The 72,089-nt window shown below is 40.7% G+C and overlaps 2 long non-coding RNA genes across 2 annotated transcripts; both read left to right on the plus strand.

Annotated features, from left to right (window-relative positions):
- Positions 1 to 16,678: 16,678 nt before the first annotated feature.
- LOC138368772 (uncharacterized) lies at positions 16,679 to 18,675 on the plus strand. The gene is made up of 3 exons (XR_011229676.1): positions 16,679 to 16,764; positions 17,550 to 17,627; positions 18,349 to 18,675. It is a non-coding gene; the product is annotated as an uncharacterized lncRNA (long non-coding RNA).
- Positions 18,676 to 28,591: 9,916 nt separating this feature from the next.
- LOC138368773 (uncharacterized) lies at positions 28,592 to 34,088 on the plus strand. The gene is made up of 2 exons (XR_011229677.1): positions 28,592 to 28,762; positions 33,892 to 34,088. It is a non-coding gene; the product is annotated as an uncharacterized lncRNA (long non-coding RNA).
- Positions 34,089 to 72,089: the final 38,001 nt, after the last annotated feature.

A 72,089-nucleotide genomic window follows, 5' to 3' on the forward strand; every position in this document is an offset into this window, starting at 1 on the left:
GTTAAGGATTGGCACCCAGTAAATTCTCCCCCGGCCAGGATACGAACCAAGGTTCCGAACGGCGCTTCTGATATGCCAAGCAAGTGTGTTACCACTTCCCCATGGGGACTGCGAATCTCCACGGATCTGTTTACTCACCAATCTGGCTGGCTTTAACCACCGTCTTTCGCCTGGGCAGTCGGTTATCTAGGATATGGTTCTTAACCCACCTTGTAATTGATCAGTTACAAAATATCAAAACTATCAAATATCGTTATTAGTTAAAGCTACTAACTAAATCTCCCATTTAAGGTTACGAAACAACTCAACTGAGGTTACTAACTAGTGATATTGAAACTACATGTATATTTTAGTGCTACTACTTGAATATTGCTTTCTTGGCTGCAATTCTGCTAAAAATGAGATTCATGAGGTGATGGGACGAGTTGAATGGGGTTGTTGAGGGAGGGAGTAAATGTTCTCGATGAGGGGTAGTAGGAGGGATGGGATGTGATTGTACATGGAAGGGAGAGAGAGAGAGAGGGGGGGGCAAAAGGGAGAAAAAGTATGAATGGGAAGGAGGAGGGTGGGGGGGGGGGAATGAGGGTCAGCGGCAACTTGAACAATAGTTTTTTTTTTTCCTCACAATGAAAACTATTTTAATTTAAAAAAAACGTTTTCTGTAATTGTCGTCATGTTGCAGCATAGAGGCAAATGTGTTTTATTTTTGTCTTAAAATATATGAATATATTTCCTTTGTTTTGTGTTATAGCTCGATAGTGTTTTTTTTGTACATAAAAAAAAAAACTTAGTGGGTATGCCCTATATCGATAGAAATGGACGGGAGATTTAGACAATAATTACATTCGAATTAACAACATGAAGCCAACCAAATACCAATTTCATGGTTATTTCGTTTGCATTGTGCGGGGATTATTTACTGCATATAAAGTGAAGCCAGACGATATAGTAGCTACAAGTTCTTTGCTACAGGTCCAAGAGATACATGCAATGTATACTACAGCTGTCGGCACACATTAACACCTTCCTGGTACAGGCGTCCACCGCCTATGGCGTAGGCACATCGGGGAGGAGACACACTCCTAGCCCGCCTCGATCGCTTTGAGACAGGCTGCCGGTCGTCTGAGCTATCACTCCCACCAACATTTCCATCTTCCTGCTCCACAACAGAACCCTATGGAGGGCACGCTTTACCCCTGAGAACCGCAGCTTCCACAACCGGGGGCCACACACGGCACGAGACAGCTCCTCGTGGACAGCCAGAGCGACAGGAGACACCGTATTCAGAGAAGTAGCAGGCAGGGGTGGCTGAGACGGGAAAGCCGACGGCGTGGGCTGAGCTGCACCAACCCCCACACCACCACCCAGGCGAGCTGCAGGATCCGACACTGGGGCAACAGACGGCAGGGAATAAACACACATGCCAGCACCAGGAAACGGGTCCGGGGCCGAAAACGCCGACAACAGGGTTGACCCGGCGTGCCTCACACCGCGTAGCCCCGGGAGGCTGCACCTGAAACATGTCCGGGGCTGGCCCGCATGAAACACACGTACAGGGAAACCCAACAGGATGGTATATGATCCCTGAGGCGCATGGCGAGAGTGCGGGTCCCACACAGGACCCCCTTCTACCTCCTGGTGGGGGTTAAAAGTCTTTGTGGGCGTTCATCCGCACACAAAGAACCCGCCCAAAACGGGCAAAGTACCGACGGGATTTTAGGCAACGAGAGAAGCATCACAGCAGCCATCACAGGCCGACGAAAAGTTAAGGAAAAAGATATGTGTTTAGTCAACAGGCCGGATTTATGTGTTGGGAAGACTTCATATTTTTGTATTTTGATGAACAAATCATATTTTGTTTTGTATTTTAATGTTCAGTAACCGCACAAAACTACATATTGTATCACATAACTATCAGAATTAAGATGAGGGAAGGGGGGTAGGGGCAATTCATATATTTGTCTGATCTCATGCTTCTTCATAAAAAGTTTTGCTGTTTATAATTTATGCGCATTATTAACTGACTGTTGTTTTTAGTTCGACAGTAATAGTTCAAGTATCCTTGTCCAGGTAGGGAATCCAAGGCAGAATTCTTGCAGGGGAATCCAAATCAGAGCCCTGATAGGTAATCCAAGGCAGAGTCCAGGTGGTGGGGGGTGGGGCATAGTGCCTGGAGTTCTTGACTAAAGATCAAAATTATTTCATTTCTTTTAAAAACAAAAGAAATCCATACCTACATTTAAGGATGTAATCATCATCATATGAACTTCCATGATCAGAGAAATTATACTTATATCATCCCTAAACTTTGAAATTAATCATTCTTTGAAAAAAGGAGTCCAATATGATTACTTCTACTTTATAGTATTTTAGTTGGGTTCATTATTGACTCATAATCAGGAATCCTCGTGTCGAGGGACAAGTTCTGATGGCCGTCCAAACCGCCACGTTCTCTTGGCCAGCCAAACCGTCAAGTTCTCATGGCCGGCCAAACCGTCAAGTTCTCTTGGCCAGCCAAACCGTCAAGTTCTCTTGGCCGGCCAAACCGTCAAGTTCTCTTGGGCGTCCAACCCAATATGGCCCCGCACGCACGCTGCCGTTCATGTGAGAACTAATCGTTATAAAATTGGGAGTTGGGCTGTTTTATTCGAATCAGAACTGAATATATTGATTTGTTTAATATATGATGTGTTAGATTTTATCTCACTTACAAGGCCAAAGAAAATTGTTGTTACTCAATCCTCGCGGTGACCTCACAGATATGGCAGCAATATTAAACTTATAATTCATATTTTAAGAATAAGTCTCAAAATACCTACATTTAAGTATTAATTTTTAGTTAGATTTAAAAGCTAAAAATCCTCCTCGCGGTACATAATTAGAAGTGAGTTTTAAGTAGTTAAGTTATGTTATAATTGGGAAATATTTCCCATCATAAGTGTAAAAGGTTCCAGTTATATATGAATATGTATTATAAAGGGAAGAGTCACTCTTACTATCTTGGTTATTTTATTGTGTAAAAATTATTGCATCCAATTGGAAAATAATATTTCTGGTATATATACAATAAAATTTATTAATGTTATTTATATTCAAATAAAGATACAATTTATATTGTATCTTATATCACTAATAATACGTGATTTTATAAATCATGTTAAATCATATATTATATGTAAATCATAAATCATATATTATATTTAAATCATAAATCATATATTATATTTAAATCATAAATCATATTATTATATCATGTTTATAAAAATCCTGAATGAAGACAAGTTCAGTTCTCGTTATGTTAAAAACAAATAAATATTATTTATAATTTACATATTATTTGTAATTATGAGAAGCTCTGGCGTTGTCTTAGCTGTCCTCCTTGGCTGTTTGTTTCAGTTGTTTCAGTCGTCGTCTGAGAAATCAACAAACTTTGTCGTCGTCATAAACTTTTTCTTTCTCGTCTAAATGGTGTTTGTGTGTTTGTTTCAGGTTCATTCATCTGAGCCGCAATATACGAATAAACGGAAGTAGTATTTTCCAAGGGTGGCTGGGAATTAGCCAAGTGCCCACTTGACATGGGCATATTTGTAGATTGGTAAGCATACTTCAGGGTATACTCCTCGAACCCCCACCCTCGGAATGGGGATTTTCGTTCGGCAGGGAATATTTGCAGATTTGATCAGATCTCTTATGATTTCTCGATGTTGGGTTTGAACGGTGGGTCTCCTGTAATAAGCAAGTTCATTCTCATTCACCCACCGTCGCTTGAATAATGTGACGTGGGGTTCAAAACTGTAATTCTGTAGGCGTAGACCTTGCTTCTCCAGTTTGGCAATAATCTCCCGCCGCAGATCGAAAGGATTGTGTGACTCGTGAATCTTTATGAAGATGACACTTGTGTCAAAATTCCCTAAGCTATCTAAGACGACGCTCAGCTTCCGTTCTTTTTTCTGAGGAAAAAGAGAGCACGTTGTTAATATTGGCGAATAGTAAGTAAATATATAAGAACTATTATTTAAAGCTTAAAAACTTAAATTACATTCTCTAGAAAGGCAAAGAATGAATTAATATGAACAAACCCACATGGGCCGTGAATAACCTACGTCCGAGATGGCCCCAGACGCGCCATATTCGACTGCGCCACGACATGGTAAAAGAAAATGGGCACTTTGAGTGTAACTGCCCTCACAAGGCTCCCACAGCATCTACACAGGGAGAAAGCGCGTCTGGGATTATCCCGGACGTAGGTTCGAGCCCTCATGTATTTGTTCATCTGATGCATCACGCTATTGTGATTTCTGTGTGTAATGAGATAATATTCGTTCGGTAATATGGTTGAAATTGTGCAGAACTAATTACCGCATACCATAATGCAAGTGGGGGAATCTTGATTTTGTCAAGCGTAGGTTTGACACATGAATGAGATTGGGTGGATATAAACAAGAGCTGTCTCGTATGGACCAATAGGCCCATACTTTCTGTAATTACTCTCATTCTTATATTCTTAACGTTTTTAATGGGGGTGCAATGAAGCAAAATTTTGACCGATTTTGGGAGACATTAAGTGCTACGAAATGGACGAGGATTAATCGAACCGTATCCTCAATTCGAGGATTAATCGAACTGTATCCTCAACTCGAGGATTAATCGAACATCTTTCCTCAATTATGGCGGTTTAGTTTGCATTTACTGATCAATTTAACAAGTACGAGGTTGTTGTTCTAACCATAAATTTCTGAATCAGTTGACTAATAATGTACGAAACATCCTGGTCAAGCTTATGTACCTTCCTCCATTTATCTGAAACTACAAAATAAGAAAGTTATAATTTAATATTTAACCTGCTATGTATATACGCAAATTCAGAAAAAAAATATTTAATTTTAAAAACAAATGAACATAGTTTTACCAATACATGTATATTGTCGCTAATGTTGGTACCTTCCAAACTACAAGTAACTATTCAAGGGATATTTCATTAGTCATGGTTTAACTGGTAGTACGTGTCTAGGGACACGCACGCAGATAAATCACACTCTTGTGAATTCATAATATACAATATATAAAAATTCAAGAACCTAACGTACCTTCTTTCACCACAAGCAGCTTAGTTTGGATAACATAATCTGTTGATCTGTGAATGACTTTGTAAACTCCCACTGACCAATTCTGCAAACCCTGATCTACACTACTTATGAAAGTAATCATGAAAGTTAATGAATCTGTCGAACAAATTGTTCGAGAGATTCATTATTGTTCTGTTACATTAGTTAAGAACATAAGAATGAAGGTAAATGTTGAAGGCCTATTGGCCCATACAACCCAGATCATTTTTATAACAAACCATATGGTCAGCAGGAGGAAGAAGCTAAGGGGAGAACTTACCGTTAAATAATTCTTCCATGTATTCTGACCCGTTTCTCGTTAACTCCTGCTCCACCCGTTTCTTGAGGTTCTTCAACATAAATTATCGATGCAAGGACGTATTTTTGCGCCTGAGTTTGGAAATTTTGGCGGTGGGGAGCTTCAGAATTGTATTTTGCTCTCTCATCTGAATCTTGCGGGGAGAAAAGTAACTCTTTTCAAATGGATTAGTCTTTGCCATGGTTACAACAACGGACGAGCGTAAACAAACAGCACGACCAGGAAAGAACTGGGGAAGCAAGTGAGGGTCTGAGTTGGTTCGGCGCCTTATGAGCTAAATCATATCAGTTGAAGTCTGGTGACATGGAGTTTTTGCATAGTATCTGAAATAAATGGATATATCACAGAGCCACTACAGCACGCAATAGCCCGTACTATGATAAATTTTGTTATAGTAGTCGATTGTGAGACATCAACATGGTATTGATGGAAAATCTCTCAACACAAACAACCACTCACATCTTCACAAATGTATCAGTAGAACAAGAATGAGATTCTGTTGGTGCAACAGTTAAGAACATAAGAAGGTGACTGCAGAAGGCATATTGGCCCATACAAGGCAACTGCTATTTATATCCACCCAATCCCACTCATATGCATGTCCATCCCACTATTGAAACAATTGAAGGAGCCCACTTCCACCACAGTAGGCGGTAATTGGTTCTACAAATCAACAACTCTGTTACCGAACAAGTATTTACCCATGTCTATTATAAATCTAATATTATCCAATTTATACTCATTGTTTCGTGTTATATCTTTTGTTGATACTTTTAATACTCCCATTAAAATCCCCTATGTTTTGTGGTAATAGGGTCCACATATCGAGAGTCCTGTTACCGAATCTGTATTTACCAAGAACATTCCAGTATCTTTATTTATCCAGTTTATATTGATTGTTTTGAGTTTTATTATCTGTTGATACTTTTAATACCTTTCTAATATCCCTCTTTGTTCATATGAACATTCCTATGATCATATGAATGTCCATTCATATGAACATAGGAATGAAGGTAAAAGCAAATGGCATCGCCGTCGAAGAAGTTATATCCACCCAACCCTATTCACATATATATAAAAACCTACGGTTGAAACAATCAAAAGATCCTTCAACGGTTATGCTATGCGTAATTTGTTCTACGAATTGTGTATACTGTTACCGAAACAACATTTACCCAGGGCATTTCTAAATTTAAACTTTTTAAAAATATACCCATATGTTCATGTTTAGCCTTGTGTTGATCGAATTGTGACTGGCCCAGGACGGACCGGAACTTCGTCGTCCCATCACTTTCTAGTGTGACGTTCAGTCAACATATTTCAAACAAGTTTTTGTGACTCTTCGTCTGCGTGTGTTGATGCTTTTAATACCCTATTAATATCCCCTTTGCTATGTCCTTTAGCCCACTTGTACATCCCTATCATGTCAACCCTAATTCTTCGCCTTTCCATATAATGTAATTTAAGCTTCGTCAATCTTTTTTTACTATGGCAGATTTCTAATTTGCGAGATTAACTTCGTCATCCTACGCTGGACACGTTCTAGTAAATTAATATCCATTCCATAGTATGTTGATAAGATCTGAACTGCATAATCTACAGGGGGCCTAACAGTAGTAATATATAGCTGATGAACAACACCAGGTTTCTAATTACTAACGCTACGATTAATTAATCCTAGTGTCCTATTTGACTTTTTATTAATATTTTTGTAATGATTTATTGGTTTTAAATTCTTGCTAATTATATCTCTTATATCCCCTCTGATCCCTTTCGCAACCTGCCTGCGCAATCGCAACGAATACCCAAAAATTTATTAATTGTATACAATTGGGACAAAAACAGGACAGGATAATGTAAATGGAGCATTGTATGACTGCAAAAAATAGCACTAGGTAATTTATTATTGACTGTTCGAGAAACAAATCCCATCAGGCGCAGAAATACGTCCTTGCATCGATATGTTATGTTGGAGAACCTCAAGAAACTGGTGGAGCAGGAGTTAACGAGAAACAGGTTAAAATATATGGAAGAATTATTTAACGGTAAGTTCTCCCCTTAGCTTCTTCCTCCTGCTGACCATATGGTTTGTTATAAAAAGGATCTGGGTTGTATGGGCCAATAGGCTTTCAACATTTACCTTCATTCTTATGTTCTTAACTAATGTAATAGCGGAGCCTTTGTTCGACAGATTCATTAACTTTCATGACTACTTTCATAAGTAGTGTAGATCAGGGTTAGCAGAATTGGTCAGTGGGAGTTTATAAAGTCATTCACAGATCAACAGATTATGTTATCCAAACTAAGCTGCTTGTGGTGAAAGAAGGTACGTTAGGTTCTTGAATTTTTATATATTGCATCTTATGAACTCACATGAGTGTGATTTATCTGCGTACGTGTCCCTAGACACGTACTACCAGTTGAACCATGACTAATGAAATATTTCTTGTATAGTTACTTGAAGTTTGAAAGGTACCAACATTAGCGACAATATACATGTATTGGTAAAACTATGTTCATTTTGTTTTTAAAATTAAATATTTTTTTTCTGAATTTGCGTATATACATAGCAGGTTAAATATTAAATTATAACATTCTTATTTTGTAGTTTCAGATAAATGGAGGAAGGTACATAAGCTTGACCAGGATGTTTCGTACATTATTAGTCAACTGATTCAGAAATTTATGGTAAATACAACAACCTCGTACTTGTTAAATTGATCAGTAAATGCAAACTAAACCGCCATAATTGAGGAAAGATGTTCGATTAATCCTCGAGTTGAGGATACGGTTCGATTAATCCTCAAATTGAGGATACGGTTCGATTAATCCTCGTCCATTTCGTAGCACTTAATGTCTCCCAAAATCGGTCAAAATTTTGCTTCATTGCACCCCCATTAAAAACGTTAGGATTATATGAATGAGAGTAATTACAGAAAGTATGGGCCTATTGGTTCATACGAGACAGCTCTTGTTTTTATCCACCCAATCTCATTCATGTGTCAAACCTACGCTTGACACAATCAAGATACCCCACTTGCATTATGGTATGCGGTAATTAGTTCTGCACAATTTCAACCATATTACCGAACGAATATTATCTCATTACACACAGAAATCACAATAGCGTGATGCATCAGATGAACAAATCCATGAGGGTTCGAACCTACGTCTGGGATAATCCCAGACGCGCTTTCTCCCTGTTTAGATGCTGTGGGAGCCTTGTGAGGGGCAGTTACACTCAAAGTGCCCATTTTCTTTTACCATGTCGTGGCGCAGTCGAATAAGGCGCGTCTGGGGCCGTCTCAGACGTAGGTTATTCACGGCCCTTGTGGATTTGTTCATATTAATTCATTCTTCGCCTCTCTAGAGAATGTTATTTAAGTTTTTAAGCTTTAAATAATAGTTCTTATATATTTACTTACTATTCGCCAATATTAACAACGTGCTCTCTTTTTCCTCAGAAAAAAGAACGGAAGCTGAGCGTCGTCTTAGATGGCTTAGGATATTTTGACACAAGTCTCATCTTCGTAAAGATTCACGAGTCACACAATCCTTTTGATCTGCGGCGGGAGATTTTTGCCCTACTGGACAAGCAAGGTCTACGCCTATAGAATTACAGTTTTGAACCCCACGTCACATTATTCAAGCGACGGTGGGTGAATGAGAATGAACTTGCTTATTACAGGAGACCCACCGTTCAAACCCAACATCGAGAAATCATAAGAGATCTGATCAAATCTGCAAATATTCCCCGCCGAACGAAAATCCCCATTCCAAGGGTGGGGTTCAAGGAGTATACCCTGAAGTATGCTTCCCAATTTACAAATATGCCCATGTCAAGTGGGCACTTGGCTAATTCCCAGCCACCCTTGGAAAATATTACTACCGTTTATTCGTATATTGCGGGTCAGATGAATGAACGTGAAACAAACACACAAACACCATTTAGACGAGAAAGAAAAAGTTTAAGACGACGACAAAGTTTGTTAATTTCTCAGACGACGACTGAAACAACTGAAACAGCCAAGGAGGACAGCTAAGACGACGCCAGAGCTTCTCATAATTACAAATAATATGCAAATTATAAATAATATTTATTTGTTTTTAACGTAACGAGAACTGAATTTGTCTTCATTCAGGATTTATATAAACATGATATAATAATATGATTTATGATTTAAATATAATATATGATTTATGAATTAATATAATATATGATTTATGATTTACATATAATATATGATTTAACGTGATTTATAAAATCATGTATTATTAGTGATATAAGATACAATATAAATTGTATCTTTATTTGAATATAAATAACATTAATAAATTTTATTGTATATATACCAGAAATATTATTTTCCAATTGGATGCAATAATTTTTACACAATAAAATCACCAAGATAGTAAGAGTGACTCTTCCCTTTATAATACATATTCATATATAACTGGAACCTTTTACACTTATAATGGGAAATATTTCCCAATTATAACATAAATTAACTACTTAAAACTGACTTCTAATTATGTACCACGAGGAGGATTATTAGCTTTTAAATCTAACTAAAAATTAATACTTAAATGTAGGTATTTTGAGACTTATTCTTAAAATACGAATTATAAGTTTAATATTGCTGCCATATCTGTGAGGTCACCGCGAGGATTGAGTAACAACTATTTTCTTTGGCCTTGTAAGTGAGATAAAATCTAACACATCATATATTAAACAAATCAATATATTCAGTTCTGATTCGAATAAAACAGCCCAACTCCCAATTTTATAACGATTAGTTCTCACATGAACGGCAGCGTGCGTGCGGGGCCATATTGGATTGGACGGCCAAGAGAACTTGACGGTTTGGCCGGCCAAGAGAACTTGACGGTTTGGCTGGCCAAGAGAACTTGACGGTTTGGCCGGCCATGAGAACTTGACGGTTTGGCCGGCCATGAGAACTTGACGGTTTGGCTGGCCAAGAGAACGTGGCGGTTTGGACGGCCATCAGAACTTGTCCCTCGACACGAGGATTCCTGATTATGAGTCAATAATGAACCCAACTAAAATACTATAAAGTAGAAGTAATTATATTGGCCTCATTTTTTTCAAAGAAAGATTAATTTCAAAGTTTAGGGATGATATAAGTACAATTTCTCTGATCATGGAAGTTCATATGATGATGATTACATCCTTAAATGTAGGTATGGATTTCTTTTGTTTTTAAAAGAAATGAAATAATTTTGATCTTTAGTCAAGAATGCCCCACTATGCCCCACCCCCCACCACCTGGACTCTGCCTTGGATTACCTATCAGGGCTCTGATTTGGATTCCCCTGCATGAATTCTGCCTTGGATTCCCTACCTGGACAAGGATACTTGAACTATTACTGTCGAACTAAAAACAACAGTCAGTTAATAATGCGCATAAATTTTAAACAGCAAAACTTTTTATGAAGAAGCATGAGATCAGACAAATATATGAATTGCCCCTACCCCCCATCCCTCATCTTAATTCTGATAGTTATGTGATACAATATGTAGTTTTGTGCGGTTACTGAACATTAAAATACAAAACAAAATACGATTTGTTCATCAAAATACAAAAATATGAAGTCTTCCCAACACATAAATCCGGCCTGTTGACTAAACACATATCTTTTTCCTTAACTTTTCGTCGGCCTGTGATGGCTGCTGTGATGCTTTTCTCGTTGCCTAAAATCCCGTCGGTACTTTGCCCGTTTTGGGCGAGTTCTTTGTGTGCGGATGAACGCCCACAAAGACTTTTAACCCCACCAGGAGGTAGAAGGGGGTCCTGTGTGGGACCCGCACTCTCGCCATACGCCTCAGGGATCATATACCATCTTGTTGGGTTTCCCTGTACGTGTGTTTCATGCGGGCCAGCCCCGGACGTGTTTCAGGTGGAGCCTCCCGGGGCTGCGGGGTGTGAGGCACGCCGGGTCAACCCTGTTGTCGGCGTTTTCGGCCCTGGACCCGTTTCCTGGTGCTGGAATGTGTGTTGATTCCCTGCCGTCTGTTGCCCCAGTGTCGGATCCTGCAGCTCGCCTGGATGGTGGTGTGGGGGTTGGTGCAGCCCAGCCCACGCCGTCGGCTTTCCCGACTCAGCCGCCCCTGGAAATGTTGATTGGAGTGATAGCTCAGACGACCGGCAGCCTGTCTCAAAGCGATCGAGGCGGGCTAGGAGTGTGTCTCCTCCCCGATGTGCCTACGCCATAGGCGGTGGACGCCTGTACCAGGAAGGTGTTAATGTGTGCCTACAGCTGTAGTATACAGAGCATGTATCTCTTGGACCTGTAGCAAAGAACTTGTAGCTACTATATCGTCTAGCTTCACTTTATATGCAGTAAATAATCCCCGCTCAATGCACACGAAATAACCATGAAATTGGTATTTGGTTGGCTTCATGTTGTTAATTCGATTGTAATTATTGTCTAAATCTCCCGTCCATTTCTATCGATATAGGGCATACCCACTAAGTTTTTTTTTTTTATGTACAAAAAAAAACACTATCGAGCTATTACACAAAACAAAGGAAATATATTCATATATTTTAAGACAAAAATAAAACACATTTGCCTCTATGCTGCAACATGACGACAATTACAGAAAACGTTTTTTTTAAATTAAAATAGTTTTCATTGTGAGGAAAAAAAAAAACTATTGTTCAAGTTGCCGCTGACCCTCATTTCCCCCCCCCCCCCCACACCCTCCTCCTTCCCATTCATACTTTCCCTCCCTTTTGCCGCCCCCCCCCTCTCTCTCTCTCTCCCTTCCTTGTACAATCACATCCCATCCCTCCTACTACCCCTCATCGAGAACATTTACTCCCTCCCTCAACAACCCCATTCAACTCGTCCCATCACCTCATGAATCTCATTTTTAGCAGAATTGCAGCCAAGAAAGCAATATTCAAGCAGTAGCACTAAAATATACATGTAGTTTCAATATCACTAGTTAGTACCCTCAGTTGAGTTGTTTCGTAACCTTAATTGGGAGATTTAGTTAGTAGCTTTAACTAATAACGATATTTGATAGCTTTGATATTTTGTAACTGATCAATTACAAGGTGGGTTAAGAACCATATCCAAGATAACCGGCTGCCCAGGCGAAAGACGGTGGTTTAAAGCCAGCCAGATTGGTGAGTAAACAGATCCGTGGAGATTCGCAGTCCCCATGGGGAAGTGGTAACACACATGCTTGGCATATCGGAAGCGCTTTGACCTTGGTTCGTATCCTGGCCGGGGGAGAATTTACTGGGTGCCAATCCTTAACTGTAGCCTTTGTTCATCCAGTAGTGTATAGGTACCTACAGTCCGAGTGAGAATGGTCCAGAACGGACAGAAACGTTGTCGTCCCTTCACTTTCTAGTGTGTGGCTTGGTCAACATATTTCATCCACGTTATTGTGACTCCTCGTCTCCATATGGGTAGTAGTTGGCATCCATCAGTCTCAAGAGACTATGGAGTTGCGCTCTGGTTGTCGGTCTGGAGTGGCCTCACCAGAGCTCAAAGACAGGGTAGGTTGATTCGGGGGAGAAGCTGTTACCCAGGCAGCAGGTCTCCCCTCTCCACGGCGCTGAAAGTACCTAGTTGTTAAACTATATTACGGGTCGTTTTCCGGGGAAAATTAAGATTAAGGACTTGCCCGAAACGCTACACGTGCTAGTGGCTGTAAAAGAATGTAACAACTCTTGTATATATATAAAAGATAAAAGGGTGAAAGAGACAGAGACAGCCAGAACAAGCAGTGAAGGAGTATCTAAAATCAATGCTTGCACCTGGTCTCCTCCCACTTGAGTGAATGGGTCTTCGGCGGCTCCAGAAATCACTCGTCAGGACATTCTCCTTTTAGATAAAATACAGAGAAACACATCACTAAACATATTTACCTTTTTGTTGCTTAACCAAAACACAAAAATTGCGCTGTGCACAAAAGCACAGATAAGAACACAGGCACGCCCACTCGGACGAAAAGTGTGCAAAGAAAGCACTTATAACATTCAACGATCGCTCGTGACAAGTGATGTGTTGCATGAAATGCAAGATGAGTGCTGGGTCATGAGGCCGGATATAAGGTAATGAAAATAGGTGCTGGGTCATGAGGCCGGATATAAGGTAATGAAAATGGGTGCTGGAGCAGGAGACCGGATACAAAGTAATAAAAATGGCGGAAAAGAAAGTGTCCGGATATAAGGACACTGGATATAAGGGTATATCTGTAAGAGAAGACGAATTCAACAGTCAAACTCAGTGGGAGGTTTCTGTCAACAGCGCCCAAACATATCCCACACGCCACACATATACCGAGTTCAATCAGCGGAATATGAAAGGTTAGACAATATAAGCAGGCTATACTGCCTTCAGGATTCTGAACTGTAATCGAACGCAATCCTTATCTAATGAAGCAGAGAAGTATACCACATGGTATAACCCAAAAAAAGAGTCCACCAACCAAAAAAGTAAACCACATAAAATAACCAAAAAAGAGTACACTACATTGTATTATACAAATAAATAGTAAACCACAAGGTATACTACAATGGGAGATATAAGCATCGCTCAGTATACATGCCAACTGATAACGGTACTCCGCACTACCCAGACTGTCACAATATTACCTTCACAAACAGACGTTAACAAAGAGATTTATTCATCAAATGTCGTCACTCTTTGTAGGGGGAAGAAAAGCTATTTGAATTATCAAGGTTTCTCAAGGCCTTGACATTTTCCAGAATACAACCCACAACAGTCGCCTGACTCCCGTGTATTCACTACAAGGGGGGGGGGGGGGGGACAGAAGCATTGGTTTAAGGAAACGTGCCCAAACGATTTTGTTTTCCATAAAACCTCACCAATATACAGAACAACGACAGATCGTCGTATCCACAGGAACCAAAGTATTTGTGATTCAACCGTTCACATTTTAGTTTCACCAAACATGGAAAATCTTCTAGGGTCTATGGCCTGAAGAGCCTATAGGGACCCCATCCTTCCGCTATTTCCCGGTATCGGGCAGCCGGGGCGCATCCGATCCCCTGGAGCACCTATATGGACGCATAGAGAGAATCTCTACGGATCAAACGAGGGATAGCTCCCATAACAGCAGAACTTGTTGGAACCACCGCCAGACTGTCAATCGAAGACCGCATACAGAGATCGCTTCAGAACAACCTTCAATATAGAACAAGTACATGGATGGATAATCTGGTCAAGATTCTAGAGAAAGTGGACTTGAAATGGACCATTAAAAACAATGGGGAAGATAGACTATATGAACACTTTTGGCAGCCTCCTCCATGGAAAAGAGTCGAGTCTAAAGATAATCATTGAATGATTACCAGTTAAAAAATCAGCATGTGAGTCGCAGAGGCTCAAATTAGTCATAGAGCAACAAATGGAAACCATCTCAAGACCAACAACGACTCACATCTTCACAGACGGATCAGTTGATCAAGAAATAGGTTCTGCTGAGGCAGCAGTTTACACTACCATCCATAAAGCTTACTGGAGCATTTATAGTGAGTGCTCAACATTATAAACAGAATTATATGCCCTGAAGGAGGCCGACAATTGAGAATAATTTACATGATGTCATCATTCATACCGACTCTAAATCTTCGCTCAAGGCATTGTTATCCAGTCAGCACAGAGATAATTTTCGATTCACAGAAATCCAACATATAGGAAAAGAGACCCATAATCTAGGGCTGTCAATCACCCTAAATTGGATACGAAGTCACATTGGCATAGATGGTAATGAAAAGGCAGACTCACTAGCAAAAACTGCCACTGCTCTACCTGTTGTACAGGTTCAAATACCTCCAAGTTTTTCACAGATTAAAGAGCAAATAAAGAAGAAAATACTCTCAACTATCAAAAGTCGCCACAGAGCCATAGTAGTGGAAGGAAGATCCACTGCGATATGGTACGAACAAGCCACTAGTTACTCCTCTTTCAAGCCTGGCAAAAAGATATCCAGAGACATTAGCCATACACAGACTCAGACTTGGTTACCAATGCTGCTGAGAGGTAATGAACACAATAGTTAAAAGGTGTCATATCTGTGGAACAGAAGCAGAGGCGCCACTATTGCACTACTTATTGGAATGTGAAGCTACTGAACCCCTGCGCATCAAACTCAACATTAATCCAACGACGCCAGCTACATTAGATGCACATTCCACCGCGACTACAATGATTAGAAAAGCCATTGAGGAATGGGACTCACTAGTGAGCATTTTGCATCTACATCCGCCACCAAGATTAAATTGTTTATTATTAAAACAAGACTAAAACCAGTGCACTAAAACAGAAGCGAAAAATAAACTGGAAAAACGGAGGAATCCCCACCTCTATTTGAAACTTTGACCCAAATATCACAGTAACAAGGTTATCGCGAATAACCGAACTCAATTACGGGCTCACCATAGCCCGTGCTACATGAACACTTCGTTCTGAGTAGCTAAATTTAAAACAACAACAACGTGTAAGTTTCATTGCAGATGGCATCCGAAATGACTACCAGAACGGAACCTACCCACATCGCCAACTTGGACCTGTCAGGTAACGTGAAACACGACATGAAGGAACTGCAAGATTCTATTAGGAGCGAAGGCAAGAAGCTCGACCAGACCCACACACAGCCTCGCTCCTGTGCCAGGTAAGTTCAGTACGGGCTCACCATAGCCCGTGCTACTTGGAACTTGTTCCGAGTAGCTGAATCTATAACAATAACAACAACAACAAGCTCGACCATGTTGCAGCCGACCCAGACTGATGAGAGAGTGTTAGGAGAATTGGTCAGTGGGAGTTTGCAAAGTCATTAAAAGTTCAACAGATTATGTTATCCAAACTTAGCTGCTTGTTTATTAGCTTGTGAAAGAAACTATGTTAGGTTCTTGGATTTTAATATATTTGTTACGAACCCAACGACACTGTTGACGTATGGAGGAGCGACTTCAGCGCCATCTGTGAGTCTGCTCTCAAACCCCCATGGAATGGGACTCTACCTGGACAACGCCATCTATTGGAGGTGGCGTAGTAGGTGTAATTGGCTCAAGATTCCTGCCTTGAGAAACCAGTGAGGTGGTAGTAAGTGACCTCTGGTGATAAGGCAATTCAAGACCAGCGCCATCTGTAGTTACTACGAGCATAAATGTCAATGTCCAAAAGAGTAAGTGTTGCTTCCTAATGTCTCCCGTACCTTAGAACTGATGACGTGTCTGTATCCACAGAGGTGCCGTGGGGCAGCAGTGGTACTGTGGATGAAAGTCTACCTTGAGCAGCCTGAACTCGCCCAACTTAGTCCCGACTGACAATTAAGTGAGCCGCCGCCGATCAGAAGTGTTGTTAATACTAGTGGAGTAGTGGTGGAAGAGTTCGTCATATCCCGGGACTGGCGAAGGGGAGAGACGACAGAGAGTAAAGTGCCTGTTGAGGAGCGTTGCTATCCCGTTGCTATTCTGTTGCTAGACCGTTGCTAGACGCTTCTGCCAGGGGTGCGACACCTCTGTAGTTGTCCGTGAAGTGGGGCCCTAATCAGCGCGTGGCTGAGATTCTCTGCTGCAGAGTGGTTGTTGGGTAGAGAGGCACTTGGTGATAATGTTGGTAGGCTCGCGGGTATTTCCTGGTACTGTGGCTAGTAAGGTCGGAAGCGGAGCCCGAACATTAACGAAGGCTACATTATATTCGCGTCAAGAGTGCTAGGTCTCCTATATGAGAGCGGCACCTATATAAATTTCCAAATAGAGTAATAATTCAGTTTGTTTATTTATGGTGATGGGAATATATTGTGTGTTTAGCTCTGCTTCAATGGCCCCCCCCCCCATCCACCTTTTTAGGTTTATTACACTATCTATAGTGATTTATCTGCGATAAACTATGGAGGGACTACAATGGGATTTAACTCTCGTCCCTCAACACGTACTACCAGTTGAACTAAGAGGAAATAAATATATCTTGATAGTTACTTGAAGTTTGGAAGGTACCAACATTAGCGACAGTATACATGTATCGGGAAAACTTTTAAAAGATAAAAAAAAAATCCTAAATTTGCATATACATAGGTTAAATAATAAATTTAAAATTTTTTATTTGCAATTTCACAGATGGTGCGAGGTAGATAAGCTTCTTGACAGACGAGGCTGTTGCGTTCATAATTCGTCAATTGATTGAAACAGTTCATGGTAAGTACAACCTCCTCTTACCTCTTAAATTGATCAATAAATGCAAACTAATCCTCCATAAATGAAGATTTAAAATTTTCAAAAATATTCGATTAATCCTCGTCCCTTTCGTATCACTTAATGTCTACCACAATCGGTCAAAAATTTAACTTCATTGCATCTATTAACCTTATCAGAAACGTTAAGAACATAAGAATAAAAGTAATTGCAGAAAGCCTATTGGCCCATACGAGACGGCTCTTGTTCACACACACACCTAATCTCATTCATAAATGTTTAACCTATGCTTCAAACAATAAAGGTACTCCTTGTATTGTAATGCAGTAATTAGCTCTGCACAATTTCAACAATGTTACCGAACTACTATTCTCTCTACACTATAACAATAACGTGATGCATCAAATGAACAAATCCATAAGATCCGTTATGAGGGTTCGAACCTACGTTTGGGATCCCAGACGCACCTTCTCCCTGTAGAAACTGTGGGAGGCTTGTAAGGGCAGTTGCACCCAAAGTTGCAATATTTTTAGTGTTGTCACATAAGGCGCGTCTGGGATCATCCTGGAGGTAAGTTCGAACCCTATTCACTTTTTTTTTTTTTTTTTTTTTTTGTATTCCTTCGCCTTTCTAGATTGTAATTCGGGCTGTCATTCTTCAAATGATTCTTAGATGTTATTATTCGTGCACTGTATCCATATTAACGTGTTCCTTCTCTCCTCAGGAAAGTACAGAACCTGTAAGTAGTGTTAGATGGCCTGAGAAATTTCTACGAAAGTGTCTTCTATGTGAACGTTCTAAAGTCACCGAAGTTGTTTGACCTTAGGGGGGAGCTAGTTGACCTCCTGGACAATAGCTAAGATTGCAGAACTACAGTTTCAACTCCCGACGTCACCTTATTTAAGCGTAGATGAACTACCCAGAATGAACTACCTGATGAACTCTTAAAAGAGACTGTTCTCTCGCAACAGAAAGAAATTGTAAAAGATCTGATAAACTTTGCAAGAGATACACCGACGAAAAAAGTCAGTATCCCAAGGGTGGGTTTAAAGGTGTATACTCCGAAGCTGTCGCATCTACGAACGTAAATGTCAAACAAACTCTTGGATAATACCCAGCATCCCTTGGATAAAACTATTACCCTGTTCCTATATTGAGGCTCGGATGACTGAAACTAAAACACAATCTAGACAAAGACGCAATCTAAGACTAAAAAGCTTGTTGATTCCTCCCAGGAGAATGAAATAATTGAAACAAAGATGACCAAGATGACGACAAAGCTTCTAATTATAAATTATATGTAAATTATAATTAATTTGTTTTTAAAGTAACGCATTGTTAGTTCGATGACAAGTACTAAGACTGAATTTGTCTCTAAAGTATTTTTATAAACATGTTACAAAAATTTTATCTTCATGTTATACAAATTGTATTTTATCATTAACTTTATTGTATATAAACCAGAAATCTTTTTTTTCGAATTGTGCTATCATGTTTATACAATAAAATCGGGTAGTAAGTGATGAAGACATTCATTTATAACTATCATTTTGCTTGCAATGGGGAAATATTTCCAAATAATAACTTGATTAACTACTGAACTTGTTGGATCCTGCAGTCGGACACAAACCAGGGTTTTACACAACTCCCCTATGCACTCGAGCTATATCAAGAGGCCGAGCTATAGCCTATGCCATCTAGCTATGTCAAGTGTCTGTCATCCTAATATATAACTCCTATTATATGATTATTTGCTTTAAAATTTTTTTCCAAATAGTTTGTGTAGCTCGGGTTTGATTCCCTCCGAGACTACATTTCAAATTGTCCCCAACATAAATGGGTACTCCACCCCTTTTCGTCTACGTGAAATGGTTTAAACACATTTTTTTGATATTCGGCTAATGGTTCTCTATTTTTTCTACATTCATCAACGTTTCGGTAAATTAAATATATTTTTCTATACAGACAAGAGCACTAGATTCTTTTTGTTTCTTAGACTTCTATTGTTAGTGTAATATTCCCAAAGTTCGTTTATTTATATACGTTATATTGGGTGTTAACAGAATAAGAAAATAAGTTGAATTAACGTTCTAGTAAAGCCACTGGCACGCATAGTTTCGGGCAAGTCCTTTAATAGAAAAAAATTGATAAATTAACAGTAAAATTGATGATAAAATGTTAGCAGGTCTTCAGGTAACTGCAGCGCAGTTACCTTTATTCTTACGTTATGTTTTTATAATGTTTCGCGGTAATTGGTTCCCCATATCAACAACCCTGTTACTGAACCAATGTTTACTTGGGCCATGCCTATTAACATTACGAACACTCTAAGACTTCGGTACTCTAACTATTTTTTTACATAACATAAGAACAAATGCAAATAGGCGGCAGGCCTATTGGCCCATACGAGGCGGCTCCTATTTATAACCACCCAATCAATCATGTCCAACCCACGCTTGACACAATCGAGGGACACCACCTCCTCCACGTTACGCGGCAATTGGTTCCACAAATCAACAACTGTTACTGAACCAGTATTTACCCAAGTCTTTCCTAAATCTAAACTTAACGAATTTATACCCATTGTTTCGTGTTCTGTCTTGTGTTGAAACTTTTAATACCCCTATTAATATTTCTTTTATGTCCATTCATCCACTTGTAAACCTCTAGGTTCCACCTGAGCAGCCGTAGGGTGAAGACGTGTCGTCTGACCACTCCGGCAGTTTGGGGAGGTTGAAGTTTTCACCAGCAGGGGGTGTGGGGGTCTCTTACCCTCCCTGACCAGTGTTGTTGCCTGCCTGGCTGCGTGCTGACGTGGCCGTTTTGACATGGGGGGCCTGGCAATTTCTCCTGTTTTGCGGGTAAATTCCGTGGGCCTGGAATTCTCGTGTAAGGCTGGCTATCCAGCCACTGAGTTAGTTATGTGCGACATGCTTCGTGTCCCGGTGGAAGCTGTGTATGGAGTCGAGCTTGTTACGGCCCACCGGGGGATTGTCAAGTTCGTGGGGGAGGAGTATCGGGACTTCCTCCAGCAGAACGAAGGGCGTTCGTTGCGGTTGCCGGATGGCGCATGCTCCGTTACGATCTCGGACCGAAATGGTGCCTTGACATATGTCAGTGTGCACGGTACGCCCCTGTAGTTCCCTGAAGACCTCCAGCGTTTCTTCGGGAGGTATGGTGCTGTCATCAGTGTGCGGGAGAACAAGCTTTCCTCGGGGAAGTATGCTGGGAAGCAGACGAACGTCCGTACCTTAGGTATGCGCCTGCGGTCGGATATCCCATCTTCTGTCCGGCAGCTGGGTTACAACGTTCGGGTGTACTATGCCCGGCAGCTCCGTACTTGCTTCTGGTGTGGCCAGTTAGGGCATCAGGCTGCCGGGTGCTCTGAGGCCCCTGCTTCACCCGTTAACTTATTCCGGGAAGAGGATTTCCCGCCGCTCCCTCAGGGCGTGGATTCCGGGGATGAGGAGGGGCAGGTCCCAGTCGCTGCTGCTGCGGCCCCCCATGCGTCACCCGACATGCCCCCGGTGCTTGTCCCTCAGCCGAGTGCGTCTGCGTCTTCCTCGACTCCTGCTGCTGCGCTTGGTCCGGCACCCTCGCCAGGTGTTGCGGCTGTGTTGGGTGTTGGGAGGGCTGCGGAGCGTCCTGTTGTGTGCGGCCCGGTTCCCCATGTGGTTGAGGCTGCTGCGGTGCTGCAACGGGCGTTGGTTCCTCCGGTTCGTGAGGCCCGTGGTTCTGGGTGGTTCTGGGTCCACCTCCGGCTGTGAGGATGTGCGGCCAGTGCCCAAGCGTTCTAGGCGCTCTTCTACTGCTTGGGCTGATGTGGAGGACTACGACGCGGGTGGAGCTTCGGGGGATGGTGTGGCGATTCTGGGTGCTTCGTGCTCTACGACGCTGGTGGTGGCTGATGTCCATGTGTCTGCTGTTGACGATGGTTGTGCGTCTGATTTACATCCTGTTCTTTTATCCTGCAGAAGGTTCTATGCAGTGGAAGGTGGTTGCTCCTACAGACGTGGATGGTGTGGGTCCTGGTGCGAGCCGAGGCATCAAGCTGGTGCTGAAGAAGGATGCCAAGTGTGGGGGGTCCCAGCAGGTACAACGTTCGGTGGTTGACGAGGGGACCTGTGAAGCAGCCGAGGAGGCTCCCAGTGCGCTGCCCATTGCCCGGTCTCATGGGAAGGAGCCTCTCCCTCTCATCTTGGCCTCCGGAGTGGCAAATGATGCTGACCATCCGTTGCGTTTTGACATTGATGACCGTGTGCGTCCTGTTCCGTGGTGCCCTTCTACCATCTAGATTCCTCGGGCTCGGTTAATGCCTGATCCTCGTACGCTCCAAAATGACCCTGCTTCGGAGGACCTTATGTTACTTTGGGAGGCGTATTGCATTCGATTCCCGGCAGAAGAGTGGCCGGACAAGCATGAGATCTTTTCGTAGTCTGTTTGCTTGCTGTGTGTTTGGTGTGTGCTTGGACCTGTGGTTTGTTTGAACTGTGTTGTACCTATTGTGCGCCCTTCAGGCTGGTCTTATGTTTGTTCTCTTGATCGTTGTTTTGTTGTATTTTTCATTTGTTTTTGTTGTCGGCCCTTCAGGCCGGTGTTTAGCGTCTTTGTATGGATGTAAGAACATAAGAACATAAGAACAAAGGTAACTGCAGAAGGCCTATTGGCCCATACGAGGCAGCTCCTATTCTATAACCACCCAATCCCACTCATATACTTGTCCAACCCGTGCTTGAAACAATCGAGGGACCCCACCTCCACAATGTTACGCGGCAATTGGTTCCACAAATCAACAACCCTGTTACTGAACCAGTATTTACCCAAGTCTTTCCTAAATCTAAACTTATCCAATTTATATCCATTGTTTCGTGTTCTGTCCTGTGTTGATACTTTTAATACCCTATTAATATCCCCCCGGTTATGTCCATTCATCCACTTGTAAACCTCTATCATGTCACCCCTAACTCTTCGCCTTTCCAGTGAATGCAACTTAAGCTTTGTTAATCTTTCTTCATATGAAAGATTTCTAATTTGGGGAATTAACTTAGTCATCCTACGCTGGACACGTTCAAGTGAATTTATATCCATTCTATAATATGGCGACCAAAACTGAACTGCATAATCTAAATGGGGCCTAACTAGAGCAAGATATAGCTTGAGAACCACACCAGGTGTCTTGTTACTAACGCTGCGATTAATAAATCCAAGTGTCCGATTTGCCTTATTACGAACATTTATGCATTGATCCTTTTGTTTTAAATTCTTACTAATCATAACTCCCAGATCCCTTTCGCAATCCGACTTCGCAATCACAACACCATCTAGCTCGTATCTTGTAACTCTATCATCATTACCTAACCTCAGAACTTTACATTTATCAGCATTAAACTGCGTCTGCCAATCCTTTGACCATTTCAAAACCCTATCTAGATCAACTTGAAGTGATAGTGAGTCCTCCTCCGAATTAATTTCCCTACCGATTTTCGTATCATCGGCAAATTTGCAAATGTTGCTACTCAAACCTGAATCTAAATCATTTATATATATTATAAACAACAGAGGTCCCAGGACAGAGCCTTGAGGCACTCCACTTACAACATTTTCCCACTCTGACTTGATTCCATTTATACTAACTCTCTGTTTCCTTTGGTATAGCCATGCCCTAATCCAGCTTAATATAGCACCCCCAATACCATGAGACTCTATTTTTTTAATCAGTCTTTCATGTGGCACTGTATCAAAAGCTTTGCTAAAGTCAAGGTATACAACATCGCAATCCTTACCACTATCAACTGCCTCAACAATGCTAGAATAAAAAGATAACAAATTTGTTAAACATGAACGGCCATGTATAAAACCATGTTGCGACTCAATTATTAATTTATGTTTTTCAAGATGAAGACGAATTTTATTTGCTATTATAGATTCGAGTAACTTTCCCACAATAGACGTTAGGCTAATTGGTCGATAGTTGGACGCAAGTGATCTATCTCCTTTCTTAAAAACTGGTATCACATTAGCAACTTTCCAAAACTCTGGCACTCTGCCTGACTCTATTGATTTATTAAATATGGTTGACAGTGGGTCACAAAGCTCCTCTTTGCATTCTTTAAGCACCCTAGCAAACACTTCATCCGGCCCTGGGGATTTGTTTGGTTTGAGTTTTACTATTTGTTTAAGAACATCCTCCCTGGTAACTGCTAAACTCGTCAACCTGTCCTCGTCCCCACCCACATAGACTTGTTCGGCTGAAGGCATATTGTTAAGTTCCTCTTTAGTAAATACAGATACAAAATATTTATTAAAAATACTACTCATCTCTTCATCACTATCTGTTATTTGACCTGTCTCAGTTTTTAATGGACCTATCCTTTCCCTAGTCTTAGTACGATATAACTGAAAAAACCCTTTAGGATTTGTCTTTGCTTGCCCTGCTATGCGAACTTCATAGTTTCTTTTTGCTTTCCTTATCTCTTTTTTAACATTTCTAACCAGTTGTACGAATTCCTGTTCTAAAGTGACCTCCCCATTTTTAATCCTTTTGTACCAAGCTCTCTTTTTACCTATAAGGTTCTTCAAATTCTTTGTTATCCACTTTGGGTCATTAGTATACGATCTATTCAATTTGTATGGTATACTACGTTCCTGTGCTTTGTTTAGAATATTCTTAAATAAGTTATATATTGAATCCACATCGAAATCCCCATTTAAGTCACCTATCGCTGGGTTCATGTCTCGCTCCAAGACCGGCCCACACCCCATACCCAAGCCTTTCCAATCAATTTGACCCAAAAAATTTCTTAGGCTATTAAAATCAGCTTTTCGAAAATCTGGCACTTTAACAGAATTTTCTCCTACTGGTCTATTCCATTCTATGCTAAATCTGATTTCTTTGTGATCACTGCTCCCTAGCTCACTCCCTATTTCGATGTCATTAATTTGCGTTTCCCTGTTAGTTAACACTAAATCTAAAATATTATTTTCCCGTGTTGGTTCCTTAATGTGTTGCGTAAGAAAGCAATCGTCAATTAATTCTAGAAAATCTTCTGCTTCACTATTCCCTGTTTTGTTCAACCAGTTTATTCCGCTAAAATTAAAGTCACCCATGACATAAATACTGTTAGATCTAGATGCTCTAGATATTTCATCCCATAGATGCTTTGCTTCCATTCTGTCTAAATTTGGTGGCCTATATATTACTCCTATTATAATATTATTAGCTTTTTCGTTTAATTCAATCCAAATAGTTTCTGTGTGTGGCTCTGTTTTGATTCCCTCTTTGAGACTACATTTCAAATTGTCCCTAACATATATGGCTACTCCACCTCCTCGTCTAATATATCTATCTGTGTGAAATAGTTTAAATCCATATATTTGATATTCAGCTAATAGTTCTCTATTTTCTACATTCATCCACGTTTCGGTAAGTGCAATAATATCTATTTTTTCTGTGCAGACAAGAGCATTTAATTCGTTAATTTTATTTCTTAGACTTCTACTGTTAGTGTAATATACCCTAAGTGAATTGTTATTTTGCGGACCTTCTCTTTCCCTGATCGTTTTGCCAATTCCTTTCTCCCACAAACACATACTTTTATTACCTCCTTCCTCCAAATCAATTCCCATACCTCTATCTACTAACAGTTTAAACCCAAACAAACACCTCTAACCACTTCTTCTAGCGAGTTCGCAACAGCAACAACCCCAGCTCTCGATAGATGCACCCCATCACGAGCATACATTTCATTTCTTCCATAGAAGTGTTCCCAGTTGTCTATGAAAGATATTGCATTTGATTTGCAATATCTTTCCAGCCGGCAATTGACACCAAGTGCCCTCGATATCCATTCATTTCCCACTCCCTTTGTTGGAAGAATGCCACATATGATCGGGATTCCTCCCTTGCTCCTAACTAACTCTATGGCTGTTTTATACCTCTGAATCAGTTCCTCACTCCTGACTCGACCAACATCATTTCCTCCCACGCTAATGCAAATAATGGGATTGTTCCCATTACCAGCCATAATATCATTCATGTTGTTTATAATATCACCAATGCCAGCTCCGGGATAGCAAACCCTTAACCTGTTCCCCCTATCTCTAGCACTATGTTCCCCCTATCTCTTCCCCCTATGTTTTGTTTGGACAGTATTGTGTTTGTCCTGTTATGTTTCATGCTCTGCCTCTTGATGTATGTTTTGTTTTTCTGGAGGTGTTGTTTTGTGTTGTTACTGTAATTGCTAGTTTGCTATTGTATTCTGTTTTGTGCTTTGATGTAAGCTGTATTTTTCATGTTTTTCTTGTGTATGTGTTTTGTTGTGCTCGGCTGTCGGCCCTTCTGGCCGGTGGTCTATTGTTTTCCTTTCGGTTTTCTGTATTTTTATTGTATTTAAATTGCATGCTTTGCATGTAAAAAAAAAAAAAAAAAAAAAAAAAAAACTTGTAAACCTCTATCATGTCACCCCTAACTCTAATTTGGGGAATTAACTTAGTCATTCTACGCTGGACAAGTTCAAGTGATTTTTTATCTGTTCTATAGTACGGCGACCAAAACTGAACTGCATAATCTAAATGGGGCCTAACCAGAGCAAGATATAGCTGAAGAACAACACCAGGTGTCTTGTTACTAACGCTGTGATTAATAAATCAGTGTCCGATTTGCCTTATTACGAACATTAATGCATTGATCCTTTGTTTTAAATTCATATTAATCATAACTCCCAGACCCCTTTCGCAATCTCAACACCATCTAGCTCATATCTTGTAACTCTATCATCATTACCTAGCCTCAGAACTTGACATTTATCAGCATTAAACTGCATTTGCCAATCCTTTGACCATTTCAAAACCCTATCTAGATGAACTTGAAGTGATAGTGAGTCCCCCTCCGAATTAATATCCCTACCGATTTTCGTATCAACGGCAAATTTGCAAATGTTGCTACTGAAACCTGAATCTAAATCATTTATATATATTATAAACAAAAGAAGTCCCAGCACAGAGCCTTGAGGCACTCCACTTACAACATTTTCCCACGCTGACTTGACTCCATTTATACTAACTGTTTCCTTTGGTATAGCCATGCCCTAATCCAACTTATTATAGCACCCCCAATACCATGAGCCTCTATCTTTTTAATCAGTCTTTCATGTGGCACTAAGTCAAGGTACACAACATCACGATCCTTACCACTATCAACTGCCTCAACTATGCTAGAATAAAAAGATAACAAATTTGTTAAACATGAACGGCCATTTATAAAACCATGTTGCGACTTAATTATTTATTTATGTTTTCAAGATGAACACTAATTTTATTTGCAATTATAGATTCGAGTAACTTTCCCACAATAGACGTTAGGCAAATTGGTCGATAGTTAGTCGCAAGTGATCTATCTGCTTTCTTAAAAACTGGTATCACATTAGCAACTTTCCATAACTCTGGCACTCTGCCTGACTCTATTGAATTATTAAATATGGTAGACAGTGGGTCGCAAAGCTCCTCTTTGCATTCTTTAAGCACCCTGGCAAACACTTCATCCGGCCCTGGGGATTTGTTTGGTTGGAGTTTTACTATTTGTTTAAGAACATCCTCCCTGGTAACTGCTAAACTCGTCAACTTGTCCTCGTCCCCACCCACATAGACTTGTTCGGCTGAAGGCATATTGTTAGGTTCCTCTTTAGTAAATACAGATACAAAATATTTATTAAAAAACCACTCATCTCTTCATCACTATATGTTATTTGACCTGTCTCAGTTTTTAATGGACCTATTCTTTCCTTAATCTTTGTTCGGTAAAATTGGAAAAACCCTTTAGGATTTGATTTTGCTTGCTCTGCTATGCGAACTTCATAGTTTCTTTTTGCTTTCTTTGTCTCTCTTTTATTATTTCTGTACGAATTCCTGGTCTAAACAGATTTCCCCATTCTTAATCCTTTTGCAACATGCTCTCTTTTTACCTAAAAGGTTCTTCAGATCCTTTGTTATCCACTTTGGATCATTAGTATTCGATCTATTCATTTTATATGGTATACTACATTCCTGGGCTTCGCTTAGAATATTTTTAAATAGGTTATATTTTGAATCCACATGGAAAACCCCTTTTACGTCACCTATCTCTGGGCTAACGTTCCAATACCGGCCCACACCCCATACCCAAGCCTTTCCAATATATTTGTCCCCAAAAAATTCTTAGGCTATTGAAATCAGCTTTTCGAAAATCAGGCTCTTTAACAGAATTTTCTCTTACAGGTCTATTCCATTGAATGCTAAATCTGATTTCTTTATGATCACTGTTCCCTAGCTCACTCCCTATTTCGATGTCCTTAATTTGTGTTTCCCTGTTAGTTAACACTATAGATACTGGATTAACACTATTGAAACTTAACACTATTTCCTGAATTGAAACGGGAATTTCCTCAAGTACTTTCGTATATTAATACATCTTCAGAAGGAAATTATAATGTATGTCTAATGAGACGTGTCATTACTAGAACGAGTTGAATCATTGTATGATGGACGTAAAATGAATAGTACTACATTCGTCGAAGAAAGTTTGTTTGGATGCTCCGAGACAACACTTATTTAAGGGGGGAGGAGTGCAGGCGTTGAGTCACAATAACGTGGCTAAAGTATGTTGACCAAACCATACACTAAACGGTGAAGGGACGACGACGTTTCGGTCTGTCGTCCGAAACGTCGTCGTCCCTTCACCTTCTAGGGGGGGGGGGGAGGAGTGTTACGTAAAGTTCCGTATTGCGTTGCATCGGAATAGAATTGGTGGTATTAAGAGTAATATTTTTCTTGCTCAATGGTGCAGGGAGAACGACGTTAACAACCATGCAGGGTTGTTAACGACCAGCGATCGTTAACGATCGTCCGGTGGCGGGAATTCTGATGGTCAATCAGAATCACCGGGCGAGGCAATGAGTACCTGCCGGAATGTGGGCAGAAGCCAGTACTCTACTCACACCCACCATTCGATACGTCGTAGGTGTGTGTGTGGCCAACCTTCTGTAAAAATTACGACGAGGTGATCTCAATCTTTCGAAATACCAGTGGAATATGGTTTGGTTAACGCCGTAGAGAATTTCAGAAATCGGCATCAGGATAGTAATGAAATTGAACCACCCAAGAAGGTAGAAAAAGTTCTACAGACGTTTGGGGTTCCAGTAGAAGGTACTGGATATATATATATATATATAAAATATATATATATATATTCCGTCTTAGACGGAATATATAGGTGTAGTTGGCTGAGGGAGCCTCAAAAACTACTTTACTGTTTCATAATAGATAGGTTTAATGTTTCGTAGTCTAGAGAAGTAAATGGGTCGGAAGAGAAAAATTGGAGGAGTAGCGCGACTGTCATTGTTAATCTTAAAGTATATGTAACTGTACATCTAACGAAGTGGCAATAATTAGATAATATATATATCTACACATAAGATACCCACGTATTTGGGTAATATGGATAAAAGTATCCATGACAGTTGGATCCCAACAATATTCGTAATAAGGCAAATAAGACGCTGGTATTTATTAATCAAAGTGTTAGTCGCAAGACGCCTGGTGCCCTTAAGCTGTATCTTTCTCTGGTTAGGCCCCATTTATATTGTTCACTTCAGTTTTAGTCCCCGTACTATAGAATGGATATAAACTCTCTCCTACGTGTCCCGTGTAGGATGGCAAAGTTATTTCCCCAAATTGGAGATCTTTCAGATTAAAATAATTTAATATAAAGGTTAAATTGCAGCCTCTGGAAAGTTGAAGTTAGGGGATGGGGGGGTTGACATGAGAGGTTTAAGTGGAAAAATGGTCCATAAAGGGGATATATTAAGAGTATAAAACAGACAGAACACGAAACAATGGGTATAAATTGGATAATTTTTAAGATTTAGGAAAAACACGGGTAAATACTAATTGGGTAACAGGGTTGATTTATGGAACAAATTACCACGTAACATGGAAGTTGTGGCTCCCTTCTTTGTGTCCAACATGGTTTGGACATGAATTGAAATCTTGCGAATAAGATGCTTCGTACGGGCCAATTGGCCTTCTGCCATTGTCTTTTATTCTTACGTTCTTAAGAAATGTCCTCCCATGTCCTCTTCATCGCTCTAGGATTCAAGGCTCGATTCTGATATTTTCTTTATAATCATTCTCTGGCCTTGTTTACCCTTCACATTTTTATCTACTTTGCTTATTATCAAGCTAAAAGATATCTTTTTCATCCTGCTACCAACATTAGTTGCACTGGGCTTTGCCTTTCCTTCATATCTGGACTTAAACTGTTACCAATACCTTTCGTCCTCCTGACATAAAGTTCGCTTAACACTTTTCGTAGCGATCTAGTTCAGTCTGCTGATGAAATGAGACTTGAACAAGTGTCGTCTGCAGACGCAAACAATGCTCTCTTCTGAATCGCCTTAAGTCCTGGCTTTGTTGCTGTTGACTTTTCCCTGTAACAATATATACTAAAATGTTCTAAATTTTCTAACATGATTTAACATAAGCCTACCCTTTTTATCTAGTTTTCTCTAACTTTCTTATTCCTATAATTTCCCCCTTTATTACACCTTGCCTTCCGTACCTGTTGCCTTGCTTTTTCTTCCAAGATTTCCTTCGCTGCTTGCCTATAAATTGAAGATGGTTATTTTTCAATTTGGATCGCATCCAAAATGTCTAACTGGAAAGCTAGTGAAGATGAGTTATCGACATGAGACTGGTCCAGGACGACAATAGACTTGAGAATAAGAACAAAGGTAACTGCAGAAGGCCTAGTGGCCCATACGCGGCAGCTCCTATCTATAACCACCCAATCCCACTTGTATAAATGTCCAACCCGCGCTTCAAACAATCAAGGGACCCCACCACGTTATGCAGTAATTGGTTCCACATATCAAGAACCCTGTTACCGAACCAGTATTTACCAAAGTCTTTCCTAAATCTAAACTTGTCCAATTTATACCCATTGTTTCGTGTTCTGTCTTGAGTTGATACTTTTAATACCCTATTAATATCCCCTTTATGTCCATTCATCCGCTTGTAAGCTTCTATCATGTCACCCCTAACTCTTCGTCTTTCCAGTGAATGCAATTAAAGTTTTATTAATCTTTCTTCATATGAAAGACTTCTAATTTGGGGAATTAACTCTCGTCCTACGCGGGACACGTTCAAGGGAATTTATATCCATTCAATTGTACGGCGACCAAAACTGGACTGCATAATCTAAATGGGGCCTAACCAGAGAAAGATATAGCTAAAGAACTACACCAGGTGTCTTGTTACTAACGCTTCGATTAATAAATCCCAGTGTCTTATTCGATTATTACGAACATTCATGCATTGATCGTTTGGTTTTAAATTCTTACTAATCATAACTCGGACCCCTTTCGCAATCTGACTTCGCAATCTCGACACCATCTAGCTCTTATCTTGTAACTCTATTATTACCTAGCCTCCAAACTTTCCATTTATTAGCATTAAACTGCATCTGCCAGTCTTTTGACCATTTTAAAACCCTAATTAGATAACTTGAAGTGATAGTCTTCTTTAGTGTTGATTTCCCTACTGATTTTTGTATAGTCTTCAAATTTGCAGATGTTGCTACTCAAACCTGAATCTAAATCATTTATATATTATAAACAGAGGTCCCAGGACAGAGCCATGAGGTACTCCACTAACTTTATCCCACTCTGACTTAACCCCATTTATACTGTTTCCTTTGGAAAAGCCATGCCCTAATCAAACTTAATACAGCGCCCCCAATACCCTGAGCTTCTATTTTTTTAACTAGTCTTTCATGTGGCACTGTATTAAAAGCTTTGCTAAAGTAAAGGTACAAATCACAATCCTTACCACTATCAACTGCCTCATCTATGCTGGAATAAAAAATTAGCAAATTTGTTAAACATGAACAGCCATTTGTAAAACCATGTTGCGACTCTTTTCTTAATTTGTTTTTAAAGATTGAGACGAATTGTTTTTGCAATTATTGATTAAAGTAACTGTCCCACAATAGAAGTTAGGCTAATTGGCCGATAGTTTGACGCAAGTGATCTATCTCCTTTCTTAAAAGTTGGTACCATGTTAGCTACCTTCCATGAATCTGGCACTCTGCCTAACTGTATTGATTTATTAAATATGGTACAGTTGCTCGGAAAGCGCCTCTTTGCATTCTTTAAGCACCCTGGCAAACACTTAATCCGGCCCTGGGGATTTGTTTGGTTTTAGTTTTACTAATTGTTTAATTACATCCTCCCTGGTAACTGCTAAACTAGTCAACCTGTCCTCATCCCCACCCAGAGACTTGTTCGGCTGAAGGCATATTGTTAAGTTCTTCTTTAGTAAATAGATATAAAATATTTGTTAAATACTACTCGTCTTGTCATTATCTGTTATTTGACCTGTCCCGGTTTTTAATGGACCTATCCATTCCCTAGTCTTTGTTCAATATAACTGGAAAAAACCCTTTAGGTTTTGACTTTGCTTACTCTGCTATGCGAACTTCATAGTTTTTTTTTTTTTTTTTTGCTTTCCTAATCTCTTTTTTTTTTAACATTTTTAACTAGTAATACGAATTCGTGTTCTAAACTGACTTCCCCATTCTTAATCCTTTTGTGGCAAGCTCTTTTTACCTATAAGGTTCTTTAAATTCTGTTATCCACTTTGGGTCTTTAGTATTAGATTTATTCAATTTGTATGGTATACTACGTTACTGTGCTTTTAGAATATTTTTAAAGTTATATATTAAATCTACATAAAATCCCTTTTTACGTCGCCTATCGCTGGGTTCATGTCTCGCTCAAAGACCGGCCCACACCACATACCCAAGACTTTCCAATCTATTTGACCCCAAAAATTTCTTAGGCTATTAAAATCAGCTTTTTGAAAATCGGGCACTTTAACAGAATTTTCTCTTACAGGTCTATTCCATTCTATGCAAAATCTGATTTCTTTGTGATCGCTGTTCCCTAGCTCACCACCTATTTCGATGTCATTAATTTGTTTCGCTGTTGGTTAACACAATCTAAAATTATTTTCCCGAGTTGGTTCCTTAATGTGTTGTGTAAGAAAGCAATCTTCAATTAATTCTAGGAAATCTTCTTCACTATTCCCTGTTTTGTTCAACCAGTTTATTCCACTAAAATTAGTTGCCCATGACATAAATACTGTTAGATCTAGATGCTTTAAATATTTCATCCCATAGATGCTTTGCTTCCATTCTGTCTAAATTTGGTGACCTATATATAACTCCTATTATAATAATTTATGCTTTTTCGTTTAATTGTATCCAAATAGTTTGTGGCTCGGTTTTGATTCCCTCTTTGAGACTACATTTCTAATTGTCCCTAACATGTATGGATACTCCCCCCTCCTCGTCTAATATATCGATCTGTGTGAAATAGTTTAAATCCATTTATTTGATATTCGGCTAATAGTTCTCTATTTTCTACATTCATCCACGTTTCGGCAAGTGCAATAATTTTTTTTGTGCAGACAAGAGCATTTAATTTGTTAATTTTATTTCTTGGACTTCTACTGTTAGTGTAATATACCCTAAGTGAATTGTTATTTTGAGGCCCTTTTCTTTCCCTGATCATTTCGCCAATTCCTTTCTCCCACAAACCCATACTTTAATTACCTTCTTCCTCCAAATCAATTCCCGTACCACTATCTACTAACATTTTAAACCCGAAAACCTCTAACCACTGGTTCCATCGAGCTCGCAACGACCCCAGCCCTCCATAGATGCACCCCATCACGAGCATACATTTCATTTCTTCCATACAAGTGTTCCCATTTGTCTATGAAAGATATTGCATTTGATTTGAAATCTTTCCAGCCGGCAATTGACACAAAGTGCCCTCGACATCCATTCATTTCCCACTCCCTTTCTTGGAAGAATGCCACATATGATCGGGATTCCTCCCTTGCTCCTAACTAATTCAATGGCTATCCTGAATCTGTTGGTTCCTCACTCCTAACTTGACCAACATCATTACCCCCTGCATTTTTTTTATACAATAAAATTCATTAATTTTTTATATACATACATACATACATTATTTTATATACATATATTTTTATATTATTATATACAATAACTAGATACAAATCATATGTAAATCATATATTTAAATCATAAATCATATTATATCATGTTTATAAATATACTGAATTAAAAAAAACATTTTATTTACATATAATTTGTAATTATGAGAAGCTCTGGCGTCGTCTTGACTGTCCTCCTTGTCTGTTTCAGTCGTCGTCTGAGAAATCAACAAACTTTGTCGTCGTCTTAAACTACTTCTCTCTCGTCTAAATGGCGTTTGTCAGGTTCATTCATCTGAGCCACAATATACGAATACACGGTAGTGGTATTTTCCAAGGTTGGCTGGGAATTAGCAAAGTGCCCACTTGACGTGGGCATAATTGTAGATTGAGAAGCATACTTCAGGGTATACTCCTTGAACCCCTCCTTTGGAATGGAGATTTTCGTTCGGCGGGGAATATTTGCAGATTTGATCAGATCTCTTATGATTTCTCGATGTTGGGTTTGAACGGTGGGTCTCTTGTAATAAGAAAGTTCATTCTCATTCACCCGCCGTCGCTTGAATAATGTGACGTGGGGCTCAAAACTGTAATTCTGTAGGCGTAGACCTTGCTTGTCCAGTAGGGCAATAATCTCCCGCCACAGATCGAAAAGATTGTGAATCTTTACGAAGATGACACTTGTGTCAAAATTCCCTAAGCCATCTAAGACGACGCTGGCTGTATGTTTGTTATTTCAGTCGTCTGAGAAATCTACAAACTTTGTCGTCGTCTTAAACTTCTTCTTTCTCGTCTAAATGGCGTTTGTCAGGTTCATTCACCTTAGCCACAATATACGAATACACAGTAGTGGTATTTTCCAAGGGTGGCTTGGAATTAGCCAATGCCTAGTGAATGGTCCAGGACGGACCGACACGTCTTCGTCCCTTCACCTTCTAGTGTGGTTTGGTCGACATGCTCCAGCCACGTTGACTCGTCGCCTGCACATGACATGAAGGAACTGAGATTCTCTCTGTGAGGAAAAGCCAAGAAGATGGAACATGTTGCAGCCGTTCCAGACTACAGGCACATCACCCTCGGCTACTTCATACTAGACGGGTAAGGAGTTGGGACAGTGTTAATAAATGAGTAGTGAAGAAGAGTTAGAATTGGTCAGTGGGAAATTTGTCAAAGATCAACAGATTATCCTCCAAAGTAAGTTGGTTCTCTTAAGCTTGTAGTGAAAGAAGCCACGTTAGGTTTTTGTATTTTTGTTCCTGCTTTTAAATAGTGATGTATATGCACTAAAATATGGAAGGACTGCAATGGGATTGAACTCTGGTCCCTAGACACGTACTATCAGTTGAACCATGACTAAAATACCTCGAGTATACTTACTCGAAGTTTGAAAGGTACCAACATTAGTGACTATAAATGTATCGGTAAAACAATGTATATTTGTTTTAAAGAAAATCTGAATTTGCATATATATATATATATATATATATATATATATATATATATATATATATATATATATATGCAAATTCAGATTTTCTTTAAAACAAATGTACTTTGTTTTACCGATACATTTATAATCACTAATGTTGGTACCTTTCAAACTTCGAGTAAGTATACTCGAGGTATTTTAGTCATGGTTCAACTGATAGTACGTGTCTAGGGACCCGAGTTCAATCCCATTGCAGTCCTTCCAATGTCCTTATACAATCCCATTACAGTCCTTATATATATATATATATATATATATATATATATATATATATATATATATGTCGTACCTAATAGCCAGAACTCACTTCTCAGCCTACTATTCAAGGCCCGATATGCCTAATAAGCCAAGTTTTCCTGAAATAATATATTTACTATAAATTTTTTCTTATGAAATGATAAAGCAACCCTTTTCTCTATGTATGAGGTCAATTTTTTTTTATTGGAGTTAAAATTAACGTAGATATATGACCGAACCTAACCAACCCTACCTAACCTAACCTATATTTATAGGTAAGGTTAGGTTAGGTAGCCAAAAAAAGGTAGGTTAGGTAGACGAAAAAACATTAATTCATGAAAACTTGGCTTATTAGGCAAATCGGGCCTTGAATAGTAGGCTGAGAAGTGCGTTCTGGCTATTAGGTACGACATATATATATATAAGCAGGTTGAATATTAAATAACGTTCCTATTTCGTAATTTCACAGATGGAGGAGTAAATGAGCTTGACCAGACGGATGTTGCGTACATAATTCGTCAACTAATTGAGAAGTTCATGGTAAGTACAACCTCTCTTATTAAATTGCTCGATAAATGCAAACTAAACTGCCATAACAAAGGAAAGATGTACAGGTTTCGTAAATGTTCGATTCATCCTCGTCCATTTCGTAGCACTTGATGTCTCCCAGTAAAAAATTTAGCTTCATTGCACGTATTTACCCCATTAAAAAGTTAAGAATATATGAATGAGCAATTGCAGAAAGCCTATTGGCCCATACGAGACGGGTCTTGTTTATATTCACCCAGTCTCAAACAAATGTCTAACCTACGCTTGAAATAATCGATGTACCCTAATTGTATGTTACGCGGTAATTGGTTCCGCACAATTTCTACCATGTTACCGAACCAGTATCTGATTACACAGAAATCACAATAGCGTGATGCATCAAATGAACAAATCTATAATGGCCGTGATGAGGATTCGAACCTTCTCCCTGTAGAAGCTGTGGGAGCCTTGTGAGGGCAGGTGCACTAAAAATGGCTTTTTTTTTACCCTGTCGTGGCGCAGTCGAATAAGATGCGTCAGAGATCAACCCAGTCGTAAGTTCGAACCCTACTGAGGGCCTTTTTTCCATATAGATTTATTCATATATTTATTCATTCTTCACCTTTCTAGAGAATGTAATTTAAGCTTTGTCATTCTTTAAATGATTTATATATATAATTACTATTTGTGCACTGTATCCATATTAACGTTTTCTTATCCTCGGATAAGTACACCGAAGCTCGACGTCTTAAAAGGCATGGGAAGTTTGGATAACAATATCGTATGTGAAGGTTCAATAGTCGCCGGAGCGGTTTGATCGGAGAAAGGAGCTAGTTGCCCTCTTGAACAAGAGGTCTACACTTTAAGACAGATTTAACCCCCACGTCCTTATTTAAGTGACGCTGGGTAGATAAGGAACTTTGCTATTTCAAGACGCCCAAGGTTCTCTCACAACATAAAGCAATTATAAACGTGAAACTCTGCAGACATACCCCGCCGAACCAATATCGGTGTCCCAAGGGTGAACTTCAAGGAGTATTTCTCTAAGAATGCTGTGGAATCTAATAACATGTCAACAGCCTGAATAATACCCAGCAACCTTTGGATAAAACTATTACCCTGTATTCCTATATTGAGGCTACAATGAATAAATAAAATCTAGACAACTGAAAAGACAACAAAGTTTGTAGATTCCTCCTAGGAAAAATGAAAAGATTAAAACGAACGGACAAACAGAATCTAGACAACCAAAAGACAAAGCTTCTCATAATAACAAATTATATGTAAATTATAATTTGTTCTTAAATTAACGAGTAATGAGTAGTACAATGACCATTACTAAAACCGAATTTGTCTCCCTTCAGTATTTTTATAAACATGAATGTTATACAAATTGTATCTTTTATCATTAATAAATTGTATATATACCAGAAATCTTATTTTCCAATTGGGTGCAAAAAAATTTTACACAAAAATCAGATATTAAAAGGGAAGAGTCACTCTTTACTAATACATATTCATTTATAACTGGATCATTTTACACTTAAAATAGGAAATTTCCCAATTATAACAATTAACAATTTAAAACTTCGAATAATATATCACCATGATTTTTAGCTTTTAAGCCTAACTACAAATTTATACTCAAATATAGGTATTCTGAATATTATTCAGGTTTAAATATGAATTAAGTTCAATATTATTGCAATACCTGTGACGTCACCGCAAGGATAGAGTAAACTATTTTCTTAAGCCCTCTTGAGCGAGAATCTTGCACATCTTGTCTTCTCTAAATCCTGTACTAAAATCTTAGTTCTCACATGAATGGCAGCGTGCGTGTGGGGCCATAATGGTTTGGACAGCCAAGATAATTTGGCCATCCTAACGGGTTGAACGGCCAAGAGAACTTAACCCGCGACCCAAGGATTCCTGAATGAGTTGACAATAAACCCAATTGAAATGGTATAAAACACAAGACATAGAAAGATTAATTTTAAAGTTTAGGGATGACGTAAGTACAGTTTCTCTGAGCATGGAAGCCCTTATATGATTACATCTTAAAACTTAAGTATGTATTTCTTAAGCAAAACTTTTGGAAGAGTTACAAGAAAGCAAGTAATTATCAAGAGAAGGCACCAAACTGGGAAGGCTATGTAGCACCGTCAAATGCGCAAAATAATCAGAGGGCGCTAAATATCACCAAGGATGCCAATACGAGAACAAAAACACACAAGGCGAACGATATCAAAAGTATCCGAGTCGCCAAGAATTCTATTGAGGGACAGGTGACCGCGAAGGGCGGTCGGAAAGCAAGACACATGCTCGTCCTGGAAGTCAGGACATTCAAGAAGGACATGCACGACCGTAAGAGGGACAATGCAACTAGGACAATAAGGAGCAGGGCGGCGCTCCAAGTGACCATGGGTTAAGCGAGTATGGCCAATACGCAACCTCGCCAGAGCTGTTTCCCACCGCCGGTTACGGTGGAAGGAGGACGGCTACGAGGAAACACAACATTTAAGAGTACGTAGCTTGTTACCAGTACCCCCTCCCCGCTCAGCTCGTTGTCGCCGTGTGGGGGCTTAGTGGGCGGCTGCCGGAGTGTGATGCTCCTTGGGACAGTCCTCTGTCCTTTTCTAGCCTTGTGCTCCTGCTGCCGTTCTCTCCAATTCTGCTGGGCATCTTTTCCTTTTCCTTCTGTTTCGTTTTTCTCCCCCCTCTTCTCCTATCTGCTTGCCGTTTCCTACCGACCTTTTGCTCGTTCTGGTTCTTCCCTTGGACTTCTTCTATTTTGACGCCCGGGTGCTTGAGGAGGCATACTCATGCACCCGTAGAACTGCAGTACCCGACGTCGAGAGCGAGGGGAACCTTTTATTGTCAATCCCCACTTCGTCACTGAACCCGATCTCGACGGACTGTCGGTTTCTTAAGGTGGCGTTTGTGGGGCGTATACTCGCGACGCACCCCTAGGAGGCCCCGACAAGATCGGCGATAGCTTCTTGTTGGGTGTCCTGCCTCTAATTGTGGCTCCATGGTGGGTGTGGGGGCACATTCGTGAGTGAATTCTTTCTTTCGTCAAGATGATTACCCCTGCTTCGGCTTCTTCTGGTTTACCTTCTCAGGCTCGTGGGGTGGGCGACCAAGCCCCCGAGTCGGTCCGTATTGGAAGACCGGGCTCTGTAGCCTCCGCTGCATTGGGCCCCGACCTTGCTCCTCCTTTGGCCTCTCTGACTCCTTCCTCTGGCTCCCCTCCCTCCTCTGTGGTTGGGTCGAGCCCCAAGCCCCCAGTGGTGACTACCTCGTCCCCTGGCGCGGCTCCTTCTCTAGTTGTAACTACTGCGCCTTTTAACCCCTCTCTCTCTGGGGGTTCTCACCGCCGTCCTCGTCACGGCCGCCCTCGCTCGCTTCCTTCCAGTTCTGCTACCTATCAAGCCTTGTTTGGTCCCGCTTCGTGGGCCAAATATTTTGATCTCCTCCCTCTTGATTCTGCGCCTCCGGACGATTTCTCCCTCCATCGACATCTCATTGATTCCGTGGATGCCTCCATTACTTTCAACCCCACTCGTCTCGGTACACGTGTCGTTGCTGCTCCTTCTCAGGATGCTGCTTCCCGCTTGGCTGCCTTATCCTGCCTTGGCGAGACCCCCGTTCGGGTCTCGAAGAACGTTCAGTTAAATGCCAGTGTTGGCACTATTTTGCTCCCGCCCCATGTTGCGACCGGTGTTCGGGACCTGCGCGACTGCCACGACGATATTCGACATATCCTCGCTGCCCAGGGCCACTCTATTCTCCAGGTGGACACGTTTACTCGTCCCCCTCGTGGTAGTCGCCGTCAACCCCTCCGGGTTGTGAAGATTACCTTTGATGGTAGGACCCTTCCACCCTCTGTCATTCTTGCTGGTGCCAGGTGCTCTGTCCAGGAGTACATTCCTTCTCCTCGGCTCTGCAACAAGTGCTGGAGGTTTGGGCATGGTGCCCTCCGCTGCTCCGGGACTGTCTCTCTCTGTCCTTTGTGTGGTGGCGAAGGTCACTCTAAGTCGGAGTGCACTTCTCCCCAGGCTCGTTGCCTCAACTGCGGTGAGGCCCATCCTACCTTCTCCCGTGCGTGTGTCCATTACAAGCTTGAGGCAGCCGTCCTCAACTTGAAGCACCGGGAGCGTTTATCTTTTCCTGAGGCGAGGCGCCAGGTTCGCCGGCTCCCGCCTTATGCTAATATCTCTTATGCTCGCGTGTTGCGCTCTTCCTCTCCTCGTCCTTCCCGCCTTCCTCAGACTCACAACCGTTTCCGGGCCTTGGACCCTGATGCGCCCACTGCCCCCTCCTCTGTCCCTTTGGGTTCTCTCCCGAAGGATCCTCCTCCTGGTCCTCTGTCTGGGGTTCCCCTTCTACCCGGTCTGTCGTGTCTTCTGTGTCTTCTTCCTCGTCCCCCTCCGATCCTCCTTCCCATCCTCTTCCTCCATCTATCGGCTCTCCCCGCCGCCTGTCGGTGCGGGCGGATGTCCATCGCTCTCCTACCGGCCGTCGTGTGTGCTCTCGTTCGGCTTCTCCTGTTGAGACACTGGAATCCGTTGCCCGGTACGTAGTTGCTGGGACACCGGTCTCTTTAAGTCAGAAGCGTAAGCCTGGCTCCTCTCCTTCCTCTTCCCCGGCGGGTAAGAAGGCTTCGCTTTCTTCCTCAGCTCCTCCTTCTGGCTCTGTTGCTCCTTCCCCTCCCGTTTCAGTGCTTGCGCCCCCTGTTCCTGCTATGGAGGTTTCTTTGGCCCCTGCTTCCCTTTCGGTTGCTGCTCTTGCTGGGGTGCGCTCCTCTCTTTCTACTCCCCCTCTTCCTGCTGCTGTCCGTGACTGCTCCTCTCCGTTGTCTCCTCCTCCTCCTCCTCCTCCTCCTCCTCCTCCTCTTCCTCCGGACCCTGCCCGCCCACCTCTGATCTGTTCTCCCGTTTCCTTCCCTCCGTCTTTGCTCAGTTTACCCATGCCCCCTAACCCTGACTTTGCTGACCCTGATCCCGACCCTGATATTCTTTAACGTGCTCTGTTGCTCTTTCGCCTTTGTTTCTTCCTTGTTCTCTGTTTTTGTCCTTTCTCTTCTCGTCGTTGTCCATTCTTCAATGGAACGTTCGAGGTCCAATTTCCTCGAACTCCAACTTCTGGTTTCGCGGTTTTCGCCCCTTTGTGTCTGTCTCCAGGAGCCAATGCTTGGTGCTCGTCCTGGTCGTTTTCGTGGCTATTCCTTTCTCTCCCCCCCCCCCAGCCATTGCTGGGGCTTCTAATTCTTCTGCTCTCTTGATTCGGGCTGATGTTCCCTTTGTTCCTTTACTTTTTCCTTCGCCTCTCCATTGTTCTGCTGCTCGTATCTTTGTGGGGAAATGGTACACAGTTTGTTCCATTTATCTCCCCCCGAGTGTCCCACTCTCTCTTCCTGATTTGAAACACCTCCTAGACTCCTTGCCGGAGCCTGTGCTCCTGCTGGGTGACTTCAATTGTCGTCATTCTCTTTGGGGTGACGTTCTGACGAATACCCGGGGTCGCCTCCTTGAGCCGTTTCTCCTCTCTTCTTCCCTGTCTCTTTTGAATTCTGGTAAGCCCACTCATTTGGACTCTCGAACTCGCACCCTTTCTTGTCTTGATCTTCATGACACTGTCTTCGACGCTGCCCTCCGCTCTATTCCTCGCTCTTCCTCTCGGGGTCCACGGAAGTGCGTTCCCTGGTGGAATGCGGACTGTGCTCGGGCTGTCCGCTGTACGCGTGCAGCCTGGAAGAAGCACCGCCGTAGGCAGACGACCGATTCTTTTCTTTTCTTTCGGAAAGCGAGTGCGGTGGCCCGTAGGGCCATCCGTACAGCTAAACGTGAATGTTGGGCATCTTATGTCTCGACAATTACGTCCGAAACCCCTCTGGCCCAGATCTGGAAGCGTATCCGCAAGATAGCGGGTAAATTCGTTCCCGTTGTTTCACCGGTCCTTCACCTCCATGATACTCTTGTGGCGGACCCGTTGCAGGTCGCTTCCGAACTGGGTTCCCACTTTTCTTCTGTTAGCTCTGGTCTTCATCTTCCCCAATCTTTCCTTCTTCGTAAACCGTTCCTTGAGTCTCGTCCTTTAGATTTCTGCACTCATCTTCAGCTTCCCTATAATGATCCCTTCTCTCTCTCTGAACTTCGTTCTGCCCTGGCCCTCTGCGGTTCTACGGCGGCGGGCTCCGATGGTATTCATTATGAGATGCTTCGCCATCTCCCTCCGAGCACGTCTCAGTATTTACTGAGTCTGTATAATCGGATCTGGGGGTCGTCGTCAGTCCCTGATGACTGGCTCGATGCCGTTGTCCTCCCTGTTCGCAAACCGGGGTCTCTGGGTACTTCCCCTAAGGACTTTCGCCCTATTGCTCTCACAAGTTGTGTCTGCAAACTCTTTGAACGTATGGTTAACGTTCGTCTGATGTGGTTCCTGGAACACCATCACCTCCTCTCCCCTTCTCAATTTGGTTTCCGCAGGTGCCGCAGCACGACAGATGTCCTGGTGAACTTGGAGGTCTATATTCGTACTGCATTTGCTGCGAAGACCTGCGTTGTTGCCGTCCTTTTTGACCTAGAAAAGGCTTACGACACCACTTGGCGTTATCATATCCTATCTCAACTTCATTCTTTTGGCCTTCGTGGTCATCTCCCTCTCTTTCTCCGCAGCTTCCTCTCTCGTCGTTCCTTTCGGGTGCGCCTTGGTACCGCTCTGTCTCCCTCTTTTCAGCAATACGAAGGTGTGCCCCAGGGTAGTGTTCTGAGCACTACTCTTTTTCTGGTTGCCCTCAATGGTCTTCTTTCCTCTCTTCCTTCTGGTGTCTTCTCCGCTCTCTATGTCGATGATCTTACCCTTTGTTGTCAGGGTGATGATTCGCCTCTCCTTCAACGCCGGCTTCAACTTGCAATTGATGCCGTGTCGTCTTGGGCCACAGGTCATGGCTTCAAGTTCCCTACTTCTAAGACTTGTGCCATGACTTTTACGCGGAAACGGGTTGTTCTTCGTCCCTCTTTGTCACTTTATGGTCATCCCCTTGAATACAAAGATTCCGCGAAGCTTTTGGGGTTATTCCTTGACACTCGTTTGTCTTGGTCTCCCCATATCTCTTACCTCCGTGTTGAGTGCTCTAAGGCCCTTACCCTCCTTCGGGTCTTGTCCCATACTTCTTGGGGGGCAGATAGGCGCACTCTCCTTGCTTTACATTCCTCTCTCGTCCTGTCTAAGCTCGATTATGGTTGCCCTGCTTACTCGTCTGCTTCTCCTTCTACTCTTCGCCGTCTTGATGCTTTGCACCATACTGGGTTGCGCCTCAGTTCTGGTGCCTTTCGTTCGACTCCCGTCCTTAGCTTGTATGTTGACACTGGCTTCCTGTCTCTCCAGGACCGCCGTGATCGCTACTGTCTTCGCTATCTTGCGCGGTCCTTGCAACATCCTTCCTCTCGCCTCTGTCGTGCTTTAACTTTTACCCCTCCTGCGGTTCCTGTTCCTCTTCACCACCTCCCTCTTTCTGTCCGGTTATCTCGCCTACAGGATTCTCTTTCCGTTCGTATTTCTGATGTTTCTCCTCGTGTTGTTCCTTCTTTGCCCCCGTGGAGGGTCCCTCTTCCGCGGTTTTGTACATCCTTGACTCGTATCACTAAAGCTTTTACCCCTCCTACGGTTCTAAAACGCCTTTTCCTCGAGCACTTTTCTTCTCACTCCCGCTCAGTTTCTGTCTTCACCGATGGGTCTAAGTCAGCGGACGGTGTTGGCTACTCTATTGTTTTTCCTGATCGCACTTATATGTGTCGCTTGCCTCCGGAGACTAGCATCTTTACAGCGGAACTTTATGCTATTCTCTATGCTCTTCGTCTCCTGCTTTCTCGTTGTCAGTCTTCCTTTGTGGTTGTTGTTGACTCTCGTAGTGCCCTCATGGCTCTCGGGTGCTTTAATCCAGTTCATCCAGTAGTTGTCGAGATCCAGCATTGGCTGTTTCTCGTTCACAGTAAATTTAAGTCGGTTGAGTTTTGTTGGGTTCCCAGCCATATTGGCGTGTCTTTAAATGAGCGTGCGGATGCTGCCGCTAAGGAAGCTGTCTGCTCTTGTCCCATCTCTCGTAAAGGCATTCCGTATTCCGACTTTTACCCGGTTATCCATTCCTCAGTCCTTACCCGTTGGCAGGCTTCTTGGTTGTCTGTTACTGGTAACAAGCTACGTACTCTTAAATGTTGTGTTTCCTCGTGGCCGTCCTCCTTCCACCGTAACCGGCGGTGGGAAACAGCTCTGGCGAGGTTGCGTATTGGCCATACTCGCTTAACCCATGGTCACTTGATGGAGCGCCGCCCTGCTCCTTATTGTCCTAGTTGCATTGTCCCTCTTACGGTCGTGCATGTCCTTCTTGAATGTCCTGACTTCCAGGACGAGCGTGTGTCTTGCTTTCCGACCGCCCCTCGCGGTCACCTGTCCCTCGATAGAATTCTTGGCGACTCGGATACTTTTGATATCGTTCGCCTTATGCGTTTTTGTTCTCGTATTGGCATCCTTGGTGATATTTAGCGCCCTCTGATTATTTTGCGTATTTGATGGTGCTACATAGCCTTCCCGGTTTGGTGCCTTCTTTTGATAATTACTTACTTACTTGTTACCAGTAACAGACAACCAAGAAGCCTGCCAACGGGTAAGGACTGAGGAATGGATAACCGGGTAAAAGTCGGAATACGGAATGCCTTTACGAGAGATGGGACAAGAGCGGACAGCTTCCTTGGCGGCAGCATCCGCACGCTCATTTAAAGACACACCAATATGACTGGGAACCCAACAAAACTCAGCCGACTTAAATTTACTGTGAACAAGAAACAGCCAATGCTGGATCTCGACAACTACTGGATGGACCGGATTAAAGGACCCGAGAGCCATGAGGGCATTACGAGAGTCAACAACAACTACAAAGGAAGACTGACAACGAGAAAGCAGGAGACGAAGAGCATAGAGAATAACATAAAGTTCCGCTGTAAAGATGCTAGTCTCCGGAGGTAAGCGACACATATAAGTGCGATCAGGAAAAACAACAGAGTAGCCAACACCGTCCGCCGACTTTGACCCATCGGTGAAGACAGAAACGGAGCGGGAGTGAGAAGAAAAGTGCTCAAGGAAAAGGCGTTTTAGAACCGTAGGAGGGGTAAAAGCTTTAGTGATACGGGTCAAGGAAGTACAAAACCGCGGAAGAGGGACTCTCCACGGGGGCAAAGAAGGAACAACACAAGGAGAAACATTAGAAATACGAACGGAAAGAGAATCCTGGAGGCGAGATAACCGGACAGAAAGAGGGAGGTGGTGAAGAGGAACGGGAACCGCAGGAGTGGTAAAAGTTAAAGCACGACAGAGGCGAGAGGAAGGATGTTGTAAGGACCGCGCAAGATAGCGAAGACATTAGCGATCACGGCGGTCCTGGAGAGACAGGAAGCCAGTGTCAACATACAAGCTAAAGACGGGAGTCGAACGAAAGGCACCAGAACTGAGGCGCAACCCAGTATGGTGCAAAGCATCAAGACGGCGAAGAGTAGAAGGAGAAGCAGACGAGTAAGCAGGGCAACCATAATCGAGCTTAGACAGGACAAGAGAGGAATGTAAAGCAAGGAGAGTGTGCCTATCTGCCCCCCAAGAAGTATGGGACAAGACCCGAAGGAGGGTAAGGGCCTTAGAGCACTCAACACGGAGGTAAGAGATATGGGGAGACCAAGACAAACGAGTGTCAAGGAATAACCCCAAAAGCTTCGTGGAATCTTTGTATTCAAGGGGATGACCATAAAGTGACAAAGAGGGACGAAGAACAACCCGTTTCCGCGTAAAAGTCATGGCACAAGTCTTAGAAGTAGAGAACTTGAAGCCATGATCGGTGGCCCAAGACGACACGGCATCAATTGCAAGTTGAAGCCGGCGCTGAAGGAGAGGCGAAATAGCACCCTGACAGCAAAGGGTAAGATCATCGACATAGAGAGCGGAGAAGACACCAGAAGGAAGAGAGGAAAGAAGACCATTGAGGGCAACCAGAAAAAGAGTAGTGCTCAGAACACTACCCTGGGGCACACCTTCGTATTGTTGAAAAGAGGCAGAGAGCACGGTACCAAGGCGCACCTGAAAAGAACGAAGAGAGAGGAAGCTGCGGAGAAAGAGAGGGAGATGACCACGAAGGCCAAAAGAATGAAGTTGAGATAGAATATGATATCGCCAAGTGGTGTCGTAAGCCTTTTCCAGGTCAAAAAGGACGGCAACAACGGAAGTCTACGCAGCAAAAGCAGTACGAATATAGACCTCCAAGTTCACCAGGACATCTGTCGTGCTGCGGCACTTGCGGAAACCAAATTGAGAAGGTAAGAGGAGGTGATGGTGTTCCAGGAACCACATCAGACGAACGTTAACCATACGTTCAAAGAGTTTGCAGACACAACTTGTGAGAGCAATAGGGAGAAAGTCCTTAGGGGAAGTACCCAGAGACCCCGTTTTGCGAACAGGGAGGACAACGGCATCGAGCCAGTCCTCAGGGACTGACGACGACTCCGAGATCCGATTATACAGACTCAGTAAATACTGAGACGTGCACGGAGGGAGATGGCAAAGCATCTCATAATGAATACAATCGGAGCCCGCCGCCGTAGAACCGCAGAGGGCCAGGGCAGAACGAAGTTCAGAGAGAGAAGGGATCATTATAGGGAAGTTGAAGACGAGTGCAGAAATCTAAAGGACGAGACTCAAGGACAGGTTTACGAAGAAGAAAAGAATGGGGAAGATGAAGACCAGAGCTAACAGAAGAAAAGTGGGAACCCAGTACAGAAGCGACCTGCAACGGGTCCGCCACAAGAGTATCATGGAGGTGAAGGACCGGTGAAACATCGGGAACAAATTTACCCGCTATCTTGCGGATACGCTTCCAGATCTGGGCCAGAGGAGTTTCGGACGTAATTGTTGAGACATAAGATGCCCAACATTCATGTTTAGCCGTACAGATGGCCCTACGGGCCACCGCACTCGCTTTCCGAAAGAAAAGAAAAGAATCGGTCGTCTGACTAAGGCGGTGCCTCTTCCAGGCTGCACGCTTACAGCGGACAGCCCGAGCACAGTCCGCATTCCACCAGGGAACTCACTTCCGTGGACCCTGAGAGGAAGAGCAAGGGATAGAGCAGAGGGCAGCGTTGAAGACAGTGTCATGAAAAAGGAGGAGAGCGCGAGAGAGAGGCAGAAGGGAGAGGTCAGAGAGAGTAGTACTGAGGGTAAGTAGGGTCCAGTCCGCCTTAGCAAACTGCCACCTAGGGAAAGAGAGGGAAGGGCGAAAAGAGTAAAAGGAAACAAGGATGGGGAAATGATCACTTCCATGGAGGTCATCAAGAACCTGCCACGTGAAATTTAAGTAAAGAGAAGAAGAGCAGAGAGTAAGATCAAGACAAGAAAGGGTGCAAGTCCGAGAGTCCAAATGAGTGGGCTCACCAGAATTCAGAAGAGACAGGGAAGAAGAAAGGAGAAACGGCTCAAGAAGGCGACCCCGGGTATTCGTCAGAACGTCACCCCAAAGAGAATAACGACAATTGAAGTCACCCAGCAGGAGCACAGGCTCCGGCAAGGAGTCTAGGAGGTGTTTCAAATCAGGAAGAGAAAGCGTGACACTCGGGGGGAGATAAATGGAACAAACTGTGTACCATTTCCCCACAAAGATACGAGCAGCAGAACAATGAAGAGGCGAAGGAAAAGGTAAAGGAACAAAGGGAACATCAGCACGAATCAAAAGAGCAGAAGAATTAAAAGCCCCAGCAACGGCTGGGGGGGGAGAGAAAGGAATAGCCACGAAAACGACCAGAACGAGCACCAAGCATCGGCTCCTGGAGACAGACACAAAGGGGCGAAAACCGCGAAATCAGAAGTTGGAGTTTGAGGAAATTGGCGTAATAACCTCGAACGTTCCATTGAAGAATGGACAACGACGAGAAGAGAAAGGACAAAAACAGAGAATGAAGAGTTACAAGCATGAGATCAGACGAATATATGAATTCCCCCTAACCCCCACACCTTCCTTAAAACTAATCTGATAGTTATGTGATACAATATGTAGATTTACGCGATTACTGAACATCAAAATACAAAAATATGAAGTCTTTCCAACACACCTATTCCTTTTTCCTTAACTTTCCGTCAGTGAGTGATGACAGCTCTGATATTTTTCTCGTTGCCTAAGATACCACAAGAGCCTTTGATAAAGTTTGCTATCAGGTTCTTTTTTTTCGTAACTGCAAATTTCCTATTCCTTTGAGTCGGTCTTTTCCCCTCTAATCACTATCTTATATAGTATTGTTCCTGAGCCGTTATAATTTACAGTACTGTTATTTGTCCGTTAAGGGTTCTGAAGTCACTTTTTTGAGAGGCCGGGCCGATACCGCAATTAAAATATAAGACTTGGAAAATATATAATTTGTTTAAATTGGTAAGATCATATATGAGAATCAACTGTTATCAACGTATATATATTTCTTTTTGAGACGACCTGTATTTAAAAATTTTAAGGTTAATCTTCAGTGTGTATTTCGAACTTCAGCATTAATAGAAGAAACTCAATTCATAATAATATTGAAATACAGAATTTAAAAAATGACACACATTATATATTCTCTTGATAGCGTTTGTCTTACAAATATGCCTTCAATGAACTCAAGTGTTTAAAGCAGTGGAAAGTAGATAAACATTATTCAACTTGAATTTAATAAAGAATTTAGAAATGAAGATGTTGAAGGTATCAGCAGACAAACATTAAATATAATTAAGGCAAAGCTATAAGACAGAAATTATTCCTCGAAAAGTTCATAATGCTCAAGATTTTCATCAAAGCATCTAATAAATAGATTTTCTCGCTTTCCAACACTAAGATACATTAACAAAGTCTATATCCAAAGACAGATAATGGTCAGCGACAAACACAAAGCTTAACTCTAACTAGTCTTTCAGATTCCCAAACTCTCCAACTTCATCTGTTTCTTACGAGTTTAAAATAGGTACGATTTTAGCAAGGTGTCCCAGCGCCTTCTTTCCCAGGAAACATCCTGGACTCTATATCTCGAGACTTCGCACTTTAGTAGTTTAATATCACATTGCGGAGCATTCGACATCTCCCAGGAGGCCAATAACGCATCTTTCAGCTCATCGATCATTCTTGGAGGTCGCTTGGGTGGTGTTGTTTTATGCAATGTTTTTGTTTGCCTTTCCCACCACTGCCATCATGCCTGGCTCACCATCAACTTCTTGTCCACCTCTCAACACCATCACCATCTTGGCCACCTCTCACCACCACCATCTTGTCCACCTCTCAACACCATCATCTTGTCCACCTCTCAACACCACCATCTTGTTATCTTCATGCCTCTCTCTACATTTATGTCTTCCAATTACTCTGCGCTGCTTTGCAATTTCATCTCTGATTACAGTCCACACTGTTTGGGAAAGTAGGTTTATCTTCTTTATTTTCCAGTTAATTAATATTTTCACTGTTCATTCTTTGTATTTATTCATCCACCATTATATCCAGATCCAGACAATTTCTTTATGCGGGATATTCAAAGCCCTGTAAATATAACTGATATAAACACGAGCGCACTAAATTTTGAAAAAGAAATTGAAAACATGCCCATGCACTCGGCCCCAGGTCCAGACTCATGGAATTAAATATTTATAAAGAAATGCAAAGTGCCGGTAGCACAGGCACTCAGTATAGTGTGGAGGAAGAGCTTGGACACGGGGGAGATACCAGATGCACTTAAAGTAGCAGACATAGCCCCTCTACACAAGGGAGGGAGCAAAGCATTGGCAAAAAATTATAGACCAGTTGCACTAATATCGCACATCATAAAAGTATTTGAGAGAGTGATTAGGAGTCAGGTAACCAATTTCATGGAGACCAATGACCTTCACAACCCAGGCCAACATGGATTTCGAGAGGGAAGATCGTGCCTCTCACAGCTACTTGAGCACTACGACAAAGTCACTGAGGCCTTAGAAGAGAAACAGAATGCTGATGTGATATACACGGACTTCGCAAAGGCTTTCGATAAATGTAACCATGGCGTAATAGCACACAAAATGAAGTCAATGGGAATAACCGGTAAAGTAGGACGCTGGATACTCAGTTTTCTGTCAAACAGGACTCAGCGAGTAACTGTCAACCATATAAAATCTAGTCCAAGTGCAGTGAAAAGCTCTGTACCTCAGGGTACAGTCCTTGCACCGCTGCTTTTCCTTATTCTCATATCAGATATAGACAAAAATACAAGTCACAGCTTCGTATCATCCTTTGCAGATGACACAAAAATCAGTATGAAAATTACCTCGGCTGAGGACATTGAAAAACTTCAAGCTGATATTAATAAAGTTTTCGACTGGGCATCAGAAAATAACATGATGTTTAACAGTGATAAATTCCAGGTACTCAGGTACGGTAAAAATGAGGACCTTAAACATAATACAGAGTACAAAACACAATCAAATGTACCCATAGTAGGAAAACAGCATGAAAAGAATTTTGGAATATTAATGTCTGACGACCTAACGTTTAAGGAGCATAACCAGCAAATATTGCGACAGCCAGAAAAATGATAGGATGGATTACGAGAACTTTCAAATCCAGGGATCCCATCACAATGGTTGTACTCTTCAAGTCACTTGTGTTGTCCCGTCTTGAGTACTGCTCAGTACTCACTTCCCCCTTCAGAGCAGGAGAGATTGCTGAAATAGAAGGAATACAGAGAACATATACGGCACGCATAGACGCAATAAAGCACCTAAATTATTGGGATCGTCTCAAAGCCCTCCAAATGTACTCACTAGAAAGAAGACGAGAGAGATATCAAATAATATACACCTGGAAGATACTGGAGGGCCAAGTACCAAATCTACACAGTAAAATAACAACGTACTGGAGTAAACGATATGGAAGAAAATGTAGAATAGAACCAGTGAAGAGCAGAGGTGTTATAGGCACAATCAGAGAACACTGTATAAACATCAGAGGTCCGCGGTTGTTCAACGTCCTCCCAGCAAGCATAAGAAATATTGCCGGAACAGCCGTGGACATTTTCAAGAGGAAACTAGATTTATTCCTCCAAGGAGTGCCGGACCAACCGGGCTGTGGTGGGTATATGGGCCTGCGGGCCGCTGCAAGCAACAGCCTGGTGGACCAAACCTGTATTGGAAGACCAGGCTCTGTAGCTCCCGCTGTGTTGGGCCCCGACCTTGCTCCTCCTTTGAATGTCCTGACTTCTTCCCCCAGCTCCCCTCCCTCCTCTGTGGTTGGGTCGAGCCTCCAGCCCCCAGTGGTGACCACTTCGTCCCCTGATGTGGCTAAGTCTCTTGTTGTAACTACTGCGCCTTTTGACCCCTCTCTCTCTCTCGGGGTTCTCAACGCCGTTCGCGCCCCAGCTGCACTCGCTCGATTCCTTCCCGTGCTGACGCGTATCAGGCCTTGTTTGGTCCTGCTTCATGGGCCAAATACTTTGATCTCCTCCCTCTTGGTTCTGCACCTCCTAACAATTTCTCCCTCCATCGGCATCTTGTAGATTCCGTGGATGCGTCTGTTACTTTCAACCCCACTCGTCTCAGTACACGTGTCGTTGCTGCTCCTTCTCAGGATGCAGCTTCCCGCTTGGCTGCCTTATCTTGCCCTGGCGAGATCCCTGTTCGGGTCTCCAAGAACGTTCGGATGAATGCCAGTGTTGGCACTACTCTCCTCCCACCCCATGTTGCAACTGGTGTTCGGAATCTGCAGGATTGCCACGATGATATTCGGCATATCCTTGATGCCCAAGGCCATTCTGTCCTCCAGGTTGACTCGTTTACTCGTCCCCTTCGTGGTCGTCGCCGTCAACCCCTTCGCGTTGTGAAGATCACCTTTGATGGTAGGACCCTTCCATCCTCTGTCATTCTTGCTGGTGCTAGGTGCTCTGACCAGGAGTATATTCCTTCACCTCGACTTTGTAACAAGTGCTGGAGGTTTGAGCATGGTGCCCTTCGCTGCTCTGGGACTGTCTCTCTCTGTCCTTTGTGTGGGGGTGAAGGTCACTCTAAGTCGGAGTGCTCTTCCCCTCAAGCTCGCTGCCTAAACTGCGATGATGCCCATCCTACCTTCTCCCGTGCCTGTGTCCATTACAAGCTTGAGGCAGCCGTCCTCAACCTGAAGCACCGGGAGTGTTTATCTTTTCCTGAGGCGAGGCGCCAGGTTCGCCGGCTCCCGCCTTATACTAACGTCTCTTATGCTCGCGTGTTGCGCTCTTCCTCTCCTCGTCCTTCCCTCCTTCCTCAGACTCACAACCGTTTCCGGGCCTTGGACCCTGATACGCCCACTGCCCCCCTCCTCTGTTCCGTTGCGTTCTGTCCCGAGGGGTCCCCCTCCTGGTCCTCTGTCTGGGGTTCCCCTTCTTTCTACCAGGTCTGTCATGTCTCCTGTGTCTTCTTCCTCGTCTCCCTCCGATCCTCCTTCCCATCCTCTTCCATCTATCGGCTCTTCCCGCCGCCGGTCGGTGCAGGCGGATGTCCATCGCTCTCCTAACGGCCGTCGTGTGTGCTCTCGTTCAGCTTCTCCTGTTGAGACACTGGAATCCGTTTCCCGGTACGTAGTTGCTGGGACACCGGTCTCTTTCAGTCAGAAGCGTAAGCCTGGCTCCTCTCCTTCCTCCTCCCCGGCAGGTAAGAAGGCTTCGCTTTCTTCCTCAGCTCCTACTTCTGGCTCTGTTGCTCCTTCCCATCCCATTTCAGTGATTGCGCCCCCTTTTCCAGCTACGGAGGTTTCTTTGGCCCCTGCTTCCCTTTCGGTTGCTGCTCTTGCTGAAGTGCGCTCCCCTCTTTCTACTCCCCCTCTTCCTGCTGCTGTCCTTGACTGCTCCTCTCCGTTGTCTCCTCCTCCGGACCCCGCCCGCCCACCTCTGATCTGTTCTCCCGTTTCCTTCCCTCCGTCTTTGCTCAGTTTACCCATGCCCCCTAACCCTGACTTTGCTGACCCTGATATTCTTTAACGTGCTCTGTTGCTCTTTCGCCTTTGTTTCTTCCTTGTTCTCTGTTTTTGTCCTTTCTCTTCTCGTCGTTGTCCATTCTTCAATGGAACATTCGAGGTTATTACGCCAATTTCCTGGAACTCCATGGAGGAAAGGACATGGTGGAGTTTCGCAACCCCATTCAACCCACCCAACCCCATTCAACCCACCCAACCCCATTCAAGCCACCCAACCCCATTCACATATATATAAAAACCTACGCTTGAAACAAACAAGAGATCCTTCAAATGTTATGCTATGCGGTAATTTGCCCTTTGAATTGTGTACACTGTTACCAAACCAACATTTACCCAGGCCATTTCTAAATTTAAACTTTTCTAATTTATACCCATTTGTTCATGTTTTGCCTTGTGTTGATCGAATTGTGACTGGTCCAGGACGGATCGGAACTTCGTCGTTCCATCACTTTCTAGTGTGAGGTTCAGTCAACATATTTCAACCAAGTATTTGTGACTCCTCGTCTGCGTGTGTTGATACTTTTAATACCCTATTAATATCCCCTTTGCTATGTCTATTAGCCCACTTGTTCATCCCTATCATGTCAACCCTAATTCTTCGCCTTTCCATATAATGTAATTTAAGCTTCGTCAATCTTTTTTACTATGGCAGATTTCTAATTTGCGAGATTAACTTCGTCATACTATGCTGGACAAGTTCTAGTAAATTAACATCCATTCCATAGTATGTTGATACGATCTGAACTGCATAATCTACAGGGGGCCTAACAGTAGCAATATATAGCTGAAGAACAACCAGGTTTCTTATTACTAAGGCTACGGTTAATTAATCCTAGTGTCCTATTTGACTTTTTACTAATATTTTTGTATTGATATTTTGGTTTTAATTTTTTGCTAATTATATCTCTTATATCCCCCCCTAATTCCTTTCGAAACCCGCCTGCGCAATCGCAACGAATACCAGAAAATTTAATAATTGTATACAATTGGGACAAAAACAGGACAGGATAATGTAAATAGAGCATGGTATGGCTGCAAAAATTAAAAGGTGATTTATTACTGACTGTTAGAGAAACAAATCTCATTTTCACATTTGCATTAATTTGCACCAGCTATTTGCAGACTTGGCTACAGGTGATGCTGGGAGGTAATGGACCCAATAGTTTATGAATGTCATTAATTTTGTTTCTAAATGTCATGAAAGTTAATGAATCTGTCGAACAAAGGCTCCGCTATTACATTAGTTAAGAACATATGAATGAAGGTAATTGTTGAAGGCCTATTGGCCCATTCAAAGCAGATCCTTTTTATAACAATCAATATAGAGTAGGTCACCGGAGGAAGAAGCTAAGGGGAGAACTTACCGTTGAATAATTCTTCCATATATTCTAACCTGTTTCTCTTTAACTCCTGCTCCACTCGTTTCTTGAGGTTCTTCAACATAACATATCGATGCAAGGACGTATTTCTGCGCCTGAGTTTGGAAATTTTGGCGGTGGAGAGCTTCAGAATTGTACTTTGCTCTCTCATCTGAATCTTGCGGGGAGAGAAGTAATTCTTCTCAAATGGATTATTCTTTTCCATGGTTACAACAACGGACGAGCGTAAACAAACAGCACGACCAGGAAAGAACTGCGGAAGCGAGAAACAATAGGGTATAGTGAGGGGCTGAGTTGGTTCGGCGCCCTATGAGCTAAATCATATCAGGTGAAGTCTGGTGAAATGGATTTTTTTTGTTAGTATCTGAAATAAATGGATATATCACGGAACAACTATAGCATGAAATTGCCCGTACTATGATATTTTTTGTTATAGTAGTCATTTGTGAGACAACATCATCAAGCTATTGATGGAAAATATCTCAACACAAACAACCACTCACATCTTCACAAATGTATCAGTAGTATAAGAATGAGATTCTGTTGGTGCAAGAGTTAAGAACATAAGAAGGTGACTGCAGAAGGCCTATTGGCCCATACAAGGCAACTGCTATTTATATCCACCCAATCCCACTCATATACATGTCCATACCACTCTTGAAACAATTGAAGGACCCCACCTCTACCACAGTAGGCGGTAATTGGTTTTACAAATCAACAACTCTGTTACCGAAACTGTATTTACCAATGTCTATTTTGAATCTAATCTTATCCAATTTATAATCATTGTTTCGTGTTTTGTCTTGTGTTGATACATTTAATACTACAATAAATATCCCCCTATGTTTTGCGGTAATAGGGTCCACAAATCGACAGACCTGTTATCGAATCTGTATTTACCCAGAACATTCCCATATCTATAGTTATCCAGTTTATATTCATTGTTTTGAGTTTTATTATGAGTTGATACTTTTAATACCCTATTAATATCCCTCTTTGTTCATATGAACATTCCTATGTTCATAAGAATGTCCATTCATATGAACATAGGAATGAAGGTAAAAGCATATGGCATCGCCGATGAAGAAGCTATATCCACCCAACCCCATTCACATATATATAAAAACCTTCGCTTGAAACAATCAAGAGATCCTTCAACTGTTATTCTATGCCGTAATTTGTTCTTCGAATTTTGCACACTGTTACCGAACCAACATTTACCAGGTCATTTCTAAATTTAAACTTTTCTAATTTATACCCATTTGTTCATGTTTAGCCTTGTGTTGATCGAATTGTGACTGGTCCAGGACGGACCGGAACTTCGTCGTTCCATCACTTTCTAGTGTGAGATTCAGTCAACATATTTCAACCAAGTTTTTGGGTCTCCTCGTCTGCGTGTGTTGATACTTTTAACACCCTATTAATATCCCCTTTGCTATGTCCATTAGCCCACTTGTACATCCCTATCATGTCAACCCTAATTCTTCGCCTTTCCATATAATGTAATTTAAGCTTTGTCAATCTTTTTTACTATGGCAGATTTCTAATTTGAGATTAACTTCGTCATCCTACGCTGGACACGTTCTAGTAAATTAATATCCATTCCATAGTATGTTGATATGATCTGAACTGCATAATCTACAGGGAGCCTAACAGTAGTATTATATAGCTGAAGAACAACCAGGTTTCTTGTTACTAAGGCTACGGTTAATTAATCCTAGTGTCCTATTTGACTTTTTACTAATATTTGTATAGATTTTTTGGTTTTAAATTCTTGCCAATTATATCTCTTATCCCCTGATCCCTTTCGCAACACGCCTGCGCAATCACAACGAGTACCAGAAAATTTATTAATTGTATACAATTGGGACAAAAACAGGACAGGATAATGTAAATGGAGCACAGTATGGCTGCAAAAAATAGCACTAGGTGGTTTATTACTGACTGTTCGAGAAACAAATCCCATTGTCATATTTGCATTAATTTGCAGCAGCCATATGCCGACATGGCTACAGGTTATGCTGGGAGGTAATAGACCCAATAGTTCATGAATGTCATTAATTTTGTTTCATAAATATCATGAAAGTTAATGAATCTCTCGAACAAAGGCTCCGCTATTATATTAGTTAAGAACATAAGAATGAAGGTAAATGTTGAAGGCCTATTGGCCCATACAAGGCAGATACTTTTTATAACAAACCATATGGTCAGCAGGAGGAAGAAGCTAAGGGAGAACTTACCGTTATATAATTCTTCCATATATTCTAACCTGTTTCTCATTAACTCCTGCTCCAACCTTTTCTTGAGGTTCTTCAACTTAACATATCGATGCAAGGACATGTTTCTGCGCCTGAGTTTGGAAATTTTGGCCGTGAAGAGCTTCAGAATTGTATTTTGCTCTCTCATCTGAATCTTGGGCGGAGAGAAGTAACTCTTCTCAAATGGATTAGTCTTTGGCATGGTTACAACAACAGGACGAGCATAAACAAACAGCACGACCAGGAAAGAACTTGGGAAGCAGGTGAGGGTCTGAGTTTGTTTGGCGCCTTATGAGCTAAATCATATCAGATGAAGTCTGGTGACATGGAGTTTTTGCCTAGTATCTGGAATAAATGGATATATCACTGAACCACTACAGCACGCAACCCATCAAACACAAATCATCTAGAAAACGTTTGTCTATCTCTTCCCATAGGTGTGGGAATGATTTGCATTGAGAATGGTGCAGGAGAGCCTTTGAGAAACTTTTAATAAAAAAATCCAAACACAAAGGTTTTATAATAAATAGTTTTTTACAACTATTTTGTTCCTAAAGTATTACAAATAGTTTTTACATGTTTAAATATAAAATTTATGGTGTTTTTTTGTAAAATTCATTCATAAATTGTGAATGATATTTATTGGCTGAGTGAAGCATTCAAAATCCATTTAGTTATAATAAGATCAGAAAAAAGTAGTTTTCCAAATTTTCTAAAAATCGCTCTTTTTAACACAATTTGACTTCTTATGCATTCCACGAAACACTAATATCATGTTTAAATATATAATTAATGTATTATTCCCTAAAATAATTTATATAAATTATAAAAGTTGCTGGAAAGTGGTGTGAAAGAATCTGAAAACGTTTTGTTGTCTCATATTGCATGGCGTGTTCTTATTAACTATGTCTCAACTGCACAGTTTATCAAACAAGAAGATTAACATTCATCAACTCTTAAAATCTTATATGTTATCTTGCTGGTGCAAAATGGATGAATCTTTAGGAACAGCTAGTATCTATATGACAAATGGTGTTTTCCCTAACTCAAACAATGTAGGGTTTATTATTCTACACATATTTCTTTTGACTCTTAGATGTTTACATTCTCTGAAGTATAATTGTGAAGGCTGTGCCCATCACTCTCAACACAGATTCTTAAACTCCTCTCTGCAGGTTCATCTATATAATTAGTTTCCATTCTGAATCTCCATGGACATTTATATCCAAAATGAAACCAATGTGGTTTCCTACAGCGCCTTCAGCCAGCACATTTGCTCATTCATTTCCTCAGATTCCAACATGGTAGAGAATTTACAGAAATTTGGATATTCATATTGTTATATATTAAAAATATGAATGCAGTTCCATATGATAAGACAAATACATGAGTTTATGATAAATTCGTTTTCTGTGATATAACATGGATATGCTCTCTTTTCTTTAAACCGCATACTAAACTAAATCACGTTCGAAAGTATATATTGCTTTTTAAGAATTAAGCTCCAGCACTGACTGCCAATTAAGTGTTCACATCAACAGAGTTGATGTATAAATGGTCAACGCTCAACAGAGTTAGTATAAATAGGGTTAAGTCAGAGTTGGAAAATGTTGTAGGTTGAGTACCTCAAGGCTCTGTCCGGGGACCTATGTTGTTTATAATACTCAAATGAAATCAAATGTTTATTTAGGTAAGGTACATACATACAAGAGATTTTACAAAGAGTAATGAGTTTATAGATAGGGCTAGTACATACAATGCCTAAAGCCACTATTACGCAAAGCGTTTCGGGCATGAAAAACTAAAATGACTAAAGATTAATACTTATTGAGCATAAAGAATAAAAAGAGTTGAGAACAAATAAAAAAAGAGATAAAAAGGGGGGAACATGGCTGAAAGCAGCACAAATACAATTCGGTCGACAAACAGCGTCATTTAAAAAAAAAAAACAGACAGTGCTAAATACTGTATATATTTATTTATTTATTTATTTATTTATATATATACAAGAAGGTGCAATGGGTTTGTGAGAATACATTGGATAGTACAGTATTTACATTCTTGTAAAGCTACTAGTACGCCCAGCGTTTCGGGCAGGTCCTTAATCTAGCAGATAATTTTAAGTAGGTAATTTCTATCAGAATTGATAAATGATAAAGATACATTGCATGAGAAAAATGAGATGAGAGAGCTTAGTAAGTATATTAAAGCACATTGTTATATTAAAGCTCTGATTGATTACATTGACAGCTTGATTAGTAATTTAAACAAGATTAATAGACACCATACAGCAGATTGACAGCATATATAAGACAGCAATGATCACAATGGTAAAGATGTTCTGATTGGGTACATAAAAATTGGGAGACTGGGTAGCAAAAGATACAGATAAACAAGATTTATAAACACCATACAGCAGATTGGCAGCACATATAAGAAGACAGCAATGAACACAATGGTAAAGATGTTCAAATTGGGAACATAAAGGTTGGGAGATTGGGTAGCAATAGATACAGTGCAATTTTAAGGCAAAAAGTGAAAAACTATGAAGATGAAATTGGGTACTTTTTAGTATTGATTTTGAATGATGTAAAAGTTGGACAGCTTTTCAATTCAGTAGGGAGTGAGTTCCATAAACTGGGTCCCTTTATTTGCATAGAGTGTTTACACAGATTAAGTTTAACTCTGGGGATATCAAAGAGATATTTATTTCTGGTGTGGTGATAATGGGTCCTATTACATCTGTCCAGGAAGAGTTTCAGACAAGGATTTGCATTTAAGAACAGGGTTTTGTAAATGTAGTTGACACAAATAAATAAATAAATGTTTATTTAGGTAAGGTACATACATAAAGAGATTTTACAAAGTTTGTTGGATTAATAGATAGAGCTAGTACATACAATGCCTAAAGCCACTATTACGCAAAGCGTTTCGGGCAGGAAAAACATTAATGACTAAAGCTTAATACTAATGGGTAAAAAGAATAAAATGTGTTGAGAACAAATAAAAATAGAGGTAAAAGAGGGAGGAACATGGCTGAAAAAGCAGCACAAATACAATTACAAATTATTACATTCAAACAGCGTTGTTTTCAAAAAACAAACAAAAAACATACATGGGTTGACAACAGAGGGGTAAGGTAGGTTACAGGGAATTTATTAGGTAGTGCTTCGTTTATATCTTAAACTGGTTGAGAGAGGTACTGTCTTTAACATGGTTGGGAAGATCATTCCACATTCTGGGCCCCTTGATTTGAAGAGCATTTCTAGTTTGATTAAGTCGTACTCTAGGAATATCAAAACTGCATTTATTTCTGGTGTGGTGCTCATGGGTTCTGTTACAACCTTCAATGAATCTTTTGAGGTCAGGATTGGAATTACAGTTCAGCGTTTTATATATGTATAATACACATGAGAGAATGTGCAGTGACTTAATATCTAACATATTCAGAGATTTGAGTAGGGGTACCGAGTGATGTCTGGGGCAAGAGAATTTATGGAGTGAGATTATGTTATCATGTTTAGGGAGTTAAACAAGGGGGTTGTGTGTTGTCTGAAAGCAGAATTTGATATTATTCTGATAGCAGATTTTTGCTGGGTGATGATGGACTTGAGGTGGTTTGCAGTGGTTGAACCCCATGCACAGATACCATAGTTGAGATAGGGATAGATTAGTGCATAATATAGAGAGATGAGAGCAGAGTTAGGTACATAATATCTGATTTTGAAGAGTATACCAACTGTTTTAGAGACTTTCTTAGTTATGTGTTGTATGTGGGTACTGAAGTTGAGTCTCTTGTCTAGAAATATGCCAAGAAACTTTCCATCATTTTTATTGCTAATGTTTACATTGTCTATCTGAAGCTGAATTGCATTTATAGATTTGCTTCCAAATAGGATGTAGTAGGTCTTTTCTATGTTAAGTGTTAGTTTGTTGGTTGACATCCATAAGTGGACTTTTTTTAGTTCATTATTAACAACCGGTCCGTCTAATTACCAAAAACTAACACAAGCTACACAAGCTTCAGAAAGCTTCCTGGCAATACGTTAGTAATGAATAAATATGATATATTTACTCATTACAATGTTGGTGCTGAACATACAACATGAAAAAACATAATTTTAATCTGAAAAAGTATCTTTTTATAAAGAAATTAGACGAAAATAAAGAGCAGGTGACGCCAAATCAAGTCGACGATCCATGCGTCAATGTTGTGGAGCGACTTATCCAAGACAGATTGTTGCCTGGAGAGGGTTTGCTGGCATATCAGCCTCTTGTACACACGTCGTCACAAATTGAAATAATGGTATAAACTACAATAATGCATAGTTACAATAATATTTAGCATAAATAGCCAGAAAATATTGAAATTGTATTGAAAAATAGGTGTCTGGAAGCGAAATTAACTCCATGGGACAATAGTTTTGTTATATAGATGCTGATGATTATTCGCTGGTATGTGTTCGCTATACATGGACTCGCTCTGAGTGTGTGTGTAGTGTGATATACATTCAATAACATCATTATAGGGGGTAAATATGTCATATATCTTCATTACTTGTGTAATGCTAGAAGGCCGGAGTAGCACTAGGTAACTATGGATATAGCTTTGGGAAAATACATGGACCCGCTCTGGGTGTGTGGAGAGCTACACACCAGCAAATCAATTGTTTAATTAACATGCATATATATGCTAATTAACCTTCAAGATTTACATGTCAGAAGAAAGGCAGAGATGTAGACATTACTGTAGCTACATTTCAAGTAATATATATAATTTATGTGTAAGGCATTATATTTTTAAATAAATAATACTACATAATCGCCTGTATCCGGACACATGAACACTACATTCAATGCCATCATTATAGTCGGTAAATATGTCATATTTCATCAATACTTGTGTAATGCAAGGAGGTTTTACCTTTTTTAAAGATAAATATTTCAACTTTAAATATATTTTCAAATATTTGTCATTAAAGTATATATTCTGAAAATAATCATGTATTTTATTTACCCCAAAGTAGAGCACGAATATCATAGTGTCATATCCTGTGATTAGTAATTTATTTTGCACCCCATACTCATTCCTTGAAGAATTTTTACATTCACTCCTCGCTTGATAAATTCAAGATCTTTTGAGTACATGAAAATATGTTTTAGAATTAAAGTATTCACTTGAAATTAGTAGCGTATAGCTAGCTCTAAGCAGAACTACTACTGTACCAGTAACCAGTAAAACATTTTAATTAACATTTCAGATCAGGTAAGAATTGAGACCACAAAAATCCAGTAGCATTTCTATCACATTTGTCTATAGTTGAACCATTAAGAATGTCTCTTAAATGTTACCCAAGCACACATGTTTGTGCAGACTGAAGTTATTATCAATAGAAAGCAACAAGGCCAGATGGGTTTATTGCACCATATATGACAGAGGACTTTCTAAGTAAGCAGAAAGACATCAGATTAGTAATGTGAAAGGAATCAGATTCTCTGAATCTTTATCCTGGGAAGGTGTGTGTGTAATACTAGATAAGAGAGAAAATTAGGTCGGGAGTCAGTACATTATACAGCAGAGGGTTAGAAAGGCGGAAACCAAGAGCTAACAGCTTTAGCCTATGGATACAAATAGCAAATACACAAACAATTCATTTCATGAGGATCCCGGGGATTCTGTAAATTACTATCCTCCCTTCTCATCCAATATTGTTCTTCCGAAGAAATTACTATCTATTTGTTTGTGTTATATACAAGAAGGTACATTGGATTTGTCAGAGTACATACCAGTGGTGTTCTTACAATTATTGTAAAGCCACATAGCTTTGGGCAAGTGCTTAATCTATCAGGGGGGGGGAGTCTGACGCCCCCCTTTCCCGGCAATCAAATGTTAACCGCATAGAATGTTACTGTATTACATTGTCATTTTACCCAAGGTAGCACTTTTACTAATGTAAAATGTAATAGCCCCATTGTTAGACTTATTCTCTGGAAGTTACACATTATTACATTTACCCTTGTTACACTTACTAAGTTTAATATACAAGGTTATTCTCAGGATGTTAACCTTCAAGCCATGTTAATCAAACCAGTACAGTGCATTGTTAACTTACATTATTAATGTAAATAAGTTATTTAACCAGGATAAAAGTTTTACCAATGGTTATTACCTTATAGGGATGTATGTACTTTATATGGGAAAGTGATCACTAATTAGCCATTGTAATACCAATCTTTGGACAGCGTTGACTAACTGGCCTTCATTTATTACAGCCAAATCTTCCATCCATAAGGCGGATGGTGTTAGATGGGTTAATATAAAATAGTCATAACTTGTAATTATAGTTATGTAATTATAGTTAATGTTGCAGATGTCATAAGATAAACAAGTAAGAAACGTTCATGCAGTGAGAACTTACATACAATATGTAAACTTTCTATATTTAAATTTTAATTTATAATGAAGAAAATGAAGTTAAATGTAATGAAATAATTAAACAGAGTACGACAATGTTATTTATTAACAAAAAATTAAGGAAAATTAAATAAACTTGTGCTCTAAATGTATCATTTTTAACAAATCAAATAAATTGAATATACAATCTCTGTACTTACTAATTAATATGTATGTCAGCGACCACAGACCTTTCGCATATAAACTGTATGGCTGTGACATGAACCCTCACATTTATATCTCGAGTGTATAGATGTTACCAGTTTCATTTAACATCTAAGTGAACAAAAGGTAAAAAATAGATAATAATCGACAGTTTTAAAAATCCGAAAATATGGTGTTGGATACAATGAGGAACTTAAAAAAAGATTTAACTAATAATAGTAATATTGAAAGAACTAGAACAAATAGAAGAACAAACAACTGACAGTTAATATTATTGAATATAAATAAACAAGGTCACCATATGTATAATACAATTAAGAATAAAGATAAATGAAATTAGATTCAAATAATTAATTAACTAGGATACATATAAATAATCAAATTGCAAACACAATAACTTCTTATATGAAGATTGTAATACGCTAATAAGATAAAGATAAGCAAAATAAACACACAATTGCCTGGTGGCATTTCCAAAACGCTTATACTACTCTACTTTATACTGCCCTCTCACTTTGTGGACGCTTACGCTGATGTGGTTTTCTTGCTATTGCAGAAGTTTTGGGAATTGAAAATCTGTTGCCTTTGGCAAATATTTTTCTGTCCTCAATATATGTTTTTTTTTATATAAAGCACCATAAGCACTTTATCTTTTCGTCTTTAGTATTTTTATCCCAAATTTCCTTAGGAATAAGGTACCCTTTTAAATTGGATGAAAGTACATAATTACCTTTTCCATGTAACGCCCTCCTCAGATCTAACATTTGGAGTGTTGAAACATTGCAGATTTTTTCAGTCAAATCTGGCAATTTTTGAGGTTTCCAGTCAACAGTTAGTTTAAGAATGTGGTTCAGTGACTCGCAATTGTTGTTAGTCCACAACTTATCCATTTTAGCCTTTGTGTGAGGAACACACACATAATTCCACAGAGAAGATTTTAAACGGCAATCAAAATATTCTTTGAACTTTGGGTATTTGGAAAAGTACCCAATGAGATTGTTGATACCTGTTTCAAACTTTTCCTCACAGTGACTTCTAACTAGTCCATTTGTATCAAAAAATTTCTTTAGGATAATAATCCTTTCGGTGGTCGTACAACCAATAATATCAGTCAAATAGCGTCTAACATTTTCCTTTAGGTGGTTGCTGCACAATAAGAGTGTTGCATTCGGAAGACAACACAAAAGTGCCTTTCTTAAAGCTATTTCTTGATCACTTCCAATCATTTCGTTCGCGTTATCAATATAGTCTCCTAGTTTGGTTCTTAGGTTGTAGAAAAATGTTGTGTAAGTTTCATATTCACCATCCCAGTGTAAATACATAGGTCCGAGAAATATAGGGTTGTTTGATGTTTCCTTTTGTATTACATTTGTGTTCTTGTAAACAACTGTCGTTAGATAACAAGGGCCAAGATTGAAGGTCCTGTCAACACCGATGACAAAAGGGTTGTCTTTTCCGGCAGCACACAAATGTTGCTTGAAATCTTCCAATTGCTCCTTGGAATATAATACCACACAGGGGACTTTGTTCTGTTTATGAATTATCTCCTTTACATATTCATGACCGTCTAACATGCAAATTACAGTTAAAAGATCATCTGCAACATTGTGCCTATGGATAGCCTTACATTCCTTTTTCCTCTCATTGTATTTTTTATTCCTTATTTGCTTGAAGTCTCGTGGGGCTAAATCTGAATCTTCCATGAGCATATTTTGATAAACCTCTCGCGGAGGATGGCTCTTAACCATCTCCCCTATTTTTTCTAAAACTTCAGGCCTAGTCCGAATATATAGAATTGTTTTTTTGGAATTACCATGCATGATAGCTCCTGTAAACTTGCCAGAGTATTCTACGATAGCTACAGACTGCATCTGTTTAATAACCGTTACTTTTTTTTTTAAAGCATTCTTGACCTTTGAGGGCTGTGTAATACTTGTGCATGTTAATGATAGTATCTGGGGAGGGCGGTGGATCTAAGGGTACCCACTGCACTTTCCTTTTAAACATAACTCGATTAAAAAATAAATTATTTCTCATATATATCATCCGCAAACTTTTGTTAGTGTTCAATACATAGTAACTGTTCACTGTGGCAGTTTTAGCACTGTTCCACACTCCACAGTCGTTAGGAAAGTTATTTCGTATTTTGTCACCCCTATTAAGATTATGTGAATTATCAACCACATAAAATGTGTCTTCTTTAGCTCCACGAGGGATCTCTTTAAACACATTGCGTTTCTCTTGCAAATGCCAATAGATTTCTTCTGCAAGTAAAAATTTTCTATTGTGCAACTTACCAGAATTTTCAATCTCGATATCATTCAACAATTTTTGCTTCTTCAAAACAGGTCCTGTCTCTTCAGTGTCATAATATATTTTGGACACACAGGGCATAGAGTAATTTCCAATTGGAGTTGAAGTGTATACAATTTGTGCAGATGATGTTGATCGACCCAAACTTTGAGGTGTAGATGCAATAGTGTTTAATAACGGGGTACTATCTATGGATATGTGACCCAGTGGAGGCAATAACATTAATGGAACGAAATGGTTAGGTGTCCATATTTGTTCTCCTAGCTTAAGATTGCCGTTCCACATAATGTAAATGGGATCCTGCCTCACTTCACACCGAGGCAAAAATGCTCTATTGAGAATAGACATACATTTGTCAAAGAGGCCGTTGATAGCCGGGTACACAGATATTATTTCTCTACTTACAACAGAACTCGCTGCATGCATTGTCCAACCTGATGAATACTCTCTAGGCAAGGCACAATTGAGACAAGCTTCTTCGAAATCGGGAGACGCTAGGTGTAATCTTGTATCCGAATTGTGTGTTATATACCAGTCCCACTGGTCTACAAGCTCAATAGTTGTCCTTGCTTTAATTTCTACTGATCTAGTCTCATCCCCACATACAGCAACTGAGATGGCATTAAATAAACAATTCCCATCTCCTTTAACACTAACTGGCATACGTGTGTTACTCTTAGTACTTCCAACACGTCTAATAATTTCTGCAGCTGTAATGTCCTTCGAAAATTCGACATTTTCAGGAATCTTAATAGAATCAAAAGAACATGCAGTCCGCATAAGTATTTTCTAACGACTGACTGCTATTTTCAGTTTCTCTATGCCTAAAGAAGCCGATTTCGCCAGGCGGGCTTGAGCCTGCTCAAAACAAAATTTGCCATGTGACTGGCAGCACCTGATACATCTTAATTTGTTTTTTGTGCGGTTAAGCTCAATCATGTGTTCAGTTGACAACTTCTGGCAATGTAAATGGTAGCGCAGATGACAAGTGCCGCACTGGACACTATGTGGGCCACAAGCATCTTAACAAACACCACATGAAGTAGCCTGAAACAAGAAATAATCCTAAGAGTCAGTAATGGTAAATGTTTATGTATCATGTGTATCTACACGTATATAAATAAAATATTAAGAACATAAAAACATAAGAACAAAGGTAACTGCAGAAGGCGATTAGTTATTAATATTGTTATTAATATTAGTATTATTGTTATATGATGCCTCTTCACCTAGAAGTTAAACACACCAACCAACACAACCTTGTGACAGCAACATAAGACAGAACATAAGAACAAGGGCAACTGCAGAAGGCCTATTGGCCCATACGAGGCAGCTCCTATTTATAAACACTCAATCCCACTCATATACATGTCCAACCCACGCTTGAAACAATCGAGATTAATCGAGAACACGAAACAATGGGTATAAATTGGATAAGTTTAGATTTATGATAGACTTTGGTAAATACTGGTTCGGTAACTGGGTTGTTTATTTGTGGAACCAATTACCGCGTATCGTGGTGGAGGTGGGGTCTCTCGATTGTGTCCAGCGTGGGTTGGACATGTATATGAGTGGGATTGGGTGGTTATAAATAGGAGCTGCCTCGTATGGGTCAAAAGACCTTCTGCAGTTACCTTTGTTCTTATGTTTTGCTTTTAATTACATGGATGGTGAAATAGCGCATATGTATGCATATATATGTGACGGAAAACATATATATGTGATATATATGTATGTCTAGCTTTGGAAACAGGTACGTCATTGTTTGATTGTAATCTATTTAATGCTAGTAGTTAAGAAATTGAGTCTGAAAATATTTAGCTGTCTACTATAATGTTTTCAATCATTTTAAGGGGCACCAGCATTGCTACCAGTTCAACTTGCAAGGTGAATGCAACAATTACACCACCTCCCTTGACAACACTGCCCACAATACACTTACCTATATACAACCTCTCCCAGGAAATCCTAATTGAAAGGTCACAGCCTGCATACCATCATAAACCAAGAGTCAGGCAATGTGCATATGAGTCGTGGAAGGTTGCTAATGTGATACAAGTATTCCGGGTGGGACATAAATGGTTGGACATATTTCCTTTCACCTAATGCATCTGTTCATCTACCAGTAAGTAGGTACTCAGGAGTTAGCCAGTTTGTTGTGGAGTTGCATCCTGGATGGGGTCAGTAATTCCTCCCTGGGGACGTAGTGGGTGGCCTTGATAAAACCCTAACGTGTATAAATACACTCCGGCTTCCTGTCTCCCGATACAATGAATTTTAAACTAAATTAAATTTCAGAAGGATGGGTTCCTTGCTTTCTTACTAATTCATAACTAATTCTTACTTCTTACTAATTCTTACTAAATTCTTACTAATCATAACCCCCAGATCCCTTTCGCAATATTACTTTGCAATCTCAACACCATCTAGTAAATATCTTGTAGCTCTATCATCATTACCTAGCCTCAAAACCTTACATTTGTCAGCATTAAACTGCATCTGCCAATCCTTTGACCATTCAAAACCCTATTTAGATCGTCTTGAATTGATAGTGAGTCTTTTTCTGAGCTTATTTCTCTCCCGATTTCTGTATCATCGGTAAATTTGCAAATGTTACTGCTCAAACCTCAATATAAATCCTTTATATATATTATGAATTGCAGAGGTCCCAGGACAGAGCCTTGAGGCACTCTACTTACAACATTTTCCTACACTGACTTAACCCCATTGATACTAACATTGTTTCCTTTGGTATAGCCATGCCCTAATTCAACTTAATATAGCACCCCAATTCCATAAGCTTCTATCTTTTTAATCAAACTTTCATGTGGCACTGTATCAAAAGCTTTGCTAAAGTCAAGGTACACAACATCACAAACCTTACCACTATCAACTGCCTCAACCATCCTGGAATAAAATGATAGCAAATTTCTAAAACATGAAGAGTAATGTTAAACATAAAGATGACAATTAAGGTTGGGAAGTCTATCGCCCCTGGGGAGGATTACTTTACCTTGCGGTTACTTTTTCTTTCCAAGGTTATGCGGATCAACGTCCCCAGGGGCCTGGTTTGACCAGGCCTCCTATTGTTGGTGGTCTGTTCAACAACGCTGTCACTTACACTCATTACATTATATGTGCATAAATAATATATAATTTACATTCTGAAATAGGTGATAGGTGACGTAAAAGGGGGTTTTCGATGTGGATTCAAAATATAACCTATTTAAATATATTCTAAGCAAAGCCCAGGAATGTAGTATACCATATACTACAGATCCAGATAGAATACTAATGATCCAAAGTGGATAACAAAGGATCTGAAGAACCTTATAGGTAAAGTTAAGAAAGGAGATAGATCACTTGATCAGGGCATAGAGATAGCCCTTGCGGCACCTATAGCTCTGCTGTTCAACAAATCCCTTGAGTGTCATACCTTCCCTGATATCCTTAAAAAAGCAAGAGTAACGACAGTTCAAGTATCTCTGGGAATTCGCATTATCTGCTGATGTAGACCTGACCAAATGTAAACTGTGTCATCAAAATTATTCGCACACACTAAATAATGTTGTTAATATTGAACTAAAAAGAGTCCACTTATGGATGTCAACCAACAAACTAACACTTAACATAGAAAAGACCTACTACATCTTATTTGGAAGCATACTTATTTTAACATATGCAGTAAATTTATGCAGTAAATAAAGAACCTAAAAATCAAATAACTACAGACGGCCTATTGGCCCATACGAGGCAGCTCCTATTTATATTCATCCAAACTCATTCATATATATGTCTAACCTACACTTGAAACAATCAAGGGATCCGACTATTATATTACGCGGTAATTGGTTCCACAAATCGACAACCCTCTTATTTTCATTTAATATTACACATAAACATGTGTTGGGACTTTTCTTCACTTTCATTCAATAATAATAATGATAATAATAATAATAATAATAATAATAGTAATTCATTGTGTCGGGGGACTGGCAGCCAGTGTATATATACATGTTATGTTATATCGGTTTCCCTCCTCCCCACAAGGTCTATTTCCTGACTCCCCAGGATGCAACCCCACAACAAGGTAGCTCCTGGCTACCTATTTACTGCTAGGTGGACAGGAGCATTAGGTGATAGGAAACACGGAAACCATTTCTTTCCTGACCGGACAGAAATGATCACATTTCACTTGCACTACACATATCACAAAACTCTATCCAACTATAAACATTTAAATAAAATGGAAAACAAAGGTATTTAACATTTCTTCTGGTGCATAACACAACACACCAGACGAGGCTAACCATAGCCCGTGCTACTTGCCCCGCTCCTGCGCCAGGTAAGTCCACTACGGGCTCACCATAGCCCGTGCTACTTGGAACTTATGTTCCGAGTAGCTGAATCTAAAACAACAACATGCATAACACAATTGTTTAGCTTACCTCAGACTGCATTATGATGTTCACCGTATTCACGCTGCTTATGACTCCTGTTAAGTGACTAAACTAAGTTTGGAAACAGACCCTTTTATCAGAGACGGAGACAGACAGAAACAGAGTCCAGGACGGACCGAAACGTCGTCGTTCCTTCACCTTCTAGTGTGTGGTCTGGTCAACAGACCCTTTTATAGACCAGGAAGAGACGGGGCTTCTAGGTAATCTTGGGGATTGATTGATGAGGATAAAGCCATCCAAGAGGTGGCACGGGCATGAATAGCCTGTAACTAATCTTGGTTGTTGTTGTTGTTGTTTAAGATTCAGCTACTGGGAACAAAATGTTCCAAGTAGCACGGGCAATGGTGAGCCCGTAGTGGGCTTACCTAGCACAGGAGAGAGGCGATGAGTAATTATCTAATCATCATTATCTAAATATCTAAAAAATGGGAATCTTGGTGTTAAAGGGAACTTATATACCCCATGAGAGTTTGGAGGCTGAGATGAACAGACTGTTCATCTCAGTCGTCGTCGAAACGTCGTCGTTCCTTCACCTTCTAGTGTGTGGTCTGGTCAACAGACCCTTTTATAGACCAGGAAGAGACGGGGCTTCTAGGTAATCTTGGGGATTGATTGATGAGGATAAAGCCATCCAAGAGGTGGCACGGGCATGAATAGCCTGTAACTAATCTTGGTTGTTGTTGTTGTTGTTTAAGATTCAGCTACTGGGAACAAAATGTTCCAAGTAGCACGGGCAATGGTGAGCCCGTAGTGGACTTACCTAGCACAGGAGAGAGGCGATGAGTAATTATCTAATCATCATTATCTAAATATCTAAAAAATGGGAATCTTGGTGTTAAAGGGAACTTATATACCCCATGAGAGTTTGGAGGCTGAGATGAACAGACTGTTCATATCAGATGAACACATGATAAAAAATTGGAGAGAATGGTAATGGTGGACAGCAGTAACACACTTAAGAATTATGCAATAATAAATACAAATTCGTCCTTCAATTCTGGTAAAGTAGTAAAGTACTTAGTAGATTTGTGCGTCCCTTGAGGGACTTGAAGTAGAAGGGGGTAGAAATAACCTAATATACTCTATCCATTTGAGATGTACGTTTCGCAATGAATTTACTTGAACTTGAACCTCAGGGAGAAGTATTGAGTCCCACCCTGTTTAATATACTAGTGAATAGATCCAGTGTCCTATTTACCATTACTACACTTTCATATGTCACTAATATAGTGTTGTCACCTAAAAAATTATGCATTTAGTTAAAAAAATGGCTAAGTCGTTCCAGCATATGAGTAGATTGAATGGCCAGTGCTGTGGGTCAGCTGTGTAAGGAGACAGCGTTGGTGAAGGGATTTACAGAGGTAATAATCTTAGAAGTATGATATAACTCCAAGCTGGCAGTTGACCGCTGACAGGTTGACCGCGTCAGATCAAGACCTCAACAATCCATCCCATCACGGGCAGCGGGTCTTTGAATGAGGATATATGCTCAATTTAATTAATTTAGACATTTGTTTTTCTGGACTTCATAGTGAAAGATGTAACACAATGTGCTGTTGCTGAGCGTACAAGTCGTATTAAATATATTTTTAATACAGAAACATACGACTAACATACACATTAAAGCTACGTGATTTAGGAAATACTATAAAAACATAATTTTTAACATTAGGTATTACTGGATTATGCAAGTGTTGTACATGATTTTAGAGTACACGTACAGCTTAATATACACAGTGTATATTAAGCTATAATATACATATAATGTGTATAATATACATGTGTACACTGCATTACTCACTGCCTGCCCTAACAAAGCTCTCTTCGTATCCATTGTTCTGTTGTTGTTGTTGTTTCAGATTTAGCTACTCAGAACGAAGTGTCCAAGTAGCACAGGCTTTCACTTTCAACAACCGCTTCTCCAATGGTTTCGTGGAAGACATCATAAGAAGGAAAGTGAAATGCCATGCAACCTCTGAAGAGACAACTAACACAACACCTATACCCCCTATTAGACTATTTTACAGGAACTTCTTTTCCACAGCCCATAAAACGGAGGAAAGGGTCCTGAAAGATATTGTTGATAGGAACGTTATCCCTACA

Source organism: Procambarus clarkii, chromosome 26, assembly GCF_040958095.1.
Source record: "Procambarus clarkii isolate CNS0578487 chromosome 26, FALCON_Pclarkii_2.0, whole genome shotgun sequence".
NCBI classification, from domain to species: Eukaryota; Metazoa; Arthropoda; class Malacostraca; order Decapoda; family Cambaridae; genus Procambarus; species Procambarus clarkii.